The sequence below is a fragment of the Oryx dammah genome, unplaced genomic scaffold, assembly GCF_014754425.2.
Source record: "Oryx dammah isolate SB20612 unplaced genomic scaffold, SCBI_Odam_1.1 HiC_scaffold_25, whole genome shotgun sequence".
Taxonomy (NCBI): domain Eukaryota; kingdom Metazoa; phylum Chordata; class Mammalia; order Artiodactyla; family Bovidae; genus Oryx; species Oryx dammah.
Window position 1 is genome coordinate 9,310,522 of NW_024070209.1, and position 72,089 is coordinate 9,382,610.

Genomic DNA, 72,089 nt, shown 5'->3' on the forward strand with positions numbered 1-72,089 from the left:
ATTCTTTTTAATGGCTGAGTAATACTCCATTGTGTATATGTACCACGGCTTTCTTATCCATTCATCTGCTGATGGACATCTAGGTTGCTTCCATGTCCTGGCTATTATAAACAGTGCTGTGATGAACATTGGGGTACACGTGTCTCTTTCAATTCTGGTTTCCTTGGTGTGTATGCCCAGCAGTGGGATTGCTGGGTCATAAGGCAGTTCTATTTGCAGTTTTTTAAGGAATCTCCACACTGTTCTCCATAGTGGCTATACTAGTTTGCATTCCCACCAACAGTGTAAGAGGGTTCCCTTTTCTCTGCATCCTCTCCAGCATTTATTGTTTGTAGACTTTTGGATTGCAGCCATTCTGACTGGCGTGAAATGGTACCTCATTGTGGTTTTGATTTGCATTTCTCTGATAATGAGTGATGTTGAGCATGTTTTCATGTGTTTGTTAGCCATCTGTATGTTTTCTTTGGAGAAATGTCTGTTTAGTTCTTTGGCCAACTTTTTGATTGGGTCATTTATTTTTCTGGAATTGAGCTGCAGGAGTTGCTTGTATATTTTTGAGATTAGTTGTTTGTCAGTTGCTTCATTTGCTATTATTTTCTCCCATTCTGAAGTCTGTCTTTTCACCTTGCTTATAGTTTCCTTTGTTGTGCAGAAGCTTTTAATTTTAATTAGATCCCATTTGTTTATTTTTGCTTTTATTTCCAATATTCTGGGAGGTGGGTCATAGAGGATCCTTCTGTGATTTATATGAGAGAGTGTTTTGCCTATGTTCTCCTCTAGGAGTTTTATAGTTTCTGGCCTTATGTTTAGATCTTTAATCCATTTTGAGTTTATTTTTGTGTATGGTGTTAGAAAGTGTTCTAGTTTCATTCTTTTACAAGTGGTTGACCAGTTTTCCCAGCACCACTTGTTAAAGAGATTGTCTTTTCTCCATTGTATATTCTTGCCTCCTTTGTCAAAGATAAGGTGTCCATAGGTGCATGGATTTATCTCTGGGCTTTCTATTTTGTTCCATTGGTCTATATTTCTGTCTTTGTGCCAGTACCATACTGTCTTGATGACTGTGGCTTTGTAGTAGAGCCTGAAGTCAGGCAGGTTGATTCCTCCAGTTCCATTCTTCTTTCTCAAGATTGCTTTAGCTATTCAAGATTTTTTGTATTTCCATACAAATTGTGAAATTATTTGTTTTAGCTCTGTGAAAAATACTGTTGGTAGCTTGATAGGGGTTGCATTGAATCTATAGATTGCTTTGTAGTATACTCATTTTCACTATATTGATTCTTCTGATCCATGAACATGGTATATTTCTCCATCTATTGGTGTCTTCTTTGATTTCTTTCACCAGTGTTTTATAGTTTTCTATATATAGGTCTTTAGTTTCTTTAGGTAGATATATTCCTAAATATTTTATTCTTTTTGTTGCAATGGTGAATGGAATTGTTTCCTTAATTTCTCTATTTTCTCATTATTAGTGTATAGGAATGCAAGGGACTTCTGTGTGTTGATTTGTATCCTGCAATTTTACTATATTCATTGATTAGTTCTAGTAATTTTCTGGTAGAGTCTTTAGGGTTTTCTATGTAGAAGATCATGTCATCTGCAAACAGTGAGAGTTTTACTTCTTCTTTTCCAGTTTGGATTCCTTTTATTTCTTTTTCTGCTCTGATTGCTGTGGCCAAAACTTCCAAAACTATGTTGAATAGTAGTGGTGAGAGTGGGCACCCTTGTCTTGTTCCTGACTTTAGGAGAAATGCTTTCAATTTTTTACCATTGAGGATAATGTTTGCTGTGGGTTTGCTCTTTGATATTTGTTGCAACATCAAAGTGGAAACTGTATTAATGAACTTTTGTGCTCTATTACACTAAAACCCACAGGTCTGTCTTGGACTTTGAATAAGTCTTTTAGCCACATATAATTCCTAACCTTGTGTGTTGGCCATTTGGAAAAATATTGGTTTACAAGTATTGTGGATTTAGTTCTAGACTGCTGCAATAAAGCAAATATCACAATAAAGCAAGTCACATAAATGTTTTGGTTTTTCAATGCACATAAAAGTTACATTCACACTATACTGTAGTCTATTAAGTGTGCAATAGCATTATATCTAAAAAAATACTTTATTGCAAAAAAAATTTTGCCATCTCATGTGTAAAATAGATAGCTAATGGAAAGCTGCTGTATAGCACAGGAAGCTCAGCTAAGTGCTCTGTGATGACCTAGAAGGGTGGGATAGCCGGGGTGGGAGGGATGCTCCAGAAGGAAGAAATATCTGTATACTGATAGTTAATTCATGTTGTTGTACAACAGAAACCAACACAACATTGTAAAACAATTATATTCGAATTAAAAAAGTTTTAAATGTCATCTTAGCCAATTTTAGCAACTCTTTTGTTGGCAGTAACATTTTCAGTTCAGTTCAGTTGCTCAGTCATGTCCGACTCTTTGTGCCACCATGGACTGCAGCATGCTAGGCTTCCCTGTCCATCACTAATTCCCAGATCCTACTTAAACATGTGTCCATAGTGTTGGTGAGGCTATCCAACCATCTCGCCCTCTGTCGTCCCCTTCTCCTCCCGCTTCCAATCTTTCCCAGCATCAGGGTCTTTTCCAATGAATTGGTTCTTTCCTTCAGGTGGCCAAAGAATTGGAGTTTCAGCTTCAGCATCAGTCCTTCCAATGAATATTCAGGACTGATCTCCTTTATGATGGACTGGTTGGATCTCCTTGCAGTCCAAGGGACTCTCAAGAGTCTTCTCCAACACCACAGTTCAAAAGCATCGATTCTTTGGCACTCAGCTTTCTTTATAGTCCAACCCTCACATCCATACACGATTACTGGAAAAACCATAGCTTTGACTAAACGGACCTTTGTTGGTAAAGTAATGTCTCTGCTTTTTAATGTGCTGTCTAGGTACTAGTGACATTATAAAATTAGTTTTGACCTTAAGGACTCCTTGAAAGGGTCTTGGGGCCTGTGGACCACACTTTGAGAACCACTGTTCTAGAGCAAAAGAAGACAAGAGGGCTGAACAGGTATTTTTAGAAAATTTTCATCTTGACCTAGGCTATTCTTTCACACCCAAATCAATCATTTGAAAAGTGCCCATGTGCCTGGTTGGGTACCTTCACCTTCTTAGAATGTACCTGTCTAGCTGGGACAAGACATGGTAAAGAATTAGCAAATTGTGAAGATGCTAGAGATTGTGCCCTCTCTCTGTTTTACAAAGGTAAAACACACAATACATGTGTGTTCAGTAACACACAATATACCAACTTACTTTATTGCCTCCTATTCTTTGTTGATGCTCCATGAGTCAACGTTGTCCTGTTGATGAGATCCTTTCTGATCTTGGGCTCAGGTTTCAAGCCCTTGTCAGAATCTATTAACTCCAGTGCTCGAGTTTAAATCCTTTGAACCTATTGACCTCAGTGACAGAGTTAGCAGGCTCAAGTTCAAGCAGTGACAGCCTAGTCCGTGATCTGGAGGAAAACCTACCACATCCCCATGGGCATCGGCAGCCTGAAATAAGACACCAGAAGCTACGACCTCAGCTTTCTTTATTAGCATACAATAACACAGTGACTTTTCCCCTATTTCCTTTTGTTGAAGGCTAGGGATCATGGCCCACTCCAGTACTCTTGCCTGGAAAATCCCATGGATGGAGGAGCCTGGTAGGCTGCAGTCTATGGGGTCCCAAAGAGGCTGGCACAACTGAGCGACTTCACTTTCACTTTTCACTTTCATGCACTGGAGAAGGAAATGGCAACCCACTCCAGTTCTTGCCTGGAGATTCCCAGGGACGGAGGAGCCTGGTGGGCTGCCGTCTATGGGGTCGAACAGAGTTGAACATGACTGAAGTGACTTAGCAGCAGCAGCAGCAGCAGCAGCAGGGATCACAGCAATATGCACTTTTTAAAAAAACCATATTATAGATGCATACAATCTGAGCTAGTAGGTAAAACACGGTTTCTCATCAGGTGGTCCTGGGATTGGATTTCAGCTTCAACTCACACCAGTTTTGAGCATTTGGACAAACTACTCAATCTTTGTGATTCTTGATTTTATGAATTAGAAAACACAGATAGTGATGTGTGTGTGTGTGTACAGTTGATCAGTCAGTTCTGACTCTTTGTGACCTCATGGACTGTAGCTTGCCATGCTCCTCTATCTATGGGATTTCCCAGGCAGGAATACTGGAGTGGGTTGTGATTTCCTCCTCCAGGGGATCTTCCTAACCCACGGATCTAACCCATATCTCCTGCATTGGCAGGAGGATTCTACACATCTGCACCACCTGAGAAGCCTGTGGGTAGTGATGTTTAACCCTAAATTTGTTAGGTGATTCAATGATATAATTCACCGCCATCCTCATGATAGAGATTTTTCTAGTCCAGATAGGAATTTTATTATTTAGACAGACCTAACCCTGTGCTTACCTTTTCAGATGTTATAGGTTCTAGAATCACTGCGTGTGTGTGTTGGTCACTCAGTCATGTCCCACTCTTTGCGACCCCATGAACTATAGCTCTCCAAGCTCCTCTGTCCATGGAATTCTCCAGGCAAGAATACTGGAGTGGGTTGCCATTCCTTTCTCCAGGGATCATTATCTGATGAATATTTGCTGTGTGGGGCATTTTGGGAAATCAAGCAAACTAAAACACAGAGCTGTGACCTTAAGGAAAAAATATAATCTAGCACAAGAAACAGAATTTATAGAGAGATGCTGAAACCATTTATAGAATGTTGAAATTTGGAGAAGAATTTTAGAGGTCATCTGTTATAACCTTTTTGCCAAAGAAGAGAGTCGTTTATTATATATATATATATAAACTTGATCAAACTTTTTGCATAATGAAGAGATAAATGAAACATAATGCTTTTTTTTTTTGGAAGGTTTGAGACTGCAAGTCTGTAGCTTTTACAGGGAGAATATACTGCTCTTGCCATCAGGCCCCAATATCCATGCTCACAAATTCAGCTTTCCCTGCAGTTTTCAAGCAATGTAAAAGACACATCTAGGACATACAGCACTTTTTCATGAGTGAAGATGTCTGGGGAAAGTGTTTTGTAAGTGTTGACTGCCATACCTATGATTTCCCTGATAGGTGAAACTGTACAGTCTGATGTCTTCCCAGCAAACTGTGGCAAGCAGCCTGTTTCTTTTAGAAAGCTCAAAATCTTGACCAAATTTTTGCTATAATGAAAAAATAAAAGAAACAGAGTGTTTTTCTGACTGGTTTGAGGTTGCAACTCTAGTTTTCCAGGGGGAATATTCTGCTTTTGCCATCATGCCCTGAAATCCAGGTTCACAAAAGCAACTTTCCCTGTAGCTTCTGAGCAGTGAAAAAGATACCCACTAGGACACACTGCTATCTTTCATGAGTAAAGATATCTGGGGAGAGTGTTTTGTGAGTGTTGTCTGCCATACCTGTTGTTTCCCTTTTTTAGATGAAACTGGACTGTCTGATGACTTCCAAGCAAGTAGGGGAAAGTGGCTTATTTTTTTTGAAAACTCAAATGCTTGACCAAACTTTTTGCTGTAATGAAGAGATAAATGATCCAGAGTGTTTTTCTGGCTAGTTTGAGGCTGCAACTCTCTGGCTTTCATAGGGGAAATGAAAACTTTTGCCATCTGACCCCAAAATCCAGGTCCCCAAAATCAGCTTGCCCTGCAGTTTCAGAGCAGTATATAAGACGCACCTAGGACACACTGCCCCATGGATGGAGGAGCCTGGTGGGCTACAGCCCATGGGGTTGCAAAGAGTTGGACACGACTGAGCAACTTCACTCAGATTTCACTCACTCAGGACACACTGCACCCTTCCATGAGGAGAGATGTATGGGGAGAGAGTTCTGTGAGTGTTGACTGCCATACCTGTGGTTACCCTGATTTGGCTAAACTGTACTGTGTGATGACTTCCCAAAGAGTAGTGGAAAGCAACTTGTTTCAATTCTGACCAAAGTTGTTGCTATAAAGAAGTGATAAAAGAACCAGAGTGTTTTCCAAGGCCCGTTGGAAACTGCAACAATCTAGCTTATGGAAGGTAAAATCAATGTTTTTGCTATCAGGCACCAATATTCAGGCTCACAAAAGTAGTTTTTCTACAGTTTCTGAGTAGTGTGCAAGACACATTTAGGACACACTGAACATTTTCATGAGTAAATATGTCTGGGGAGAGTGTTATGAGAGTGTTGACTACCATATACGTTGCTATCCTGATTAGGCAAAACTGAACTGTACTGTTAGGTCCATGAATCAAGGTAAATGGGAAGTGGTCAAACAGGAAATGGCAAGAGTGAACATCAACATTTTAGGAATCAGTGGACTAGACGACCATTATATCTACTACTGTGGGCAAGAATCTCTTAGAGGAAATGGAGTAGCCCTCATAGACGACAAAAGGGTCTAAAATGCAGCAAAAAAACAATGGAATGATCTCAGTTTGTTTCCAAGGCAAACCATTCAATATCACAGTAATCCAAGTCTGTGCCCCAGTCACTAACACCAAAAACAGAAGTCTTTTTCATCACAGGGGACTGGAATGCAAAAGTAGGGAGTCAAGAGATACCTGGAGTAACAGGCAAGTTTGACCTTGGAGTATAGAATGAAGCAGGGCAAAGGCTAATAGAGTTTTGCCAAAGATGGAGAAGCACTACACACGTCAGCAAAAGCAAGACCAGGAGATGACGTGGCTCAGATCAGGAACTCCTTATTGCCAAATCCAGACTTAAATTGAAGAAAGTGGGGAAAATCACTAAGCCATTCAGGTATGACTTCAATCAAATCCCTTATGATTAAACAGTGGAAGTGAAAAACAGATTCAAAGGATTAGATCTGCTGCTGCTGCTGCTGCTGCTGCTGCTAAGTCGCTTCAGTTTTGTCCGAGGTGTGACCCCATAGATGGCAGCCCACCAGGCTCCACCATCCCTGGAATTTGATGAGTGCTTGAAGAACTATGGATGTAGTTTGTAACACTGTACAGGAGGCAGTGATCAAAACCATCCCCAAGAAGAAGAAATGCAAAACAGCAAAATGGCTGTCTGAGGAGGCCTTACAAATAGCTGAGAAAAGAAGAGAAGTGAAAGGCAGAGGAGAAAAGGAAGGATATATCCATCTGAATGCAGTGTTCCAAAGAAGAGCAAGGAGAGATAAGAAAGACTTCCTAAGTGATCAATGCAAAGAAATACAGGAAAACAACAGAATGGGAAAGACTAGAGATCTCTTCAAGAAAATTAGAGATACCAAGGGAACATTTCATGCAAAGATGGCCACAATAAAGGACAGAAACGGTATGGACTTAACTGAAGCAAAAATATTAAGAAGAGGTGGAAGGAATACACAGAAAAATTATACAAAAAAATTTTATTGACCCGTATAACCACAATGGTGTGATCACTCACCTAGAGCCAGACGTCCTGGAGTGTGAAGTCAAGTGGGCCTTAGGAAGCATCACTATGAACAAAACTACTGGAAGTGATGGAATTCCAACTGAGCTATTTCAAATCCTAAAAGATGATGCTATGAAAGTGCTGTACTCAATATGCCAGCAAATTTGGAAAACTCAGCAGTGGCCACAGGATTGGAACAGGTCAGTTTTCATTCCAATCCCAAAGAAAGGCAATGCCAAAGAATGTTCAAACTACCACACAATTGCACTCATCTCACACGCTAACAAAGTAATGTTCAAAATTCTCCAAGCTGGGCTTCAACAGTATGTGAACTGAGAACTTTCAGGTGCTCAAGCTGGATTTAGAAAAGGCAGAGGAACCAAAGACCACATCACCAACATCCATTGGATGATAGAAAAAGCAAGAGAATTTCAGAAAAACATCTACTACTGCTTCATTGACTATGCCAACTCCTTCAGCTGTGTGGATTACAACAAACTGGAAAATTCTTCAAGAGATGGGAATACCAGATCACCTTACCTGCCTCCTGATAAATCTTCATGCAGGTCAAGAAGCAACAGTCAGAATCAGATGTAGAACAGCAGACTGGTTCCAAATCGGGAAAGGAGTACGTCAAGGCTGGATATTGTCACCCTGCTTATTTAACTTATATGCAGAGTACATCATGTGAAATGCCGGACTGGATGAAGCACAAGCTGGAATCAAGATTGCCAGGAGAAGTATCAATAACTTCAGATATGCCGATGACACCACCGTTATGGCAGAAAGCGAAGAGGAACTAAAGAGCCTCTTGATGAAAGTAAAAGAATGAAAGTGAAAAAGTGGAAAAAAGTGAAACTGAAAAATCTGGCTTAAACCTCAACATTCAAAAAACTAAGATCGTGGCATCTGATTCCATCACTTCATGGCAAATACACGGGAAAACAAAGGAAACAGTGACAGACTTTATTTTCTTGGGCTCCAAAATTACTGCAGATGGTGAGTGCAATCGTGAAATTAGAAGATGCTTGCTCCTTGGAAGAAAAGCTATGACCAACCTAGAGAGCATATAAAAAGCAGAGACATTACTTTGCTGACAAAGGTCCATCTAGTCAAAGCTATGGTTTTTCCAGTAGTCATGTATGGATGTGAGAGTTGGACCATAAAGAAAGCCAAGCCCTGAAGAATTGATGCTTTTGGACTGTGGTGTTGGAGAAGACTCTTGAGACTCCTTTGGACTGCAAGGAGATAAATCCAGTCAATCCTAAAGGAAATCAGCCCTGAATATTCATTGGAAGAACTGATGCCAAAGCTGAAGCTCCAATACTTTGGCCACCTGATGCGAAGAATTGACTCATTGGTAAAAACCGTGATGCTGGGAAAGATTGAGGTCAGGAGGAGAAAGGGACCACAGAGGATGAGATGGTTGGATGGCATCACTGACTCAATGGACATGAGTTTGAACAAGCTCAGGGAGATGATGAAGGATAGGGAGGCCTAACGTGCTACAGTCCGTGGGATTGCAAAGAGTTGGACATGACTGAGCAACAGCAATAGCAATAACCACAACCAGCATATTTCCCTGCAGTGACCCAGCACTGAAAATATACACTTGGGACAAACTGAAATTTATCATGAAGGAAGTGGTTTGCAGTGGTTATTCTCTGTGTGGTGAGTGACATGCCTATACAATGCATTATAAACCTAGGTGTTCTATTACCTGAGCTCCTAGTAAGGAGATCCAAGAACAGTGTTTCCTTCAATAAAAAACTCACTTGCTTGCACCCAGAATTGACTGTACCGAGGAGAGAATCAGCTCGTGAAAACCTGCATTGTTTTCGGCCTGGATATAAGGTCTAATTACTGCTTGAATTAGATAGGAACCAGGTACGAGTTCCTAGAATGAGTTGTAAGCACAGAGGCTTTTTTTTCATTGCAGCGCAGGTTTCTGCACTGAGACACGCTTGCACTGCACTTAAGACCTGCTGAAACTGTGTGTCTGAGGCTGTTCGAAACCTGTAGAAATTTAACTGTCCAGGGAAGAAAGCAGCACTTTGCTCTTCATTCTGTTTTTGGATGCTCCTCACAAGTTGAAGAAAAGACTTTGGTGTCCATTGTTCTTTCAGGGAAAAATGTGCAGACCAAGAAGCTTTTGATTCTTGCAAGGCATACTAGAGTTACTGCACTAAATTTACCAAGGCTTCTTGGAAACTGCAGCATGCCTAAATTTGTTGGTGGGTAAAGCTGGACCTTAATACTTTAAGGTTACTGATCACCTTTAGTTTTCCCTTTCACTAGAGAGTAGTGTGAGATAAGATCCTAGCAAGGAGTTGCAAGCACTCTGTTTTTTCAAGAAAACTCACAGGTATTCACACAAACATTCCTGTGCTGAAGAGAAAATAGGCAAAAACAGTGTTTTACAGGCAGCTTTGAGGCTACCACTGTCTAGCTTCCATGTGGGGATATAATGATTTTGTCATCAGGCGCCATATTCAAAGTTGACACAGCATATTGATCTGCAGTTTCTGACCAGCGAAAAGATCCCTGGGACACAGTGAGCCATCCATGAAACTTGTGCACACAGGAAGTTCTACAGGTGGTGAACAACATACCTGAATACTGCCCTAGTTAGGCCTAGCTGCATCTGGATCTTCCCAAGGTCTAACAATGTCCACTGAAAACCTGCCTTGCTTTCAGACTGGATCCAAAGTTTAGTTTCTGCTTGAAGTAGATAGGCATCAGGTTTGAGTTCCCAGAATGAATTGTAAGCACAGAATTCCTTTTCACTGCAGCACAGGTTTCCTCACTGAGGCAGACAACCGCTGTACTAACGACCTGCTGAAACTGTGTTCCTGAGGTTGTTTGAATGTTGTGGAACTCTAGCTATCCAGGGGAGAAAGCTCTGCTTTACTCTTCACTGCGCATACAGAGTGTTGATCGTATTGGCCTTTGTTGTTTGATGCTGTTTAGCAATTGAACAAAAGGCTTCGTTTCCCAGTTTCTTCCACGCAAAACAGTGCAGCTGTGAGAGGCCTACCAGCCCTGAAAGCCTGCTAGAGCCATTACACTGGATTTTTATCGAGGTTTCTTGAAAACTGCAGCATGCCTAACTCTGTTGATGGGTGAAACCACATCTTAGTTTGAGGCTACTGATCATGTTTAGTTTGCCCTTAAGGTGACAGTGCTTTGGGATGAACTCCAAACTCGGAGTTGCAAGTACCCTGTTTCTGTCTAGAAAACTCGTTTCATTCACAGAGGTGTTCCTGCATTGATGAGAAGAGGGGCTCAACAATGTTCTTCAGGCAGCTTTGAGGCCACACAGCTCTCTAGCTTTCAAATGGGAAAAATATTACTTTTGCCATCAGGCCTCTAAGGTTGACACACACCATACTGACCTGCAATTTCTGACAAGCAAAAACATACCCCTGGGAGGCACTGGGAGCTGCTATGCTTAAACTTTTGTGGGCAAGGAGTGCTATATGTGGTAGATGGCAGCCCTGTTTAGTTATTTGGTACATTTGGAACTTCCAAAGGCCTATTAATGTTCAGAGGAAAATTGTATCATTTTCACACTGGGTATAATGTCCAGTCTCCCCTGGAGGGAGAGAGACATCAGGTATGAGCTTCCAGGATGGCTGAAAACAGCACTGTTCTATTATTACTATCTTTCAAATCAGTGCTGCTCAGGTTGACTCTTTAAGGCAAACTGGCACTGCACTTAAGACCAGGTACAAGTGTGTTCTTGACCCTTTTGAAAGCTTTGGAAATCTAGCTATCCAAGGAATAAAGCAGTGCCCTGACCTTAACTCAGCATGAAAAAGAGTTCATCTTAACAGCTAATGTCACTGGATGCTGACTAGGAGCTGCAGAAAAGACTTCTAGTTCACAGTGCTCCTTCAAGGAGAATAGTGCTGTGGAGAGAATCACAGGAATCTTGCAACACATGCTAGATTGACTGCCTTGGAGTAAGTAAGGCTTCATGGAAACTGCCGTGTGCCTTACTTGGTTGGAGAGAAAAATGGCCCTTACTTTGAGGCCAGTGGTCATGTTTAGTTTGCTCTTAGCTAGAGAGTCTTCCAGGATGAGCTCCTAGCAAGGGATTGCTTCCTTCCAGAAACCTCCATTGTCCTTCCAGAGGCATTCCAATGGTTAACACAAGATGGGGAACCACAGGGTCTAGGCAGCTTGAAGGCAATGAGTCTTTAGCATTTAAATGAGGAAACTACTGCTTTTGCCATCAGGCTTCAAACTCAAGTTGACACACAGCAGACTTACCTGTAGTTTCTGACTAGTGGAAAGATACCTGGGACACACCGGGCCCTTCCAAGAATAAACTTGTATAAGCCAGGAGTGCTGTGTGTAGTGAAATACATGCTTGATACTGCCCTGGTTAGGCCTAGGTGCCTTAGGATCTTACAAAGGCCTAGCAATGTACGTGCAAAAACTACACAATTTTCACACTGGATCTAATGGGTAATTTCTGCTTGAGGGGGAAAAATATCAGATATGAGTTCTCAGGATTAATGGAAAGAAGTGTTTTTTTTAAACCAGTGTAACTCAGGTTTACTTTTTGAGGCAGACTGGAATTGCACCTGCGATCAAATACAACTGTATTCTCTGGCTGTTTGGAAGCTCTGGACACCTAGCTCTCCAAGGGAGAAAGCAGTGTGTTGACCTTCACTCTGGATACAAAGAGTTGGTCCCAAAGCCTATGTCACTTTCTGCTGCCCAGGAGCTGCAAAAAAGCCTCGTGGTATACAGTGTTCTTCCAGGGAAAATGGCGCTGCGGCGAGAATCTTAGGAGACTTGAAATGCAAGCCAAAGTTACTGCACTAACTTCAGCAGGGCTTCAAGGAAACTGCTGCATGCCTACCTTGATTGGATGGAAAAACTGGACATTCCTTTGAGGTTAGTGGTCACGTTTAGTCTGCCCTACCTACGGAGTGCTGTGGATGAACTCCTAGGAAGGGATTACAAGCACCCTTTTCTTTCGAGAAATCTTACTTGTCCTTACAGAGGCATTCCAGGGGTGAACACAAGACAGGCAACAAAGTATTTCTCAGGCAGCTTGGAGGTTGCAGCACTCTAGCCTTCAAACGAGGGAAATACTGGCTTTTTCCATCAGACCCCAACCTCAAGTTGACAGATACCATATTTGCCTGCAGTTTCTGAGCAGTGAAAATAGATGCCTGGGACACACTTGAGCCTTGCATGAATAAACCTGTGTACACAAGGAGCACCTCATGTGGTGAAATATATACTTGAGTTACTGCGCTGGTTAGGCCTAGGTGTTTTTGGATCTTCCAAAGGACTAGCAATGTTCAAGGGAATAGTGCACAGTTTTCAAGCTGGATCTAATATCTAATTTCCACTTGATGTACTGCACATATTTTTTTTCTCCTACAAGGGAATAATAAATTGCATTTGTATTAATTCCTATTTGAAAGAAAACACAAACATTTCATAGTGTGAAACAAAGCTTTTCTGACACACTATTAGGCTTTGAAAGATGATGCTGTGAAAGTGCTGCACTCAATATTCCAGCAAATTTGGAAAACTCAGCAGTGGCCATAGGACTGGAAAAGGTCAGTTTTCATTCCAATTCCAAAGAAAGGCAAAGCCAAAGAATGCTCAAACTACTGCACAATTGCACTCATCTCACATGCTAGTAAAGTAATGCTCAAAATTCTCCAAGCCAGGCTTCAGCAATACGTGAACCGTGAACTTCCTGGTGTTCAAGCCGGTTTTAGAAAAGGCAGAGGAACCAGAGATCAAATTGCCAACATCTGCCAGATCATGGAAAAAGCAAGAGAGTTCTAGAAAAACATCTATTTCTGCTTTATTGACTATGCCAAAGCCTTTGACTGTGTGGATCACAATAAACTGTGGAAAATTCTGAAAGAGATGGGAATACCTGACCTGCCTCTTGAGAAATCTGTATGCAGGTCAGGAAGCAGCAGTAAGAACTGGACATGGAACAACAGACTGGTTCCAAATAGGAAAAGGAGTACGTCACGGCTGTATATTGTCACCCTGCTTATTTAACTTCTATGCAGAGTACGTCATGAGAAATGCTGGACTGGAAGAAACACAAGCTGGAATCAAGATTGCCGGGAGAAATATCAATAACCTCAGATATGCAGATGACACCACCCTTATGGCAGAAAGTGAAGAGGAACTAAAAAGCCTCTTGATGAAAGTGAAAGTGGAGAGTGAAAAAGTTGGCTTAAAGCTCAACATTCAGAAAACGAAGATCATAGCATCCGGTCCCATCACCTCATGGAAAATAGATGGGGAAACAGAGGAAACAGTGTCAGACTTTATTTTTTTGGGCTCCAAAATCACTGCAGATGGTGACTGCAGCCATGAAATTCAAAGACACTCCTTGGAAGAAAAGTTATGACCAACCTAGATAGTATATTCAAAAGCAGAGACATTACTTTGCCGACTAAGGTCCGTCTAGTCAAGGCTATGGTTTTTCCTGTGGTCATGTATGGATGTGAGAGTTGGACTGTGAAGAAGGCTGAGTGCCAAAGAATTGATGCTTTTGAACTGTGGTGTTGGAGAAGACTCTTGAGAGTCCCTTGGACTGCAAAGAGATCCAACCAGTCCATTCTGAAGGAGATCAGCCCTGGGATTTCTTTGTAAGGAATGATGCTGAAGTGAAACTCCAGTACTTTGGCCACCTCATGGGAAGAGTTGACTCATTGGAAAAGACTCTGATGCTGGGAGGGATTGGGGGCAGGAGGAGAAGGGGACGACAGAGGATAAGATGGCTGGATGGCGTCACTGACTCGATGGACATGAGTCTGAGTGAACTCCAGGAGTTGGTGACAGACAGAGAGGCCTGGCGTGCTGCGATTCATGGTGTCACAAAGAGTCGGACACGACTGAGCGACTGAACTGAACTGATTAGGCTTTGAGTTCTCCTATCCTACAGAGCACAAAACTGATAACATTTGCTCATTATTTTTAGAAACAGAGGTCTTCAGGTGTCTAAAACCATTCATCACCTGTGAAAAGATTGTCTCCAATTCTGTAGAAGGAAATGTCACTGGCTATAAACTGCTTTAATCTGAGTTTGAAGAGACATGTTCTTAGCTTCCTGGGGAAACTGACTTCCTCCGCTGTCTTAACGGGTTTCATTCCAAATCACCCTTGAAACACTGCTTAAGACAGCTATAGCAGAAGCTGTGGAATAGCAGTTTCACAAGTACCACAAACTATTTATGAGCAGCTGAAAACTGTGGGAATAGCTGCCTATTCATAACCACCTTTGCCTCTAACATTGTTTCTCTGGCTTCTTAGGACTTTCCCTCTACCTGGTATAAGCCTCACCAGCAGCCTGAACAGCTTCCACTCGAAGTGTTTTCTTGAGTGCTATGTCGCGATGAGATTCACTTTTGTTTAAAATATGATGTGTTGTTTCATGTCTTTGGTATAAGTCAACACAAGCTTCTGAAGTCAAGTATATTTTCCCAGGCAAAGAACAATGTGCTTAATATAACCACAGCTTAGAAAACAACCAAACTGTCCTTCCTATAAGCACATTTAGGGGTGAGGCATACCATTTGGGGGACTTTGGTTACCACTTGTCTTTAGATACTGGAGCTCTGGTCATCTTCACAAGAGCATTATCAAACATTCATTTAAGAGTTGATCAGAGCAGTCCCTAAAGTAATCATACTTTGTGTAGCCCTCTTGTAAAACTGCCAGGACTCCCATGGTATGAGTTCTTCAAAGTTGGCTATTTCAGAGGACTCCTAAATAATCTGAGAAACTCAGTGTACTCTGCAGCTGGAAGAGGTTTTAGCTGCCACTCTCACTTTGAGGCCTGGGTACAAGAGAAAATCAACATCTCTTAGGGAAACACCAGGAAGATAGGATCTTTCCTTAAGGTATTAGGGCCTACAGCCAGAGGGTTGTATTTGAGCTCCTACAGGGAAACAATAGATTGTATTTCTATAATTCCCATTTTAAAGAAAACAGAAATGTCCTCATCAAGTGAAACAATCCTGTTCCAACACACAATTAAGTTTTGAGCTCTCCTCTCCAAAGAGCACAAATCAGACAGTATTTGCTCATTCTCTCTTAGAAACAGACATCTTTCAGATGTCTCAAACCATTCAAGATTGTCTCTAAGCTCTGTAGAGAGAAGCAACCCTGTGTATAGTTTTTTTTCAATCTAGGTTGGAAAAGATACTTTCTTCATTCCATGAGACACCTGACTTTTTGCTGTCGGAATGGGTTTCCTTTGAAATTACCCTTGGAACACTACGTTTAAGGCAGCTATAACACAAGCTATGGAATGGCAACATTATAGGTCCCTCAAACAGTTTATGAGCTGCTTCCCATTGGAGGCCAAAGCTGCATATTCAGAACCCATCGTGTCTCTACTGTCATTCCTCTGGTTTGTGAGAAGCTTGGACTTTTTTCTCCTTGATACAAGGCTTGCTATCAATGAATAGTTTTCAATCCAAATGTGTGTAGGGTGCTGAGTCTAGCACAGGTTCACTCTTGTGTAAATATGGTACCTAGACTTCCATGTCCATGGTACAAGTCAATACATGCCTCTGAAGTCAAGTATATCTTTCCCCCAGCAAAGCTCATTGTGCTTGACATAGCCACAGCTTAGAAGATTACCAAACTGCCCTTCCTATAAAAGTGTCCAGAACTAGAGCATACTCATGACAGGCTTTGATTACCAACTGTCTTCAGCAACTGAAGCTGTGATCAGGTTCACAGGAACATTAACAAACATTCATTTAAAAGTTTATCAAAGTAGTCCCTAAAGTAATCAGATATTGTGTAACCCTCTGATAAAACTGCTAGAACTCCCACAGTACAAATTCTTCAGAGCTGGGTGTTTTAGCCAACTCCTGGATAATCTGAGAACCTCATTGTACTCTGTAGCTGGAAGATCCTTGGATTACCATTCTAATTTGAGGACTGTATAGAGGGGAGTGTCAAGGTCTCTCAGGGAAACACTAGGAAGACAGGAACTTTCGTTAAGAAGCTTGGGCCTAGAGTCAGAGAACTAAATTAGAGCCCTTGCAGGGATATGATGCATTCCATTTGTATGAATTCTTGTTTAAAAATGCAAAACACATGCAAAAGTCCACTTAGTGTGAAACAAGCCTGTCCCAACACACTGATAGGCTTTGAGTCCACCTTTCCAATAAACACAAAGCTGATTCCAGGTGCTCATTTCCCTTTGAAAACAGAAGTGTTTCAGATGTCACAAACCATTCACCTCCAGCTGTAAGACTAGATTTTCTATCTAAATCCTGTATATAGAAACATCACTGTGTATAATTATTTTTTTCAGTCACATTTGAAGAGATTCGTTCCTTTCTTATATGGGACACCTGCCTTAGTATGTCCTCTGAATGGGTTTTAGATTGCTGAGTTTAGAGAGCAGGTTCACTTTTGTGTAAATATTGAAGTAGTGGCACACGGTTCAGGAAAAAGTCAGTACATGACTTAGAAGTCAATTATATCTTTCATCCAAGGAAAACACACAGCGCTTAATGTGCTTTCAGTTCAGTTGCTCAGTCGTGTCCAATTCTTTGTGACCCCACGGACTGCAGAACGCCAGGCCTCCCTGTCCATCACCAACTCCCGGAGCCTACTCAAACTCATGTCCATCGAGTCAGCGACGCCATCCAACCGTCTCATCCTCTGTCATCCCCTTCTCCTTCCACTTTTAATCTTTCCCAGCATCAGGGTATTTTCAAATGAGTCAGTTTTTCACATCAGGTGGCCCAAGTATTGGAGTTTCAGCTTCAGCATCAGTCCTTCCAATGAATATTCAGGGCTGATTTCCTTTAGGATGTGCTTTAGCCTACAAAAATACCAAAGTGAGTGTCTTTCCCATATAATGGTCCCAGACTGAAGCCTACCTTCTAAAAATTTTGATATTCACTTGCTTTTAGCCACCAAAGCTGCGGTCAGGTTCTTAGGAGCATTTACAAACTCCTCATTTAGGAGTTTATGAGAAAATTCCCTGGAATAATCAGACATTGTGTAGTCTTCTTCCCAATCCTGCCAAACCTACTGTACAAGGTCTCATTGTTGGGTATTTCAGAGGACACCTGGATAATCTAAGAATCTCATTTTACTTTGTAGCTGGAAAAGGGCTTGGGTTCCATTCTCATTTTGAGGCTGTGTAGAGGAGAACATCAAGATCTCCCAGAGAAATACTAGGAAGACAGAAACTTTCCTTAAGGCTGAAGAGGTTAGAGCCAATAGGCCTAAGTTCAAGCTCTTTCAGGGATATAATATATTTCAGGGATATAATATAATATATTTCTATTATTTCTCATTTAAAAAAATAAAAGTTTCCACTTTGTAGAAAAAAAGCCTGTGCCAACACACCAAAAGGCGTTAAGTTCACCTGTCTTCTGGAACACTAACATGACTACAGTTGCTCTTTCATCTGTGGAACCAGAAGTCTTGCTGGTATCTCAAACCAGCTACAAGATTGACCTTAAGTTCTGTAGAGAGAAATATCACTGTATACAAAATCTTCATCATCCAGGTTTGAAGAGACACAGTCTTTTGCTATATGGGACACTTGCTTTCCCATGCCCTCTGAACGATTTTCACTTCAGGTCACCCTTGGAATACCACTTATAAGGGAGCTATAACACAAGCTGTGGAAAGGCAGTATTATAGGCCCCTCAAATCATTTATGAGCAGCTACACACTGGGGACCCTTCATGGATCACAGCTTTGTTGTGGTGAAGGGGCTTGCATAACTCAGTGAAACTATGCCATGCAGGTCCACCCAGGACAGATGGGTCATAGTGAAGAGTTCTGACAAAACATGTTCCAATGGAGAATGAAATGGCAACTCACTGCAGTATGTCTTGCCTGGAGAAGCCCATGAACAGTTGAAAAGGCAAAAAGATAAGGTGCCAGAAGATGAGCCCCTCAGGTCAGAAGTTGTCCAATATACTACTGGGGAATACCGGGGAAGAGCAGAGGGCAATTACTAATAGCTCCAGAAAGAATGAACGGGTTGGGCCAAAGCAGGAATGATGTTCAGCTGTGGATGTGTCTGGTGGTGAAACTAAAGTCTGATGCTGTAAAGAACAATATTGCGTAGGAATTTGGAAGGTTAGGTCCATGAATCAAGGTAAATTGAATGTAGTCAAGCAGGAGGTGGCAAGAGTGAACACTGACATCTTAGGAATCAGTGAACTAAAATGGATAAGAATGGGAGAATTTAATTCAGATGACCATTATATCTACTACTGTGGGCAAGAATCCCTTAGAAGAAATGGAGCAGCCCTCAGCCAACAAAAGAGTCTGAAATGCAGTACTTGGATGCAGTATCAAAAACTGTAGAACTATCTCGGTCATTTCCAAGGCAAACAATTCTACGTCAGAGTAATCCAAGTCTATGCCCCAACGTTATTGAAAACAAGCTGAAGCTGACTAGTTCTATGAAGACTTTCAACACCTTCTAGAACTAACAACAAAAAGGATATCCTTTTTATCACAGGGGATTGGAATGCAAAAGATACCCAGAATAACAGGCAAGTTTGGCTTTGAAATACAAATTCAATATGTTAGCAAATTTGGAAAACTTAGCAGTGGCCGCAGGACTGGAAAAGGTCAGTTTTCAATCCAATCCCAAAGAAAGGCTATGCCAAAGAAACTATTATACAATCATGCTCATTTCACATGCTAGCAGGGATATGCTCAAAATCCCACAAGCTAGTCTTCAGCAGTACATAAACTGAGAACTTCCAGATGTACAAGCTCAGGTTCAAAGAGACAGAGGAACCAGAGATCAAACTGCCAGCATTCCTTGGATCATGGATCAAGCAAGGAAATTCCAGAATAACATCTCTTTCTGTTTCATTGATTATATTAAAGCCTTTGACTGTGTGCGTCACAACAAACTGTGAAAAATTTTTAAAGAGATGGTAATACCAGACCACCATTCCTGCCTCCTGAGAAAAACCTATATGCATGTCAAGAAGCAACAGTTAGAACTGTACATGGAACAATGGACTGGTTCCAAGTTGTGAAAGTTAGGACAAAGCTGTATATTATCACCCTGCTTATTTAACTTCTATGCAGAATACATCATGTATTGCTGGGCTGGATGAATCACAAGCTGGAATCAAGACTTCTGGGAGAATGCACCTATGGTCAATTAATCTATGACAAGTAAGACTGCACAATGTTGGAAAGACAGTCTCTTCAACAAATGGTGCTGGAAAAATGACAGCAACATGTTAAAAAATGAAATTAGATTATTCTTTAACTCCATACACAAAAATAAGCTCAAAATAGTTTAAAGACCTAAATATGAGGCCAGAAACTATAAAACTCCTGGAGGAAAACATAGGCAGAACACTCTCTGACATAAATAGCAACAATAACTTTTTTGATCCATTTCACATATTAATGGAAATAAAAACAAAAGTAAACAAATAGGACCTAAGGCTTCCCTGGAAGCTCAGAGGTTAAAGCATATATCTGCAGTGCAGGAGGACTGAGTTTGATCTCTGGGTTGGGAAGATCCCCTGGAGAAGGAAATGGCAACCCACTCCAGTATTCTTGCGTGGAAAATCCCATGGATGGAGGAGCCTGGTGGGCTATACTCCACGGGGTAGCAAAGAGTCGGACAAGACTGAGCGACTTCACTACTAAGCTGAAAAGCTTTTACATATCAAAGGAAGCAATAAGAAAATGAAAAGAAAACCCAAAGATTGGGGGAAAATATTTGCAGATGTTGTGATCAGTAAGGGATTAGTTTCCAAAATTTGCAAACAGCTCATGATGCTTAACCACATCAAAACAAAGAATCCAATCAAAAATTCTCCAGGCCAGAATACTGGGGTGGGTAGCCTTCCCCTTCTCCAGGGGATCTTCCCAATCCAGGGATTGAACCCAGGTCTTTCACATTGCAGGCAGACACTTTACCAGTTGAGCCACAAGGGAAGCCCAAGGTCTCCTGCATTGCAGGCAGATTCTTGAAGCCACCCCCCTCCCCGCCCCACAAATGGGCAAAAGACCTAAATCAACATTTCCCTAAAGAAGACATATGGATGGCCAAGAGGTATATGAAAACACATTCAACATCACTAATTACTAGAGAAATGCAAATCAAAACTACAATGAGATATCACCTAACATCAGCCAGAATGGCTAGCATCAAAAACTCCACAAACAATAAATGCCGGAGAGGGTGTGGAGGGAAGGGAACCCTTCTATTGAGTGTATGTAGATTGGAACAGTCACTGTGGAGAATGGTCTGGAAGTCCCTTAAAAAACTAGAACTAGATCTACCATATGACCCTGCAATCCCACTTCTGGGCAAATATCCAGAGAAAGACATGATCCAAAAGGATACATGCACCCCATGTATCACTCCAGCAGCATTTACAACAGCCAAGAGGTGGAAGCAGCCTAAATGTCACCAGCAGGGGAATGGGTAAAGAAGATGTGATACATATTTACAATGGAATATCACTCAGCCATTAAAATAATTAAATAATGCCATTTGTAGCAACACTGACTAACTTAGAGAGTATCCTACAGGGTGAACTAAGTCAAACAGAGAAGGGAAAATATTGTATGACATCCTTTACACATGGAATCTAAAAAAAAAAAAAAGACACAAATAAACTTAATTACAAAACAGAAAGAGACTCACAGACTTAGAGAATGAACTTATGGTTGCCTGTGGGAAAGGGATAGTGAGGGATTTAGAGATGGACATGTACACACTGCTATATTTAAAATGGATAACCAACAAGGACCTACTGTATAGCACATGGAACTTTGCTCAATCTTATGTAGCAGCTGGATGGGAGCGGGGTTTGGGGAAGAATAGAGACATGTATATGTATGGCTGAGTCCCTTTGCTGTTCCCCTGAAACTATCACAATATACAAAGGTTCAAAAAAAATAAAGATTGCTTGCAGAAATGCCAGCATCCTCAGATATGCAGATGATACCACTCCAATAGCAGAAAGTGAATAGGAACTAAAGAGCCTCTTGATGGGAGTGAAAGAGGAGAGTGAAAAAACTGGCTTGAAATTCAGCATTCAAAAAATTATTAAATAAAATCATGGCATCTGGTCCCATCACTTCATGGCAAACTGAAGGGGGAAAGTGGAAGCAGGGATAGATTTTGTTTTCTTGGACTCCAAAATCATCACGTGACTGCAGCCATGAAATTAAGACTCTTGCTTCTTGGAAGAAAAGCTATGATAAACCTAGACAGTGTATTAAAAAACAGAGACCTCACTTTGCCGATAAAGGTCCACATAGTCAAAGCTATGCTTTTTCCAGTACTCATGTATGGATGTGAGAGTTGGACCATAAAGAAGGCTGAGCACCAAAGAAGTGATGCTTTTGAACTGTGGTGCTGGAGAAGACTCTTGGGAGTCCCTTGGACTGCAAGGAGATCAAACTAGTCAATCCTAAAGGAAATCAGCCCTGAATATTCATTGGAAGGACTGATGCTGAAGCTGAAGCTCCAATACTCTGGGCACCTGGTGTGAGGAGCTGACTCATTGGAAAAGACCCTGATGCTGGGAAAGATTGAAGATGGGAGGAGAAAGAGGATGAGATGGTCGGATGGCATCGCTGACTTGATGGACATGAGTTTGGGTGAGCTCCGGGACATGGTGAAGGACAAGAAAGCCTGGCGTGCTGCTGTCCACACGGTTGCAAAGAGCCAGACACGACTGAGCTACTGAGCAACAGACAACAACCGTACTGCTCTCCATAGTGATTCTACCAATTGACATTCCCACCAATAGTGCAAGAGGGTTCTGTTGTCTCCACACCCTCTCCAGCATTTATTGAAGACCGATCACAGTTTAAGTTGATTCTGTGGTTCATTAGCATAGTCAGAATACGGGAAAGTGAGTGAAGTGAAGTCGCTCAGTCGTGTCCGACTCTTAGCGACCCCATGGACTGCAGCCTACCAGGCTCCTCCACCCATGGGATTTTCCAGGCAAGAGTACTGGAGTGGGGTGCCATCTCCTTCTCCGAGTCGTGTCCGTAGGTTATGCCATTTTCCTACAGTAACCCTATGAGGTTTGTTCTTTCACCACCCTACATATCAAAGAACAAAGTGAAACTCAGAGAGATGTAATGAGACTCCGAGGACACAGGTAAAGGTGGGTTACTCACCATGAGGCTATGAATGAGGCGGACACTCATCTCATTAACTATTGGTGGAGGACCTGTTGGGCAGTGGTGAAGCCCTCACAGGGGTATAGGAAGGTGATGAGATAGGTGGTGTTTCTACTCGAGAAGGTTGGTATCGGGGACTCTATTAGCTTCTTCAGCTTGCCTTCACTGAGGATCATCACTGTGTAGGTCTCATCCAGAGACCAAGCTGTCTCCTCTTTGTACCAGGTAGACGATGAGGGACAGTAGTTGGTAGCTTCTCCGTGAGCTGCCAGGAGAATCAAGATCTGGCGCTGAGGCCAGAAACTCCTAGCACCTCAAGAACTTGTACAAGGAAAAGACATGAGTATGTACTTTGAAAAAGGTTCTAGTTTTAAAGGCACACTTTGATTTGGTGGGAGTTATAAGTACTTGGTACCTTGGATGCATTCTGTTATCTGAGAAACAATAACACCCCCCGTTTTAAGAGCATTGTGCAGTGAGTCATCAAGACATGTCCCACTATAGATATGAGAAGACAAAAGAAGGGAACTTCAAATGACTGTTCAAATTACACAGGTCAGAAATGAGAACTGCCCAAAGCGTGGGTGGCATGACATTCTCTCCAAGATACGCAGAGCTTGGTTTGCTCCTGATGTGAGGCAGAAGGCTCTGGGGAATCCATATCCCTGAGAGTGCCCCAGGGAGTCGTCAGGTTTGAATCTAGGTTTCAGGCCCACCCTGATTGTCTCTGGCTCCTGCGAGTTAAGACCCTTTTGCATCCATTCTTACCTCAGACCAGCACTGGATGTTGATGATGGCCTGATTCACCTGTCAATTGTCTTAGGAGATGGAGTGGTTGAACCTGTCAACCAGCTCGTTTAAGATGTCATGGATGGAGTTCTACAAAGACAGAGCCTGATATCCTGTCTAGTAAGCACCAGGGCCCTCTCCAGTCTGTGATTCTATGTTATGTCAGGTCTAGCAAACTAATGCAGACTATTAAGATGAGTCTAAGATATTCCCCGCAGCACCAATGAAACGGCAACAAAATTGAATCATTGAGTTCTACATGTCTGGCCTTATATTTAGATCCTTAATAAGGAAGGCATAGGCAGACACTCTCTGACTTAAATCCTAGCAAGGTCTTTTTTGATCCATCTCCTAGAGTAACAAAAATAAAAACAAAAATAAACAAACAGGGGCTAATTAAATCTGAAAGCTTTTGCAAAGCAAAGGAAACCATAAACAAGACTAAAAGACAACCTCAGAATGGGACAAAATATTTGCAAGCAAAGCAACTGACAAGGGATCAATCTCCAAAATATACAAACAGCTCATGCAGCTCAATATCAAAAACCTAACAACCAAGTTAAAAAATGGGTGGGAAACTTACACATTTCTCCAAAGGAGATATACAAATGGCCGAGAAGCACATGAAAAGCTGTTCAATATCATTAATTATTGTTCTTATTCAGTGGCTGTCATGTCTGACTCTCTGGGACCCCATGGACAGCAGCATGCCAGGCTCCCCTGTCCTTCACTTCCACACTGCCCAGAGTTTGCTCAAACTCAAGTCCATTGTGTTGATGATGTCATCCAACCATCTCATCCTCTATTCAGTTCAACTGCTCACTCATGTCTGACTCTTTGCAGCCCCATGGACTGCAGCACGCCAGGCTTCCCTGTCAATCACCAACTCCTGGAGTTTGCTCAAACTTATGTCCATTAAGTCGGTGATGCCATCCAGCCATCTCATCCTCTGTCATCCCCTTCTCCTCCTGCCCCCAATCCTCCCAGCATCAGCGTCTTTCCCAGTGAGTCCATTCTTCACATCAGGTGGCCAAAGTATTGGAGCTTCAGCTTCAGCATCAGTCCTTCCAATGAATATTCAGGGCTGATTTCCTTTAGGATTGACTGGATTTATCTCCTTGCAGTCCAAGGGACTCTCAAGAGTCTTCTCCAACACCACAGTTCAAAAGCATCAATTCTTCAGTGCTCAGCTTTCTTTCTGGTCCAACTCTCACATCCATACATGACTATTGGAAAAACTATAGCTTTGACTAGACTGACCTTTGTCAGCTATTAGAGAAATGTAAAACAAAACTCAAAAACTTGAAAAAAAAATCAAAACAGTACATCTTCTATTAGAGAAATGTAAATCAAAACTACAATGAGGTACTAACTCACCCCAGCCAGAATGACCATCACCAAAAAATCTACGAATGATAAATGCGGGGGCTGGTATGAAGAAAAGGGAACCCCCTCACACTGTGGTTGGGAATGTAAATTGATACAGCCACTATGGAGAACAGTATGAAGTTTCCTTAAAAAGCTAAAAATAGAACTACCATATGACCCATTAATTCCACTTATGGGCATATACTCAGAGAAAAACCATAATTCCACAAGATATATGCACCCCAATATTTACTGCAGCACTAGTTACAAGCGCTAGGATAGAAGTAATCTAAATGTCCATTGACAGAGTAATGAATAAAAAGATGAGACACATTTAGCCTTTAAATATTATTGGATATTTCAGCAGCATTAAATTCAGTGATTCAAATTTCAAAAATTTTTGGGTGTATAGTTAATTGCTTTATAATGTTGTATTATTTTCTGCTGTATAGCAAAAGTGAATCACCTATATGTATACATATATATACTCTGTTTTAAATGGCTGAATTGCTGTAGCAATTGACTGACTTCCTTTATGGGGTATTTTGAAGACAAGTCAAAACACAGCTCTTGAACGTTTGGGCCTGCAATGACTTGATCTGTCTGTAACATAACAAGTTTCAGAGAAACTTATAAAATAGCTTAACCCCATACCCTTTTATGTCCCTACTAAGAGATGATTTGCAAGGCTTGGAACACATCTGCCAAGCAGTGGAGCTGATGGCTACTAGAATACCTAGGGTGTATACTTAAAAAAATCAAAGCAGAAGCAATAGGCAAGGGTATATATGGCCTCACGAAAAGTAAAAACAACAGTAAATAATTCCTTACTATTTCAACAAATATGTGAAAAGTGTCTTTCTACACTATCATATAGCTGGTGCAAAGGAGATCCAGATTCTTTGAGAGTGGTCCTGGGGGACACTCATATGAAAAAGTCTTAAAAAGGCCTCAAGGAACTCCCCAGATTTGAATCTGGGTTTTAGGCTTATTACCCCAGTTATCTTTGGGTCCTGAGTATGAAGAGACCTCTATCCCTTTCTTACCTTAGCCCAGCCCTGGATGTTGTTGGTGTCTTTGCCCGCTGTTGGTACCTGCCCCTTGCATGAGAATTTGCAGTAGCTGAAACCATTTGACCAGCTTCTCAAAGATCTCCTGGGTGGAGCTCTGCAAAGACAGTGCCTGGGACATCGTCACAGGGACACCCTCGTGAGAAATTCTGTTCCCCGATTAGAGGACAGTAGGGGCATTTTCAAAGTCATCTTGCCTGTGGCCAGCGAGGGGAACCAGGTGAGTCCTCTGAGGCTCAGGATTAAGATATGCGTTAGCTGAACTTGGTCCCCAGCCCTCATCGTCTCATCCTGCCAGCTATGGCCTGGGGTATGAACGTGACAGATCGACTAGGCTTCCAACAACTAACAACCTGCTTTGGCCAGGAAGGACAGTCCCTTCATCTCTGCCACTACTACCCTAACATACACACAATGAAGAAAAAGGGGACTGATGTTGTCAGGGTGATCACATGTGTGGCCTGGCCTGCACTGGGCTTCCTTGGCTTATGTTTGGGTGCCTCCTGCCAAATGGCCAGAGTTGTAGGTGATGAGGGCTGAGCCAAAGTCTATAGCAACAGAAAAGTCTCTCATTCTGGACTTTTCTCAGCCCAGTCTCTGAATGTTTGGATACAACAGAACATCTTGTTCTTTTCAGTGCTTCCAGTTAAGTGAACTGATTAGGCAGCTGACTCTAGAATGTGGGTGCCTGGTTCTAAGTTCTGCTGGACCCTATGACTGAGGAAGTAAGGTTTCTTTTTCAAGATTCCATTTCTTATGGTCCCTCTTTCAATCAAATCTAGTTATTTCTGAAGCAGGGGGACACACACACGCTTTCTGCACCGGTTCCTCCTGTGAAGCCTAGTGGGCACCAATGGCATAGCATGCTGCCTGCCTCTTGGTGGCCAGTGCTAGAAATACAAGCCCAGACAGGAACACCACCAGACAAGCTGGCACCTTTGCTTGGGTGTCCTTAAGTCGGTGGCTCTCCTTATAAGGGCAAAGGAGTAGAATCTACAGGCTCCACGTGCAATCAACTTCAGAAGCTTCCTTTTCACACTTTCCTGTCCATCTGTGAGGTGTCCTCTTTCTTCATGAAGTGTCACCTTACCTGAAACAATTATATCCTCATATATTCAAATGAAGACCCCGAGGGTCCAACAAGGAGTAGTCTTTTCCCTGGATCCCAGACTTTGATCTACAGAGTTGTAGTATACTCTTCTCTATCCCAAGTTCCTAAACCGGAACTGTTAGCTCTAAAAACCTCCCGGTAGTAGGAAGCATTTTTCCAAAGACTTCAGAGCACAGTAGGTCACAGATTGGTGATTGGTATTGCCAGGGGGATCACATGTGTGGCCTGGCCTGCATTGGACTGCCCTGGGTTATGTTTGGGTGCCTGCTGCCAAATGGTCAAAGGTGTAGGTGATGAGGGTTAAGCACAACAAGAGAAATTCTGTTAAGAGCCAAGGTCAAGAGACAATCTATGAGCATGTGAAACCCCTGGGTTCACCCACTTTCAGTTCAGTTCAGTCGCTTAGTCATGTCCAACTCTTTGCGACCCCATGAATCGCAGCATGCCAGGCCTCCCTGTCCATCACCAACTCCTGGAGTTCACTCAGAGTCGCGTCTATCGAGTCAGTGATGCCATCCAGCCATCTCATCCTCATTCGTCCCCTTCTCCTTCTGCCCCCAATCCCTCCCAGCATCAAAGTCTTCTCCAATGAGTCAACTTTTTGCATGAGGTGGCCAAAGTAATGGAGTTTCAGCTTCAGCATCATTCCTTCCAAAGAAATCCCCAGGTTGATCTCCTTCAGAATGGACTGGTTGGATCCCCTTGCAGTCCAAGGGACTCTCAAGAGTCTTCTCCAACACCACAGTTCAAAAGCATCAATTCTTTGGCTCTCAGCCTTCTTCACAGTCCAACTCTCACATCCATACATGACTACTGGAAAAACCATAGCCTTGACTAGACAGACCTTTGTTGGCAAAGTAATGTCTCTGCTTTTCAATATGCTATCTAGGTTGGTCATAACTTTTCTTCCAAGGAGTAAGCGTCTTTTAATTTCATGGCTGCAATCACCATCTGCAGTGATTTTGGAGCCCCCCAAAATAAAGTATGACACTGTTTCCACTGTTTCCCCATCTATTTCCCATGGAGTGATGGGACCAGATGCTATGATCTTCGTTTTCTGAATGTTGAGCTTTAAGCCAACTTTTTCACTCTCCTCTTTTACTTTCATCAAGAGGCTTTTTAGTTCCTCACCCTCTTTAAGCACCTCTATTTACACAGAAAGATACCAAGGCCTTCTCTCCTGTAACCACTGTCTACTAGGGAGTATGGGCTTGTAGTTTCAGGTGCTAATACGGGTGAACTGCAACCCACTCCAGTGTTCTTGCCTGGAGAATCCCAGGGATGGGGGAGCCTGGTGGGCTGCCGTCTATGGGGTCGCACAGAGTCGGACACGACTGAAGCGACTTAGCAGCAGCAGCAGCAGCAGCAGCAGCAGCAGCAGCAGAACACAAGTCCTATCCTACTGAGCCTGGACCAAGAATGTCCTGGACAACACAGATCCCCAGGAACCTTAAGAATTCCTCTTCCTATCTTTGGGACTGTGAGCATGTAGCTAGGAAAACAGATGCCACTGCCCCATTCCAAAGCTACCCCCAACCTTTCTTCTTTCGCTGTTGTTACTACTTCTCCAGCGTCTGCCTTTATTTAACCACACCCAGTTTGCATGCTTCTGTGCACCTGTGGGTACACAGAGGTGTACACAGGATGGATGGATGTGTGGATGCACAGAGGACACTGACCACAAATGGAGATGACATGGGTAGCATTCTCCCTAGGACTTTTGAGCTTTCATTTGTTCATGGTGTGGGCTGAGCGCTGGCCTACACAAAACTGTAACACTTGCTAATCTGAACTCTTACCACCTCCTAGAGTCTGGGTCAGTTCAGTTCAGTTCAGTTCAGTCACTCAGTCCTGTCCGACTCTTTGAGACCCCATGAACTGCAGCATGCCAGGCCTCTCTGTCCATCACCAACTCCTGGAGTATACCCAAACTCAAGTCCATTGAGTCGGTGATGCCATCCAACCATCTCATCCTCTGTCGTCCCCTTCTCCTCCTGCCCTCAATCCCTCCCAGCATCAGGGTCTTTTCCAATGAGTCAGCTCTTCGCCTCAGGTGGCCAAAGTACTGGACTTTCAGCTTTAGCACCATTCCTTCCAATGAACACTCAGGACTGATCTCCTTTAGGATGGACTGGTTGGATCTCCTTGCAGTCCAAGGGACTCTCAAGAGTCTTCTCCAACACCACATCAATTCTTTGGCGCTCAGCTTTCTTCACAGTCCAACTCTCACATCCATACATGACCACTGGAAAAACCATAGCCTTGACTAGACGGACCTTTGTTGGCAAAGTAATGTCTCTGCTTTTTAATATGCTGTCTAGGTTGGTCATAACTTTCCCTTCCAAAGAGTAAGCGTCTTTTAATTTCATGGCTGCAATCACCATCTGCAGTGATTTTGGACCCCCCAGAAATAAAGTCAGCCAATGTTTCCACTGTTTCCCCATCTATTTGCCATGAAGTGATGATCTCAGACTAGAGATAAGGCTACAAAGAGGGCAAAGCAGGCCCTCCCAGCTGTATTAGTTCCTGTTGAGCAGCCTCCCCAACCCATGTTTTCATCTGGGCACACATCATTGGCCTGAAATTTGTCTGGTAATCCTGAATTGTAAGGGAGGCCAAGAATTTTATTTTTATTGAATTGATGTCTGAAAGAAAACTCTCTTTTCTCAAGGATATGCTATGCTATGCTTAGTCACTCAGTTGTGTCCAACTCTATGTGACCCCATGGACTGTAGCCCACCAGGCTCCTCTGTCCATGGGGATTCTCCAGGCAAGAATACTGGAGTGGGTTGCCATGCCCTCTCCCATGGGATCTTCCCCACCCAGGGGTTGAACCCAAGTACCCTTCATTGCAGGCAAATTCTTTACCATCTGAGCCACCAGGGAAGCCCAAGAATACTGGAGTGGGTAGCCTATCCCTTCTCCAGCAGATCTTCCCAACCCAGGAATTGAACCAGGGTCTCCTGCATTGCAGGCAGATTCCTTACCAGCTGACCTACCAGGGAAGTCCCCTCTCAAGGATAAAGGAGAATAAAGTATTTTCTTACCTACAGGCTAAAGAGGAGGTGATGATAAAATCGTCAGACAAACTGGATACTTTTTTCTCCTATCACAACCTCTCTTTTCTAGTTTTTAAATCCATTCACAGAAAACAAAGTTATCACCATAGGGAGTGGCTATAGTCTGATGGCTACTAGTTGGGGTATTCTTTTCCTTCCTGAGTTTTCTCAGGGCTCACCAGCTCACTTTCCTTGGTGGCTGCAGTTACTGATGACTGTAACATCCTTGTATACTGATATGGCAGTAAATATTCCATATCTCAGATATATAGGAGTTTTGAAATAAAGAACAGGTAGTTGGGAATATAACAAGATTACTAGTAATTAAAGAAAACCAGATTGAAATATCAAAGGCAAGAGAAGGGTACAACAGAGGATGAGATAGTTGGATGGCATCACCAACTCAATGGACGTGAGTTTGAGCAAGCTCTGGGAGATGGTGATGGACAGGGAAGCCTGGCATGCTGCACTCCATGGGGTCGCAAAGTGTCAGACACGTCTAAGTGACTGAACTGAAAGAAAACCAGATATAGCAAGCTGTTACCAAGTCCAAGCTCTCTCTCCTTGCTGCATGACAGGACAATTAACCATGAGATGAGGTGTTGAGGTGTTGGAAAGCTGGCTGACAAAGAATATGGTAGACAAATGTCTCAAAATAACCATCTTATTGGGGTCTGGTTGCCAGGTTCTTTTATAAAACAGAGAGTGAGGGAAATGAAGAAGTAAAGTAAAGTGAAAGTTGTTCAGACGTGTCTGACTCTTTGTGACCCCATAGACTGTACAGTCCATGGAATTCTCCAAGCCAGAATACTAGAGTGGGTAGCCTTTCCCTTATACAGCGGATCTTCCCAACCCAGGTCTTCCCCATTGCAGGTGGATTCCTAACCAGCTGAGACATCAGGGAAGCCCAAGAATACTGGAGTGAATAGCTTATCCCTGCTCCAGCAGATCTTCCCAACCCAGAATGGAACCGGTATCTCCTGCATTGCAGGAGGATTCTTTACCAGCTGAGCTACCAGGAATCCCAAGTCAAGTAAAAAGGTCATTAATCCTGAAAATTTCTCCTGGAGTGGCCAGTCTTGGTGAGGGATGTGTTAATTTCTTCCTTCCTGTAGCCATCTACCGGTAGACAAGGTCTTAAACAAGGCATTTCGGTTTAACATTCAGGCAGAGGGACAAGGTTCCCTGAGGCAGGCCATTATGTATGGACAGTATCTCTTTAGTGAACAAAAGCATTTTCTAAGTATGGGAAGATGCCAGAGTTTGGGAACACTGAAATCATCCTTTTGATATGTACCTCAATGGCAACCCACTCCAGTACTCTTGCCTGGAGAATCCCATGGGCGGAGGAACCTGGTGGGCTATAGTCCACGGGGTCGCAAAGGGTCCGACATGACTGAGCGACTTCACTTTCACTTATCTGGGGCCAGTATCCCATGCTTTCACACCCTGAGTTTCCTCAGGGCTCACCACAAGGGGTAGCTCCAGTCTGATGGCTTCAGTTTGGCAGGCATTATTTTCCTCCGTGCGTTCCCTCCAGGCTCCCCAGCTCCCTGCTGGCAGTGGCTTCGGTCACACCAGTGACTCCAGCATCCTTTGTTTACTGATACGGCAAGCACCATTCCGTTTATCACTATGGGCCTCTCAACATGTTGCCAGTGGGATGGAGGTCTCTGACCCATGACAGAGCTAGCTCCAACCCCTTTCTCCTTTCTCCCTTGCCACTTACAGGGTCTCTTCTTCCTTACTCACCCTCTCATGGTGCCCAGGGGCACAGTCTATTTCCAGCACACCTAAGTGCTGTATATTAGGGTCTTTCATTTCCAAACTAAACTTAATAGAAGGGATTGAGGACTGGCTGAGGATGCTGGAATTCCTACTTTTCTTCTGGGTTCTGCCCACATACTGTCCCCTAAACCAGTACCTCTTTCTGGGTCTCAGCTTTCCAGTTATACAATCAGAGCTTATTTGGATGCAAAATTGCTTAAGCGTGTGAATGAGTGTGAATGTGTTAGGCTCCATCAACACTGAGTGGGCTGCTGGTGTAAGGGAGCTCGGGCAGGCACAGGTGCCCAGTTTCCTGACGTGGCCCCGTGTAGGTGGGCATGAGCAGGAGCGGCCGGGACTCCTGTCGCCAGTGCCGTTAGCATCACGGCATCCGGCCCATCACTTCATGGCAGACAGATGGGAAAACGGTGGAAACAGTGACAGACATTATTTTTCTGGGCTCCAAAATCACTGCAGATGGTGATTGCAGCCAGGAAAGAAAAAGATGCTTACTCCTTGGCAGGAAAGTTATGACCAATCTAGACAGCATATTAAAAAGCAGAGACATTACTTTGCCAACAAAGGTCTGTCTAGTCAAGGTTATGGTTTTTCCAGTGGTCACGTATGGATGTGAGAGTTGGACTATAAAGAAAGCTGAGCAGCGAAGAATTGATGTGGTGTTGGAGAAGACTCTTGAGAGTCGTTTGGACTGCAAGGAGATCCAACCAGTCCATCCTAAAGGAGATCAGTCCTGAGTGTTCATTGGAAGGACTGATGTTGAAGCTGAAACTCCAATACTTTGGCCACCTGATACGAAGAACTGACTCATTTGAAAAGATCCTGATGCTGGGAAAGATTGAAGGCAAGAGGATAAGAGGCTGAGATGGTTGGATGGCATCACCGACTCAATGGACATGAGATTGAGTAGGCTCCGGGAATTGGTGATGGACAGAGAGGCCTGGCGTGCTGCGGTCCACGGGGTCGCAAAGAGTCTGACACGACTGAGCGACTGAACTGAACGGAACTGGGGACCTTGACACTGAGTGATTTATAATCTGAGTACCCCGCTCTGCCTTTAGTGGCCAGCAGGTGGCGCATGAATCCATCCTTTCGTCTGTGTGCAGGGGCTCAGGCGCAACCTGCCCACATGCTTGGTAGCCATTCTACTCTGAGGCCAAGAGACATTTTTTTCCCCCTCAGGACCGGCTGAGGGGACAAGTGGCTTTGGGACGAGTGCCAGCATATGACAACATCTGCAGGAAAAGAGTGCTCCCCATCTGTGCCCTGACATCTGAGGAGGGGCCTTGCCAACTTCTATCCAGGCTGTTTTTTTTTTTTTTTTTCCCTTAAATAGCACAGAATCATCCTTTTCTGGAAGTTCCTACATGGGTTACTTTATTTTCTTGGGTAATATTTTAACAGAGCTTATTTTTGAGCAGGCCCGGGTCTTTAAAGGGCTTAGTGGGAGATAATGCATCCTGTGGGATTTGTCACAGACTCAGAGTTGTTTTGTGGGAGAAAACTTTGCACAGATTTAGAGAGACAGAAAGACGTGTATAAGGAAAATACAAGTTATAGGGGCCTTCTAGTCGAGTGAATTGAATGATCTGGGGACACAGGGATGTGCCTGGCAAGATCTACAGTATCCCTGGGTGAAAGGAAAGAAGGTTACAATTATGAACATGCTTTCCTCCTTTTTTCCCCATATGACTTCTGGAAGGTTATAAAAATGTCTATTTCATTAGTGGCATAGAAGGATATTTGCCTCCCGTTATCATCATGGGGTGATAAGTGAAAGAGAAGAGTGAAAAAGTTGGCTTAAAGCTCAACATTCAGAAAACGAAGATCATGGCATCCGGTCCCATCACTTCATGGGAGATAGATAGGGAAACAGTGGACACAGTGTCAGACTTTATTTTTGGGGGCTTCAAAATCACTGCAGATGGTGACTGCAGCCAGGAAATTAAAAGACGCTTACTCCTTGGAAGGAAAGTTATGACCAACCTAGATAGCGTATTCAAAAGCAGAGATATTACTTTGCCAACAAAGGTCCGTCTAGTCAAGGCTGTGGTATTTCCAGTGGTCATGTATGGATGTGAGAGTTGGACTGTGAAGAAAGCTAAACACTGAAGAATTGATGCTTTTGAACTGTGGTGTTGGAGAAGACTCTTGAGAGTCCCTTGGGCTACAAGGAGATCCAACCAGTCCATCCTAAAGGTGATCAGTCCTGGGTGTTCATTGGAAGGACTGATGCTAAAGCTGAAACTCTAATACTTTGGCCACCTCGTGCAAAGAGTTGACTCATTGGAAAAGACCCTGATGCTGGGAGGATTGGGGGCAGGAGGAGAAGGGGACAACAGAGGATGAGATGGCTGGATGGCATCACCGACTCGATGGACGTGGGCCTCAGTGAACTCCGGGAGTTGGTGATGAACAGGGAGAACTGGCGTGCTGCGATTCATGGGGTCGCAAAGAGTTGGACATGACTAAGCAACTGAATTGACTGATCGTCATGGGGCACTGAACACATGTTCATTGGTGCATAGATCACAAGTAAAATACTTTTTACGAGCAAACAATATAGAAAGACTGTAAAAGTAGTTGAAAAAATAATGAAAAAGTAAAGAGGCAGTGTATTAAGACACATTATTTTAAGTTTCATATCTTAAGTATGTGAAAACCAGAATTTACTATAATTTTACTTTCTCAGTTTTAAAGTAATACCAGTTATCTATAATATATTTAAAATATACTTCTTATCTTGTTTTCGAAATGGCAACCCACTCCAGTACTTGTGCCTGGAGAATCCCATGGAGGGAGGAGCCCGGTAGGCTACAGTCCGTGGGGTCGCAAAGAGTCGGACACGACTGAGCGACTTTACTTTATGCTTGATATTTCTTCATAACACAGTGGCAATCTTAAATATTTATAAATATGAGCCCATCGAAACATCTTCTGTATGATTTCAGTGTGGCTAGTATTTTGAAAAATAATAATATTCAGGTCACTACCAACTTTTTTATGAGAATGTTATATATTGTGAATCACCTTTAGAAGATCGAAACACAATTGTTATTTTTAAAATACTAGCCATTGCATACTACTTAAGGTCATTTAAGCTGAATGTATTAGAATCTAAAACTACATATTTAAGAACCAAAACAATTGCTGTTTTTTGTAAATTTGGTACATTCATTGCAAATAAACTTTCTCCTAACAAATTCAAAATATGAAAGCATTTATCTTAATTTTGTATGAAAGTGTGTTAATCTCTTTGTTGTGTCCGACTTTTTGTGACCACATGGACTATAGCCTGTCAGGCTCCTCTGTCCATGGAATTTTCCAGGCAAGAATACTGGAGTGAGTGGCCATTTCCTTCTCCAGGGGATCATCCTGACCAAGGGATTGAACCCAGGTCTCCTGCATTGCTGGCAGATTCTTTGTATGTCTATTCAAAAGGTAAAACAGATACCTATGATTTCCTTTCTCTTGCCTGGAAAATCCCATGGACTGAGGAGCCTGGTAGGCTGCAGTCCATGGGGTGGCTAAGAGTTGGACACGACTCAGCGACTTCCCTTTCCCTTTTCACTTTCATGCATTGGAGAAGGCAATGGCAACCCACTCCAGTGTCTTTGCCTGGAGAATCCCAGGGATGGGGGAGCCTGGTGGGCTGCCGTCTCTGGGGTCGCACAGAGTCGGACACTACTGAAGTGACTTAGCAGCAGCAGCATGATTTTCTTTTTTAAAAATCAAAGTCCTTTCCCCATACAAATTGATATTTTTCTTTGTTGATTTTTATTTTTTTATTTTTTAATTTATTTATTTATAATTTTTACTTTACAATTCTGTATTGCTTTTGGCATAGATTGACATGAATCCACCACAGGTGTACATGCGTTCCCAAACATGAACCCCCCTCCCACCCCCCTCCCCACAACATCTCTCTGGGTCATCCCCGCGCGTCAGCCCCAAGCGTGTCATATCCTGCATCAGACAGACTGGCATTTCGATTCTTACATGATATTATACATGTTTCAATGCCATTCTCCCAAATCATCACACCCTCTCCCTCTCCCTCTGAGTCCAAAAGTCCGCTATACACATCTGTGTCTTTTTTGCTGTCCTGCATACAGGGTCATCATTGCCATCTTCCTAAATTCCATATATATGTGTTAGTATACTGTATTGGTGTTTTTCTTTCTGGCTCACTTCACTCTGTATAATCGGCTCCAGTTTCATCCATCTCATCAGAACTGATTCAAATGTATTCTTTTTAATGGCTGAGTAATACTCCATTGTGTATATGTACCACAGCTTTCTTATCCATTCATCTACTGATGGACATCTAGGTTGTTTCCATGTCCTGGCTATTATAAACAGTGCTGCGATGAACATTGGGGTACATGTGTCTCTTTCAATTCTGGTTTCCTCTGTGTGTATGCCCAACAGTGGGATTGCTGGGTCATAAGGCATTTCTATTTGCAATTTTTTAAGGAATCTCCACACTGTTCTCCATAGTGGCTGTACTAGTTTGCATTCCCACCAACAGTGTAGGAGGGTTCCCTTCTCTCCACATCCTCTCCAGCATTTATTGCTTGCAGATTTTTGGATCGCAGACATTCTGACTGGTGTGAAGTGGTACCTCATTGTGGTTTTGATTTGCATTTCTCTAATAATGAGTGATGTTGAGCATCTTTTCATGTGTTTGTTAGCCATCCGTATGTCTTCTTTGGAGAAATGTCTATTTAGTTCTTTGGCCCATTTTTTGATTGGGTCGTTTATTTTTCTGGAATTGAGCTGCAGGAGTTGCTTGTATATTTTTGAGATTAGTTGTTTGTCAGTTGCTTCATTTGCTATTATTTTCTCCCATTCGGAAGGCTGTCTTTTCACTTTGCTTATGTTTTCCTTTGTTGTGCAGAAGCTTTTAATTTTAATTAGATCCCATTTGTTTATTTTTGCTTTTATTTCCAGAATTCTGGGAGGTGGATCATAGAGGATCCTGCTGTGGTTTATGTCGGAGAGTGTTTTGCCTACGTTCTCCTCTAGAGTTATCTTTGTGTGCAGTGTTAGAAAGTGATCTAGTTTCATTCTTTTACAAGTGGTTGACCAGTTTTCCCAGCACCACTTGTTAAAGAGATTGTCTTTACTCCATTGTATATTCTTTGTTGATTTTTAATTGCCCATTTCTTTACTTTTCCTTTTTGCTCATTTTCTATTAATATACCAGAAAGTATATTCCTATATCTTGTTAAAGATTTTTGTTCCTATAATGTATTTCAAAGGTACTTTTTCCCGTTGTAAGCCAGAGGAGAGAGCTTCTAATAAGCATGCATTTCATATATAGTTGGGGCTTCGCCAATGGCTGACTGACATGACTTAGCAGCAGCAGCAATGGCTCCAATGATAAAGAATCTGCCTGCAATGCAGAAGACACAGGAGACGTGGGTTTGAAACCTGTCCTGATGTCATAAAGTCACAGAGTGTAAGGCTGTACCTGAGCTCATAGCTCTTGTGAGGGGAGGAATTCCCTCACGGAGCCAGGAAGATCTGGGCAGCTAACAGAAACCACTCAAGACTTGTGTTGAAGAAAGAGAGTTTATTGAAAAGAAACAAAGAAGACTTCTGACACAGACATCAGAAGGGGATGAAAGAGAATACTCCACTCATTGGTTACTAACAATAGGCCAAAAAGATATCTCAAGGTTGTAAAAGTTTTACCAGATCCCTTTCCCATGGCATACATCCTGAGTATGCCTCAGTGCAAGATTAGCCAAAAGGAACAGATCTCTGTTAAGAAGGAAAAACATGCCCTCAAGCAAGACATATTGTTGTCATATAATCATTAGCACAGGACTTAAGGAAAAACATGTCCTCAGGCAAGATATATTGTTCCTATAACACAGAGCCTAAGGAAAACATTTCCTTGAGTCAGATGTATTGATTGGTGCTTACGGAGCCTACGCCACTCAGGCAAAGACTGTAACCTCTTCCTTAAGGGGGCCTTGGACTACTTATCAACCTGCCTAAAGTTAATTATATCAGGTTCAATCCCTGGGTCACAAAGATTTACCCTGGAGGAGAAAATGGCAGCCTACTCCAGTATTCTAGCCTGGAAAATCCCATGGACAGAGGAGCCTGGTGGTCTATAGTCCATAGCGTTGCAAAGCTTGGAATGTGACTGAGCATGCATGCACTCCTTATATATAGTCAGGAATTTTTCATGGAGAGTTTTCTTAGCAATTTCCACTTGGTTCACAACACCATCCCATCATGAAGCCTGCATAAATATTTGTAATCTATTTGCTTTTGATTTTCAGTTCAGTTCAGTTCAGTCGCTCAGTCGTGTCTGACTCTTTGCGACCCCATGAATCGCAGCACGCCAGTCATCCCTGTTCATCACCAACTCCCAGAGTTCACTCAGGCTCACGTCCATCGAGTCAGTGATGCCATCCAGCCATCTCATCCTCTGTCGTCCTCTTCCCCTCCTGCCCCCAATCCCTCCCAGCATCAGAGTCTTTTCCAATGAGTCAACTCTTCACATGAGGTGGCCAAAGTACTGGAGTTTCAGCTTCAGCATCATTCCTTCCAAAGAACACCCAGGGCTGATCTCCTTCAGAATGGACTGGTTGGATCTCCTTGCAGTCCAAGGGACTCTCAAGAGTCTTCTCCAACACCACACTTCAAAAGCATCAATTCTTCGGCGCTCAGCCTTCTTCACAGTCCAACTCTCACATCCATACATAACCACTGGAAAAACCATAGCCTTGACTAGATGGACCTTAGTTGGCAAAGTAATGTCTCTGCTTTTCAATATACTATCTAGGTTGGTCATAACTTTCCTTCCAAGGAATAAGCGTCTTTTAATTTCATGGCTGCAGTCACCATCTGCAGTGATTTTGGAGCCTCCCAAAATGAAGTCTGACACTGTTTCCACTGTTTCCCCTTCTATTTCCCATGAAGTGATGGGACCAGATGCCGCGAACTTCGTTTTCTGAATGTTGAGCTTTAAGCCAACTTTTTCGCTCTCCTTTTTCACTTTCATCCAGAGGCTTTTTAGCTCCTCTTCACTTTCTGCCATAAGGGCGGTGTCATCTGCATATCTGAGGTTATTGATAGTTCTCCCGGCAATCTTGATTCCAGCTTGTGTTTCTTCCAGTCCAGCGTTTCTCATGATGTACTCTGCATAGAAGTTAAATAAGCAAGGTGATAATATACAGCCTTGACATACTCCTTTTCCTATTTGGAACCAGTCTGTTGGTCCATGTCCAGTTCTAACTGTTGCTTCCTGGCCTGCATACAGATTTCTCAAGAGGCAGGTCAGGTGGTCTGGTATTCCCATCTCTCTCAGAATCTTCCACAGTTTATTGTGATTCACACAGTCAAAGGCTTTGGCATAGTCAATAAAGCAGAAATAGATGTTTTTCTGGAACTCTCTTGCTTTTTCCATGATCCAGCGGATGTTGGCAATTTGATCTCTGGTTCCTCTGCCTTTTCTAAAACCAGCTTGAACATCAGGGAGCTCACAGTTCACATATTGCTGAAGCCTGGCTTGGAGAATTTTGAGCATTACTTTACTAGCATGTGAGATGACTGCAATTGTGTGGTAGTTTGAGCATTCTTTTGCATTTCTTTTCTTTGGGATTGGAATGAAAACTGACATTTTCCAGTCCTACCATGGTACAATACTAACATGATTTTATTTTAAATATTAATATAATAATATAGTATTTGATTTTATGTATTATATACTTACATATGTTTTTAATATATGGATGTACATATTAATATTTGCTAAATGTCATTAATTTCCATGGGACAGTAGCTGATTGCATTTCATCTTGATGATCATTGGATATTCTTATAAGTGTTTTAAGTACTTTTTAGAATGGACATGAAAATATTTAATTTACTTGTTGAATTCACAAAACATGTTTATAAATTGTACAATATTTTAAATGCTATTGTATATTAACTTATTGGGGCAGAAATTTCATCTCTTAGGAATAGGACCTGAACAAGTCACACATTTTTTATTTTCATATATATTTGAAGAATAATGGCTTCTATTCTTTGTACAACTGCCACCGTACGTACAGTCGTTGTGATGATAATTATTTTTATGTCAACAGTGTCTTTTTCCAATTTACAACATTTTTTTTTCTTTCATTTTAATACAATCAATAAATCTTTCTTCTGTGTTAACTGAGGTGTTCTTAAAATTAATATATCTTGCCAGGTGACATATTTGTTTAACATGGGCTATTTCTCTTGGATAATCAAAGCAAGAAAAAATATTTGCTTTTTATACTTTCAACAGTATTTGAGATCTAACTTGATTTCTTAGGAGCACTATATATTTTTTTGAATTATATTAATCATATAGGAAGATATCACTTTTTTCTTAACTTACATTGCTAACTATATGGACATTGCCATAACATGCAATTTTGACTAAGTAAAGAAACATACCAGGGTTTGAAAGTTGAGGAATTCCATGTGATCATCTACAAGGCAACTTATTTCTGACAAAAATATAGCAGCATCTGAAATCACTCGCAGGATGAAATCTGAATCCTAACCTATATCTGTGGTAACAAATATTTTAGAGAGAGAATCTAAGACACAGCTATAACTGTAAAACAACAACAACCAGGAAAAGTCCTAAATAACACAATTTATGACAAATAATTATACACTGTGCATTAATAATTTAAAATGAAATATGTAATACAGATGCTGCTGGAAATTATGTGTTAGCCTGCATTATTTACTTCACTGTATTATAAATACGATTTTAAAAAAATAAAGCACTAGAGCTAGGTGAAAGGGGATATTATAGTGATAATAATAAGTAGTAAGGGATAGAAACAGTACTTGTTAGGGGGCAGAGCCAAGATGGGGGAGCATGAGGACATGGGATCTGCATATTCCCAGAACTAGGGCACCTACCAGATGCTGGTGGGGGACCTCGACATGCACGTGGATGGGCAGAACCCCTGAGCAAACTTGTAGGACATGCAGGGGAGCAAAGAAGGGGAAGAAGTGGACGTGGGATCAGACAGGCACCTCTGAGGGATGGCTGGGGGATGTGAGGGGTTCCTACACCTGGAGAGGCCCATGCACCTCAAGAGGATCAACAGGAATGGGGAGAGACACTCTGGGATTTGCGGGATTGGAGGGGGACACGGCTAGCTTTTCCCTTTGCCCACTCAGGCACCATGGAGCCTGCTAGGGTCCTGAGGCTGGTCTTCTGCCCTTCGAGGCCCTTTCTGGCTCCCTGGATCCTTGGGGCATGAGGAGGGGCAGGAGGGAGAGCAGAGGCAGGTGGAAAGGGACCTTTAGGGGTCAGAGGATCATGAAAAATGAATGCAGGTAGCATACCCCCCGCCTCCGCCCCTGTGGGTCCTGGTGAGCCTCCTGAGGTCCTGGGCCTGTGTTGAGCCTCCAGCCACCTCAGGGCCTTTTCTGGCCGTGTGCTCAGTCATGCTCAGTCACTCAGTTACGGCTGCCTTTTGTGAGCCCATAGGCTGTAGCTCCCCAGGCTCCTCTGTCCACGGAAGTCTCCAGGTAAGAACACTGGATTGGATCGCCATTACCTACTCCGGGGGTTCTTCCCGACCCAGGGATCAAACCTGCATCTCGTGCATCTCCTGCAATGACAGGCAATTTCTTGACCACTGTGCTACCTGGGAGGCCACTTTTGGGTCAGAACAAAGGCTCACCCCATTCAAACCCTGCCCTGACTGAATCCCACACCCCCACGTGAGCTCCACTCCCACCCCCCACAGATAGGGACTTTTCAGGCTGGGTATTTGCTTGTGCGTTTGCTATTATGGTTCTGTTTTACCTTCCAGTGGTTGTTTCATTTATATTTTCAATTTTCTAATGTCTATGTTAGTTTTCCAAATTTATGTTTTTTAATTCTTTGTTATTGTTCTACTCCTTTTTTTTTTAACAGCACCACATGATTTGTGGGATCTTGGTTCATGGCCTGGATGTTGGGCATGAACTTCCATGGTGGGAGTGCTCAGTCCAAACCACTGCACAGAGAACCTCAGACCACAGGGAATATTAATCAGAATGAGGTCTCCCACTTGGCTCCACCCAACAGCCTGTAAACTCCAGTGCTGGAAGCCCAGGAAAACAACCAGGAAGACAGGAACACAGTTCCATTTATAAAAAAAAAAAAAAAAAAAAATAGAGAGACAAGGAAAAATTATGCTGCAGACAAAAGAGAAAGGTAAAAATCCACAAGACCAAATAAATGAAGAGGAAATAGGCAAGCTGTTTCCTAAAAAAGAATTTAGAGTAATGATAGTAAAGATGATTCAAAATCTCAGGGTTGGGAGGGGAGCAGCAATAGTTGAAGACACTTAAAAGGTACAAACTACTAGGGTAAAATAAATAAGTTACTGAGATATAATGTACAGAACAGGAAATACAGTCAATATTTTGTAATAACTGTATGAAGAATATTATTGATTCACTACGTTTATATGTGAAACTTGTACAATATTGTAAGCCAATTACATTTTAATTTAAAGAAAAAAGAAAAGAAAGAAAGAGCAGGGAATAGAACCTAAATCTTATGATTCTGCTTAAACAGAAATATTTTCTGAGAGACAAAGACAGTATCAATCCAAGTTTACTAGAAGGCTTTCTTAAGAGGCCTATGATGCTAAATCATACATAAGTTGCCCTTTTAAACTCTAAGAAGAAAAGCAAAATTATGGCCAATTAAGTATTTCAAGTTTTTCTAACTCATAAATTGATTTTAGATGAAATTCATTCCACTTGTAGATATTTTCTCATGCAGTGGAAACTCAGTGCACAGTACACACATTCTCACAGCTGCATGAGAATTTGAATGGGGATGTGGGCTCATTTAACCATCTGTAATAATTAAAGAAGTGTTTGGTTGTTTTGGGTACTTTGTATGTTTTGTCAACTATTGGTCATATTACAGTTTCATTTGATTTTCGGTCTTGAACTTCTTAATTACAATATTATCACAAAAACTGATGATTTACAGCTTTGCATAAGACCTTGATTCTGTTTTGTTTAAGTAAATATTTTCAGAATACTTTTCTATCATGCGTTAGAAAAGTAGGTCTGTTCCTTTTAAGATAAAGAGTGTTGTGCCAGACTGATAGGGAAGGAAAGAAGAAACAGCTGGAAGCCATCTAAATTGTTAGAAAAGAGGTTAATTTTATGTAAATGTAAGTAATTAATCAGCAATCACCTCAAAAATAAATACCCTGATGTGAAGAGCTTTCTTCTGAGAGGGGAAAATTGCTCTCCTCTATTTAAAGTAGACTGTTGGACAGCATTTCAGTAGAACATATTCCCCCTCCTACCCTGTTCTGATACAAAAAGAAAAGAGAAGCTGCAGGACTGGAGTTGAAGTTTGGCTAAAGCCACGGCTAAAGAGAAAGTGAAGAGCTGTTCAGGGAGCTTAGAGCTGTGGACTAACATCAGGGAAACGTGTCACAACGAGTTATAGAACATCCAAAACTATTAAAAGAAGGATTTAGTATATCTAGCTTTCCCTTTGCCTGACCCAGTATTCATTTCCTTTTCATCCAAGACTGCTGGGGTCCAGCCCCGGTGGATCCAGGGTAATTCGAAGGTGGGGACGGAGTCGGCGTCCTGGAAAAAACTTATTTGATTACAGATATAGAGAGAGATTAGAAACGGATAGTGTAGTAGGAGAATTAGTGGAGAAAAGAAGGCTGAATCCAGATGGGAATTCAGCCAAAGAAACGGGAGCAAGAAAGAACACACGGGGGAATTAGTCTTTCCAGAAACTGATCCGATTTCTGTATTTTTCAGGTTTGTTTATATACCTTTTTGTTATACATAGGGATGAATACAGAGTCACGCAGGGGTCAGCAGACCTGACCCTTGTCACAATCAGGTGCTTCATATAAAATTATACAAAAGTTTTATGAGTTTCATCACCTTCTAGCCATGAGGTCTGCTGACATTTTATGGCCCTTTCTGATACCGGTCAGTTAACCAGAAAACTTATTTTTCCAGGGGTGATTTTTTCTTAAATCAGGCGCCACCCTCCAAATAAAGTTGCATTCCTATAGGGTGAGGGTGTCGTGAGTTACAATCAAGAAAGGAATTTACTTAACCTAAGGTTTAACATGATTAATCTTAAAGGTTAATAATTATTTCTCCTATATGCTAGTTATATTCATTATAAGGGCAGGGAATATGGAGATTTAGTAGCAAACATCAGCCCAACAAATGAAAACCCTTCACCAATGTTCCCTTTAAGATCTTTTAAGATAGTGATAAAGTTACATTTTTGCATAGCAAGGACATAGTGATTTATAACAAAGTACAGTGATCTATAACAAAAGAGAAGATTCATTAACTCAAAAGTCTAGTATTGCTAACATCAAAAAACTACTATATTTCCTTTTCTATATTCCAAATACATTGATTAAGATATTCCCAGGTGCCTAAGAATATGGAGGCCTGATGGCAATCATTGACTTATCAATGAAAAAAGCCCTATGCTAATACTCCAAACTCTCTGTGCTGTTTATGGCTGAGAAGCTGTCACACAAGCTAGTCTGTCAGCAGAGAGGTTTGACCTGAGACATCCTTGTCACACCCAGGGCAGGGAATTAGCAGTAATTATTGGCACGACAAATGAAAAAACCCTTCACCAATATAATTCCTAATCAACCCACTAATACTATACTAATGATCTAACTTTTCAAAAGAGTCTGTATTTAGAAAGTTTTAAAACATCCCGTGCCTCTCACAGTTGGGAGGCTGTAAACAATCACATGTGGCCGGACGAGCCTGATCAGGCAGGCCAGAGAACCTTCAGAGTTCGTAAGGTGAAACACTCTTGTCATGCCCAGGAATTTTTATTAACTGGAGCTGTAAGTTAACTCCTTCTCTGAGAGAAATGGTTATGGGGGAGAGCTCCCCGTAAAGTACTCTGGTTTTGGGGGTAGATGCTCAGGAACAGGGGGTGTCCTGAGGCTTGATCACGCCTTTGCGTATGCCAAGCTTCCTTCCTCATGAACTTTGCCATGGGCGGAGTTCCTCACACTGGCCCCCAACACAAGACAGACTCTCCAACCTGTTAAACATGAACTCTGGTGATGGTGGAGGGCAGCTGCTCCATATTTATTCTGCTAATGGGATGTGAATATGTCCTGGAAGTGGAATCTGCATACATCTCATCTTCCCATCCTCAGGAACTGAGTCACAAATGGGTTGATTTGAGCCTTCCCTGGTGGCTTTGCTGCTGCTGCTGCTGAGTCGCTTCAGTCGTGTCCGACTCTGTGCGACCCCACAGACGGCAGCCCATCAGGCTCCCCCATCCCTGGGATTCTCCAGGCAAGAATACTGAAGTGGGTTGCCATTTCCTTCTCCAATGCGTGAAAGTGAAAAGTGAAAGTGAAGTCGCTCAGTGTGTCTGACCCTCAGCGACCCCATGGACCATAGCTCTCCAGGCTCCTCCATCCATGGGATTTTCCAGGCAAGAGTACTGGACTGGGTTGCCATTTCCTTCTCCATCCCTGGTGGCTTTACTCTGAGAGATAAGCCTTTATTTACTGGGATTGCTGGCTGGTAGGCCACCTACACTTAGAGCTGCCCCAGGTGTATTTCCTAGCATAGGAAGAGGTCCTTACAAAGAACAAAGTCAATGTATTAGAAAGAAGATTTAAAAGATGAAATGAAAATGATAGGATCCTGGTAACAATTTTTGTGACCCTGACATATTTGCAGATGAACTGTCAACGCACAGACCCTATCCCCCAACCTCCTGTTTTCTCAAACCAATTTGAGTTTCTATTACTTGTGACAACAACTGTTACAGACAGAGTTATCCAAAGATTACATGGGCATTTGAAGTTGACTTGTCTGTTGGTTGCTTTTTTTGTGCTTAATTAAAATTTTATGTAAATGTATGTGCCCATTAGAGAAGGCAATGGCACCCCACTCCAGTACTCTTGCCTGGAAAATCCCATGAACGGAGGAGCCTGGTGGGCTGCAGTCCGTGGGGTCGCTAATCGGACACGACTGAGCGACTTCACTTTGACTTTTCACTTTCATGCATTGGAGAAGGAAATGGCAACCCACTCCAGTGTTCTTGCCTGGAGAATCCCAGGGACGGGGGAGCCTGGTGGGCTGCCGTCTATGGGGTCGTACAGTCGGACACGACTGAAGCAGCTTAGCAGCAGCAGGATATGCCCGTACCTATGAGAGTCTTAGAGGATAATAAAGATATAAAGGTTAATTTTTTGTATTCACAGTTTTTCTCAACTCTCTTATGGTCTCTGGCTGGGTCTGAAAATTAAACTGTCAGAAACAGAGTAACGGGAAAAAATACAAATTTGTTTAATATGTTTCATATGACATAGGAGCCTTCATAAGGAAATGAAAACCTGAAGAAACAGTTAAACCTGAGTATTAATACCAGTTTGGTGAAGCTGAAACTCCAATACTTTGGCCACCTGATGCGAAGAGCTGACTCATTTGAAAAGACCCTGATGCTGGGAAAGATTGAGGGCGGGAGGAGAAGGGGACGACAGAGGATGAGATGGTTGAATGATATCACCACCTCAATGGACATGAGTTTGGGTGGACTCCAGGAGTTGGTGATGGACAGGGAGGCCTGGCGTGCTGCGGTTCATGGGGTGACAAAGAGTCAGACATGACTGAGCAACTGAACTGAATTGAACTGAACAGTCTATGAAAGGCCAAAGAATAAGTAATTGTAGTAAACAGAAAGAAATTTAGCAAAGCCTATTTGTTCAGATTCCTGTAGGTATCTATTTGTCTTCAGATATGACGATGCTCCTTTCTTCCCTATATAGGGAGAATGCCTCTCACATGAGCATTTTATGACCCATTTCAGGAATGTGTGTGTAGGGAAGGGCAGAGTAATCTTTCTACTTCTCTTGTATTCTCAAACTCATTTAGCTTAAAATATTCAGTATGCCAAAGTACCATATTTTGGAGTAGCATGTCATTAACATGTTACACAGTTGGACAGAATAAATCAGTGTAATCAGAACAGCAAAAAGAAAAAGCATTTTAAAAAGAGTTTAAGAGACCTCTGGGACAATACCAAGCATGCAAAAATTTTCAACATAGGGGTCCCAGAAAAAGAAGAGAGAAAAAAGTAACAGAGAATCCATTAGAAGAAAAAATAGCTAAAAACTTCAATAACCTGGGGAATGAAGCAAACATACTGGTCCAGGAAGCATCAGTTCAGTTCAGTTCAGTCACTCACTCGTGTCCGATTATTTGCGACCCCATGAATCACAGCATGCCAGGCTTCCTTGTCCATCACTAACTCCTAGAGTTCACTCAAACTCATGTCTATCGAGTCGGTGATGCCATCCAGCCATCTCATCCTCTGTCGTTCCCTTCACCTCCTGGCCCCAATCCTTCCCAGCATCAGAGTCTTTTCCAATGAGTCAACACTTCACATGAGGTGGCCAAAGTATTGGAGTTTCAGCTTTAGCATCAGTCCTTCCAATGAACACCCAGGACTGATCTCCTTTAGAATGGACTGGTTGGATCTCCTTGCAGTCCAAGGGACTCTCAAGAGTCTTCTCCAACACTACAGTTCAAACGCACCAATTCTTCGGTGCTCAGCTTTCTTTATAGTCCAACTCTCAGATCCATACATGACCACTGGAAATACCATAGCCTTGACTAGATGGACCTTTGTTGGCAAAGTAATATCTCTGCTTTTCAATATGCTATTTAGGTTGGTCATAACTTTCCTTCTGAGGAGTAAGCATCTTTTAATTTCCTGGCTGAAATCACCATCTGCAGTGATTTTGGAGCCCCCAAAAATAAAGTTTGACACTGTTTCCACTGTTTCCTCATCTATTTCCCATGAAGTGATGGGACCGGATGCCATGATCTTAGTTTTCTGAGTGTTGAGCTTTAAGCAAACCTTTTCACTCTCTTCTTTCACTTTAATCAAGAGGTTCTTTAGCTCCTCTTCACTTTCTGCCATAAGGGTGGTGTCATCTGCATATCTGAGGTTATTGATATTTCTCCCAGCAATCTTGATTCCAGCTTGTGCTTCTTCCAGCCCAGCATTTCTCATGATGTACTCTGCATATAAGTTAAGTAAGCAGGGTGACAATATACAGCCTTGACGTACTCCTTTTCCTATTTGGAACCAGTCTGTTGTTCCATGTCCAGTTCTTACTGCTGCTTCCTGACCTGCATATAGGTTTCTCAAGAGGCAGGTCAGGTGGTCTGGCATTCCCATCTCTTTAAGAATCTTCCACAGTTTATTGTGATCCACACAGTCAAAGGTTTTGGCATAGTCAATAAAGCAGAAATAGATGTATTTCTGGAACTCTCTTGCTTTTTCCATGATGCAGCAGATGTTGGCAATCTGATCTCTGGTTCCTCTGCCTTTTCTAAAACCAGCTTGAACATCAGGAAGTTCACGGTTCATGTATTGCTGAAGCCTGGCTTGGAGAATTTTGAGCATTACTTTACTAGTGTGTGAGATGAGTGCAATTGTGCGGTAGTTTGAGCATTCTTTGGCATTGCCTTTCTTTGGGACTGGAATGAAAACTGACCTTTTCCAGTCTTGTGGCCACTGTTGAGTTTTCCAAATTTGCTGGAATATTGAGTGCAGCATTTTCACAGCATCATCTTTCAGGATTTGAAATAGTTCAACTGGAATTCCATCACCTCCACTAGCTTTGTTCATCATGATGCTTTCTAAGGCCCACTTAACTTCACATTCCAGGATGTCTGGCTCTAGGTGAGTGATCACACCATAGTGATTATCTTGGTCATGAAGATCTTTTTTTATACAGTTCTTCTGTGTATTCTTGCCACCTCTTCTTAATGTCTTCTGCTTCTGTTAGGTCCATACCATTTCTGTCCTTTATTGAGCCCATCTTTGCCTGAAATGTTCCCTTGGTATCTCTAATTTTCTTGAAAAGATCTCTAGTCTTTCCCATTCTGTTGTTTTCCTCCATTTCTTTGCATTGATTGCTGAGGAAGGCTTTCTTATCTCTCCTTGCTATTCTGTTGAACTCTGCATTCAGATGCTTATATCTTTCCTTTTCTCCTTTGCTTTTCACTTCTCTTCTTTTCACAGCTATTTGTAAGGCCTCCTCAGACAGCCATCTTGCTCTTTTGCATTTCTTTTCCATGGCGATGGTCTTGAGCCCTGTCTCCTGTACAATGTCATGAACCTCCGTCCATAGTTCATCAGGCACTCTATCTATCAGATCTAGTCCCTTAAATCTATTTCTCACTTCCACTGTATAATCATAAGGGATTTGATTTAGGTCATACCTGAATGGTCTAGTGGTTTTCCCTACTTTCTTCAATTTAAGTCTGAATTTGGCAATAAGGAGTTCATGATCTGAGCCACAGTCAGCTCCTGGTCTTGTTTTTCGGCTGACTGTATAGAGCTTTTCCATCTTTGGCTGCAAAGAATATAATCAATCTGATTTCGGTGTTGACCATCTGGTGATGTCTGTGTGTAGTGTCTTTTCTTGTGTTGTTGGAAGAAGATGTTTGCTATGACCAGTGCATTCTCTTGGCAAAACTCTATTAGCCTTTGCCCTGCTTCATTCAGTATTCCAAGGCCAAATTTGCCTGTTACCCCAGGTATTTCTTGACTTCCTACTTTTGCATTCCAGTCCCCTATAATGAAAAGAACATCTTTTTTGGGTGTCAGTTCTAAAAGGTCTTGTAGGTCTTCATAGAACCGTTCAACTTCAGCTTCTTCAGCGTTACTGGTTGGAGCATAGGCTTGGATTACTGTGATATTGAATGGTTTGCCTTGGAAACGAACAGAGATCATTCTGTCGTTTTTGAGATTACATCCAAGTAGTGCATAATATTAGTAGGAGACTTTAAAATCCCATTTACATCAATGGACAGTACATCCAGAGAAAATCAACAAGAAAACATTGACCTTAAATGACGTCTTAGATTAGGTGAAATAAACAGAAAATGGGTTGGCCAAAAAATTTGTTCAGATTTTCCCATAACATTTTACAAAAAAACCCAGAAGAATTTTTTGGCCACCCAATATAAGCAGAACATTTTATCCAAAAGCAGAAGAATGCACTATTGTTTTCAAGTGCAAATAGGACATTCTCTAGTATGAACCACATGCTCAACTACAAAATGACTCTATTAAAATAATCTTTATAAATATATATTTATTTCTAAAATATATTGTTGTATTTAGGAAGATTTAAATCATATCGAGTACCTTTTCTGGCCACAGAAGTATAGGACTAGAGATAAGTACAAGAAATAAACTGTAAAAAGCACAAACACACAGAGGCTAACCTATGTATAAGCAAGCAATGAGTCACTGATGAAATTGAGGTGGAAATAAAAAATTACCTGGAAAGATAATACACCAAACAGGGAATATAACAATATTTTATAATAACTTTAAATTTAGTATAATCTGTAATAATATTAAATCACTATTTGTACATCTGAAACTAATATAACATTGTAAATCAACTATACTTCAGTGAAAAAAAATACCTGAGACAAATGAAGATGAAAACACAATAATCAAAAATTCATGTCTGTGCATATGTGTTCTCAGTTCCGTCTGACTCTTTGCGACCCCACGGACTGTAGCCCACCAGGCTCTTCTGTCCATGAAGTTTTCCAGGCAAGAATACTCGAGTGGGTTACCATTTTCTTCTCCAGTGAATCTTCCTGACCCAGTGATTGAACCTGCATCTCTAGCCTACATTGGCAGGCGAATTCTTTACCACTGTGCCACCTTGAGAAGCCCTGGGTTGTAACAAAAGCAGTTCCAAGAGGGAAAATTATGCTGATAATAGCCTACCTCAGGAAACAAGAAAAATATAAAGTAAGCTATCTAAACTTATACCTAAAGGAACTAGAAAAAGGACAAACAAGATATAGAATTAGTATAAGGGGAAAAATAATAAAGATTGGAGCAGAAATAAATGAAGACTAAAAAAAATTAGAAAAGTTCAATGAAATTAAGAGCTGATTCTTCAGAAAGACAGACAAATGGAAAACCCTTTAGCCAAACTCATCAGGAAAAAAAGAATGGGTAAATTAAATAACATCATAAATGAAAAGAAAATTGGAACTGATAGAAGAGAAATAAAAAGATCATAAGCAATTATGGACAATATACACCAATAAAATGGACATCGTAGAAAAAATGGATCAACTCCTAAAGATGGACGAACTCCCCAAAGGAAATCAAAAGGTAATACAAAATACGAACCAAACAATTACCAAGAATGAAACTGAATCAATAATAAGAATCCCAACAAACAAAAGTGTAGGAACAGAAAGCTTCACAGGTGAATTCTACTAAATATTTAAAGAAGAGTTAATATTTAGCCTAATCAAACTACTCAGAAAACGGAAGAGTAAGGAACACTTCTGAGCTCATTTTGCGAGATCAACATCACCCTGATACCAAAAACAAAGACATCACACTAAAAAGTAAATAGGCCAACGTCACCGATAAACATAGATACAAAAATTATCAATAAAATATCAGTAACCGAATTTAACAATACATTTAGAGGATTATAAATCATAATCAAGTAGGATCTATCCCAGGGATACAAGAATGGTTCAGTATCCACAAATTCATGTTCATGTGCTATACCACATTAACAAATAAAGAATAAAAATCATATGATAATCTCAGTGGGCTTCCCGGCTAGCTCAGTGGTAAAGAATCTGCCTGCCAATACAGGACACATGGGTTTGGTCCCTGGGTCAGGAAGATCCCCTGGAGAAGGAAATGGTAACCTTCTCCAGTATTCTTGCCTGGGAAATCCCATGGACAGAGGAGCCTGGTGGGCTGAAGACCATGGGGACACAAATGAGTCTGACATGATTTTGCAACCAAACAACAACAAAATCATTTCAATAGATGCAGAAAAAGCTTTTGACCAAATTCAACATCCATTTATGATAAAAACTCTGAAGAAAGTGGGTCTAGAGAGAACATACTTCAACATAATAAAGACTGTATAAGACAATCCCATAGCTAACTTCTCACTCAATGATGAAAAGCTGAAGTGTTTCCCCTGAGATTAGGAATAAGACAGAGAATAACACTCTCACTTCTATTTAACATAGTATTGGAAGCCTTTGGGGGCTTCCCTGGAGGCTCAGACAGCAAAGAATCTGCCTGCAATACAGGAGACATGGCTTTCTTTGATTCCTAGGTTGGGAAGATCCCCTGGAGAAGGAAATGGCAACTCGCTCTAGTATTCTTCTCTGGGAAATCCCATGGACGGAGGAGCTTGGTGGGCTTCAGTCCATGGGGTCACAAACAGTTGGACATGCCTGGTGACTAACACTTTCAGTTTTAATTTTTTTGGAAGTCTTTGCCACAACAATCAGACAAGAAAAAGAAATAAAAGTATCCAAATTGGAAGGGGAAGAATAAAACTGTTACTGTCTACAAACAACATAATAGTATATACAGAAACCTCACAAATTTCACAAAAAAACTATTCAAACTAGTAAATGATGTTAGGGAAGTTGAAGGATGAAAGATTAATATGTAGAAATCTGTTGCATTCCTATACACTTTCTATACACTAATAATGAGCTATTAGAAAGAGAATTTAATAAAACAATCCCATTTACAATCAAATCAAAAATAGTAAAATACCCAAGAATAAAACTAATTAACTAAGAATAAAACTAAGGAAATAGCTGTACTCAGAATTTTGTAAGATGCTGATAAAAGAAATTGAAGAAGACAGAACAAATGGAAAGATACATATGCTCAAGGATTGAAATAAATAATATTATTAAAATGACTATACTACCCAAGGCAATCTATAGCTTTAAGGCAATGCCTATCAAAATACCAGTGGACTTTGTCAAAGAACGAAAATAAATAATTATAAAATTTGCATGACAAACAAGACCCTGAAGAGCAAAACAATCTTGTGAAAGAAGAAAAAGCCGAAGATATGATCTCTGACTTCAAACTATTCTACAAAATAGTAATCAAAAGAGTGTGGTATTAGCACAAGAACAAGTGCATAGATCAATAGAACAGAATAGAGAGCTCAAATATAACTCACAGTTATATGATGAGGCAAATATACAGCAAGAGGAAAATCTTCAGTAGATGATTGTAAGGAAATCATTTGCTGAAACTGGACAGGAACATGCAAAAGAATCAAACTGGGCTGCTTTCTTATACCATATACCAAAGTGAAATCAAAATGCGTTAAAGAACGAAGGTAAAATCTGAAATCATAAAACTCTTAGACGGACGCATAGGCAGTATGCTGTTTGAAACCAGTCTTAACAATAATTTGTTGGCTATGTCTCGGCAGGCAAGGGAAGCAAATTAATAATAAATAATAGTGACTACATCAAACTAAAATGCTCTTGCACAACACAGGAAACTGCCAATAAAATGAAAAGGAAGCCTGTTGAATGAGAGAAAATATTTTTAAATGATATGTCTGATAAGGGATTAAGCTCCAAAATATACAGAGAAATCATACAACACAACATCATAAAAAAACTGAACAACCGAATTAAAAAATGGGCAAAAGACCAAAATAGACATTTTTCTAAAGAAGACATACAGATGGCCACCAGTCACATGATAAGATGCTCAACATCACTAATTAGCAGGGAGATACAAACCAGAACCACAGTAAGATATCACCTGATACATGTCTGAATGGCTATTATCAAAAACGCAACAAATAACAAATGTTGGAGAAGATGTGGAGAAAAGGCAACTCTTGTGCATTGTTGGTGGGATTGTAAATTGGTGTAGCCACTCTGGAAAAGAGTACAAAGTTTTCCAAAAAATTAAAAATAGAGCTTATATATGATCCAAATACTCCTTGTTATTGTTTAGTTGCTAAGTCATGTCCAACTCTTTTGCGACCCCATAGACTGTAGCCCACCAGACTTCTCTGTCCATGGGATTTCCCAGGCAAGAATACTAGATTGGGTTGCCATTTCCTTCTCCAGGGGATCTTCCCAGCCCAGGGATCAAACCTGTGTCTCCTGCATGAGCAGGCAGATTCTTGATCATTGAATCACCAGGGAAGCCCAACAATTCCACTTCAGGGCATTCTTCCAAAGAAACAAAAACACTAATACCAAAGGATGTATGCATTCAAAGGATGTCATTGCATTCACAATAACCAAGATAAGGCAGGAACCTAACTACCTATCAACAGATGAATGGATAAAGAGTATGCGAGATTATACATGGATAGATATATAAACAAGAATACTACTCATCCATGAAAAATGAATGAAATCTTGTCATTTGGAACATGGATGGACCTAGGGGGTATTAGGCTAAGTGAAATAAGTCAGACAGAGAAAGACAAACACCATATGATTTCACTTATATGTGGAATGTAGAAAATAATTCAAATGAGCAAACACAGAAAAAACAGAGTTATAGACACAGAGAACAAACAGTTGTTGTTAGAGTAAAGGGCAGTAGGGGGATGAATGAATTAGGTGAGCTGGATTAAGAGGTGTAGACTCCCACTTCCAAAACAAGTGAGTCGTGAAGATAAAATACATAGCATTTGGAATATAGCCAACAATAATATAATATTTTTGTATGGTGACATCATTTTAACTTAACCGCTTAAACTTTACAGGTTGAGACTTAACATGGTGATCATTTAGTAATGTGTAGGAATATCAAATCACTATGCTGTATACCAGAAACTAACATGGTGTTATAGGTCAATTACACTTCAAGAAACAAAGTCACAGAAACGGAGATCAGACTACAGGCGGGTTGTACCGGGGTGAAGGTCGTCAAAAGGTACAAACTACCAGTTACAAGGAAGATAAGTACTAGGGATGTAATAGATAATAAGAGTAATAGAGTTAACATAGTCTTATGTTATATTAAAAGCTAAGAGAGTAAATTATGAGTTATCACATGGAAAAATATTAACATTTTTTTCTTTCATTTTGTGCTGATATAGATGATAGTTCACTAAACTGATTGTGATAAGCATTTCATGATAAGTCAAATCATTATGCTATACATCTTAAATTTACACAGTGCTCTATGTCATTTGTACCTCTAAAATTGGTAGAATATTTAAAAAAAGACAAAAAGACTTGGAGTTAAAAATATAGCAAAAATGTGTAATTTTGTAAAGTTAACACTTTCCCCCCAAATTTATTTATTCCTGTATTTTTCAGTTGAAATTCTAAAGGGAGAATTTAGAAATTTGACACACTTCGATTTTTCTGAAGGAAGAAAAAGGCAAGACTACCTAATAACATTTTGAAAAGAAAACTAATAAAATGATTTGTCTTACAAAATAATAAAAGTTCTTTTGAAAATAATTATTATTACAGATTTTAAAATATTTTTAATCTACAAGTAATCTATCCATACTATAGGAAAGATCATTTTTATATGAAGAAAAGGAAATTTTATAGTTTTATATTTATACTAATATAATTGCTTTAAGCGACAATTGTTTTAGTAATTTTTAAAAAGGCCTTTACATTTTTCACATCTTATATTTGATAACAACAACATAGGCATTGTTATAAGATTTTCACATTCTGAAGTACTTTGAAGGGCTTAGATTAAAACATGCTTATTTTTACATACATGTTTACATATATGTTTATATTTTTCAAGAATCAAAGTAAAACAGAAACCACAGCAATGATTTTGTTCTTTTTTTCCTGCTGACTAAAGTACTCAGTTTCCTCCAGCAATTTAAAGAAATATTGGCAATTCTTTCATGGCTGGTAAGAACTTGAAGAAGGAGACAGATTTATGAGATGAATGCAAATTGTCACTCTTTCAATATGTCCTTAAAGTTCATTTTGCCTGCTGATAACCGTTGCACTTTCCAGAGAGTCCACTTAGAAAACTTTAAAAACTGTTTCTGCAAAAGGATGCTATCCTATTGATGCCCCTTTGGAGATAATGCAACAAATCACTTCTTTTTACAGGGCATGATTTACCAAACAAGGTAATAAAGTATATTCAGAAGGAACTGAACTCAGCATGCCCAGTCATCACTGCTTGGCTCTGCAATTTCAAGTCTATAATTAGATATACTGTTAGGTTTTTCCAGGCTTTAATAACTTCCATTCTGTTTATGACAAAGGCGAGAGAGCCACCTCCTAGGGGAATTGCTGGAGAGCAGGGCAGGGTTGGGGGGTGGTGAGGAGAAAGGCGAGCTGATGAGGGATTGTTTTACTGGAGATGCAGTTTCCTCATTTTCAGGTTGTTCAGTATTCCAGTAGGTCAGAAAAAGCGTGGGTGCATTGTCTGTGGATGTGTGTGGTGGATAGCATAGGTGGAGAATGTGGGACGGCTTAGGGACTCATTAAGCTGAAGCACGAAACACAGCAAAGAATGGGGTGGAAGTTTCATCTAGATGCTTCTCCTTGGGGCTATGCACTTCGCTGCTGTACTTTGGTTCTCATGAGGTGGTTAATGAATAGCTGGGCACAAATATGTTTAGTTATGGCTATTAATAACTTGACAACCGTTTATTGAGTACCTAGTACCTGTGACGGAGAAGGCAATGGCACCCCACTCCTGTACTCTTGCCTGGAAAATCCCATGGACGGAGGAGCCTGGTGGGCTGCATTCCATGGGGTTGTAGAGTCGGACACGACTGAGCGACTTCACTTTCACTTTCATGCACTGGAGAAGGAAATGGCACCCCACTCCAGTGTTCTTGCCTGGAGAATCCCAGGGATGGGGGAGCCTGGTGGGCTGCCATCTATGGGGTCGCAAGTGAACAACTTCACTTTCCCTTTTCACTTTCATGCATTGGAGAAGGAAATGGCAAGCCACTCCAGTGTTCTTGCCTGGAGAATCCCAGGGACGGAGGAGCCTGGTGGGCTGCCGTCTATGGGGTCGCACAGAGTCGGACACGACTGAAGCAACTTAGCAGCAGCAGCAGCAGTACATGTGAAGTTTTGTGCCAGAAGTTTGAGGGACAAAACAACTTTTCATAATCTACTTGGAAAAAAAACACTGTCGAAAACAAAATCAATAGTGGTGAAGCAGGCAATGAAATCTCCTCAGGGGAGCTGACCTCTCTAGCCTCAACCAAATCTTTGTCCAAGTGTTATTTTGATGCTTTGTACACTGAAATGGCTTTTTTTTTTTTTTTGTACAGTTGCTTTATTTACTAGACAGTGAGCTCCTTGAGAATGGATTGTTTTTAACGGATATTCCTGACATGAAGAGTGTACTCAAAATGGGAGTGATTGTGTCAGTTAATGAACACTGAGTAGCGCCTCCTCTATGTTGGAGAAATGGTACCAATGGCTGTTGGTAGAGAAGGTCAGAGAAGGAGGTCTGTGAGGGTGGCTAAGAATGCAGAAGGGAGTCTTTGTATCTACTCTAGATGAAAGGGCGCTGACTAAAGGAGTGATATACGTGTAACATGCTTTCAATTGTGTGGGGTTTTTACCTTAAGTCACTTCAGGCATGTCTGACTCTTTGTGACCCTATGGACCTCAACCTGCCAGGCTCCTCTGTCCATGGGGTTCTCCAGGCAAGAATACTGGAGTGGGTTGCCGTGCCCTCCTCCAGGAGATCTTCCCAACCCAGGGAATGAACCTATGTCTCTTAACTCTCCTGCTTCGGCAGATGGATTCTTTCAGTGCCACATGGGAAAGTCCCCAAAGAAGTGAAGGTGCTGGGCTCACTGAAATCTTTCCTTTCATACGTATCTCAGCTATCTGGGGGCCAATATCCTGCATTTTTTACATCATGAGTTCCTCAGTCGTCTCCATAGGGAGTGGTTGCCGTTTGCAGGTACTGTTGTCCTTCCTGGGAGCACTTAGGGCTCAGAAATTCACATTTGGAAGTCCAGAATCACTGATTACTGTGACATCTTTGTTTACTGATACAGCAGGAAAAACTCCATTTCTCAATCCACGAGAGCCCTGTCATTTGGGAGGTTTGTACTTAACTCTTGCCTAAACCTAGAGATATGGGAAGCTATATCAGATAAAACTTTCTGGCATTTCTTTTACATCTCCATTCCATCTTTACAGTAACTAATAAAAGTGAGAAAGGAAAAAAGAGCTTAATTAAATAAGGAAAACACCAGTTTGAGTAAGAAACCAGTAATAAATACTTAAATTCTAGTCTCACCACTGCCCAAATCTCTCGTATCCTAGATCTCCGCTGAGACAAAAAAGAGATTTGGGTTCAAGGCTTTTTATTTCTCCTCTTGCTTCTCCCTTGATTCACCTACAGCAGAACATGCTTCAGGAAGCAGGAAGTAGACCATTACATTAATGAGTACAAGTACTTACTTAGAGATGGGAGGAACTCAGGCAAAACCTTGACATACAAATGAGAAGGCGTATAGAGAATGGAGTCTAAGCTTTGGAATCTGGCATAGGGATAAAAGAAGATGAATAAAATAAAGAATTGAGGGATTGAGAGAGAACTCCAGACTACAGTGAGAAAATTCATGGAGTTCCTGAGGTGGGCTAATAATTTGACACCCTTTCAAATGAATGTACCAACTTTAGCTCACCCTGATGTAACCCACTCTATCTGAACTTAACAGCTCTTGTAACATATCAGCAAATTACACTTGTTTATATTTTCAATTTCATTATATACTCAAATAACTTCCTTTTTTTTCTCAGTTACAATTTCAAGAAAGCTAGTGACAGCTCTTGAAAACCTCACAGAATGGTTTCAGCAAATTCCTTCAAAATTCTGCCTTTGCACCTTGATGATTATCGAAAAAACTAAGCAGATAAGGTGTTTTTTGAATAAGGCAAACATTTTTGAATCACATCTTGAAATGCAAAGTCCATGTGATAGGAGGACATTCTCCAAGACCCCTCAGTGCTTGTTCTTCCAGCCCTTTCTGTTTGCTCTTCTTTGCTGATTACAGCCAGTTGATTACTTATATCTGTTTCTCTTTTTGAAAGGGAAAGTCTCTCATTTGGTATCTGACTCTTTGAGACCCCCCAGGGACTATATAGTCCATGGAACTCTCCAGGCCAGAATACTGGAGTGGGTAGCCTTTCCCTTCTCCAGGGGATCTTCCCAACCCAGGGATCTAACCCAAGTCTCCCACACTGCAAGCAGATTCTTTACTAGCTGAGCCACAAGGGAAGCCCAAGAATGCTGGAGTGGGTAGGCTATCCCTTCTCCAGAGGATCTTCCTGACCAGGAATCAAACTGGGGTCTCCTGCATTGCAGGCGGATTCTTTACCAGCTGAGCCATCAGGGAACCCATCACATTTGGTGATTCTTTTCAGTTTTGATTGTTCTTTAGTTTCCAGTTCATCCTATTTTACAGAGTCTTACTTTATCACCATGTTCTGTTTTTCACTGGCTCACCATTTTCAGTGAACAGGCACAAGTGTCTGAGTGATCATGAGTTTTTCATGAGTAATCATGAAAAAGTTTAGGCATGAGAAATCATGCCTAATCTTTCAGGAAGCATACCAAACCACTTGGTATGTACAGATAGTTATTCAGTTTTTAAAACTGAAGGTGAGATAAATTTACCACTAATATTTTGTACCCCACTTTTAATTTAAAAATAAGAAATATATTGCAAGTCATTTGCATATTAGGCCTATTATGATTTTAGTTAATACAACTTATCACTTTAACATAGGTATGAATCACTTGGTTTCAGACTTGCAGTTCACCTGAATGCTGGCTTTGCTGGTCTCTAAGTTAGTGGTGCAGCCTTAGGTTGCCCCATGCAACTCAAATGTCTGTTTTGTAGAAATAGATAAGGACAACATGAAAAAGTGCTGGAAAGAAACACTTTTCCAAAACTTTCCGTGAAGGCTTGTGGAAAGAGATTCCAATCTAGGTTTCCCTACTTGGGAATTTGAATTAATTGACATCATTATTCAGATTTGCATCAGCAATTTAAAAAAAAGATATTACCTGTCAAAGTACTCCTTAAGTTGACCAACTGTTTTAATAAAAAGTCAGTTTTAATTAAATACTCCACCAGAAAATTAGTTTCATTAAACCACCTTTGGTTGACTCCAATGGATTTTGTAAAGTATAGAAATATTCACCTCTTTCAACATTTCTTATAGAAAGACTTCATGAAAATATTTGAAAATTTTTCCTCCCTTTCAAATTCAACATCTTGACCCAAATGTGACTACATTGATTCCAAATAAAGCTTAAATCTCTTGGAAATGTAAACATTTATTCTTTAACACAGTGAGGAATTAGTAGCTGCTGATTCTGCATCTTTAAACTAAATTTAAGACATAAACTTTAAATTTATAGCTACCTCACAGCTACCTCAGTGAGTGCTGAAAAGGGACCATTCACCTTTTACTCCCGTACTGTCCCTATTTAGGCTGCCTAACCAATGGATTTTATAAAGAAAGAGGAGAAAGGAAAAAGGAAAGAGACTCAGCTCATCATTGAAAAGGTTTATGAGTAATTCTGGTCGACATCCTTACTTTCTGATCATGTGTTGAGTAAGACTGAGTTGCACTATTGAAAATGGTAAACCATCAATGGAGATGGGGTAGGGTGGGGTTGATGTGATTACGCTCTTGGTGTGTGCTTGTTTGGGGAACCTTTTGGTTCTTTCAGCAAAAATCCTGTTGCTGAGAAGGTGTTTACCAATGACACTGTAATGTGAAGGTTGCAAAACTGGTGTTTTGGGGTCTTTGTCCAGCCCACCAGACTTGCTTGTTTGACCTTCACAGTCTTAAAAACCTGATCCCAGACTTACAGATCAGCTCATTTTATATAAAATCTCTCATTTCTTGACAAATCAAAATAAGATAAAATTTGATAAGACAGCACTGGTCCGTATTTCCCGGAAATTTGAATTGCATAAAACTGAATAGCAGCTGTATACCCCAGTTTGTCCTAATCTCATCATTCATGGCTCTATCCTTTACACTGAGTTTCATTTTCTTTTTTTTAAATATAAATTTATTTATTTTAATTGGAGGCTAATTACTTTACAATATTGTATTGGTTTTGCCATACATCAACATGAATCCGCTATGGGTGTACACATGTTCCCCATCCTGAACCCCCCTCCAATCTCCCTCCCCGTACCATCCCTCTGGGTCATCCCAGTGCACCAGCCCCGAGCATCCTGTATCCTGCATCGAACCTAGACTGGTGATTCGTTTCATATATGATATTATACATGTTTCAATGCCATTATCCCAAATCATCCCACCCTCTCCCTCTCCCACAGAGTCCAAAAGACTGTTCTATACATCTGTGTCTCTTTTGCTGTCTCATTTTCTATTTTGCATCATGCTTACACTGCTGTTTTTCTTAGCGATAGTGAAATAAAGCTTGAAGTGGGAAGAAGAATAGCAGGCTAAGAAATTTTTTTTCCAGCAAGACAAACAACAAGCCATGTTTATTTGTGCAAGTGAAAAAAAAATCCATATGTTTAATAAGCTAACAAGAGTCTACATCATAAGAAGACAACTCAAGTTGCCAAGCCATCATATTAATTTATGTTGCCTTCATGCCCTGTATAGGCATTGCAGTTGGAACCCCGAATTTATTACATTCTTTACATCAGTGGTTCTCAACAAAGGGTGTAGAGGAATATTGGAATCACAGAATGAGTTTTCAAGTACATGTCCTTCCACATGGGCATTTCTGGGTGCCAGTCCCTTCTGGAGGACTTATCTCATTGCAAAAGCTGTCTAGGAAATTCTGATATGATTATCTGGTGGAGAACTCCACATCTGGTGTATTGAAAGGCATCATGATGCTTTTATCATGATTTCTCTTCCCTGTCCATCCAAAAATAAAATTCTCGACAGCCCTAGTGGTCAAGCCTCAGGTCCAATGTCCTTAACAGAACTAAAATTACGTGTATACAAGTTGAGAAACTGCTAAGAAGATGCTTCTGACTGTGAAGTTCTTGCTTAAATGGTATTTGGGGGTTAAGATAGGTGTAAAAAGTACCTGACACCTTTGAAAATGCATTAGAGCAGTTAGCTCAAAGTCAGGATATCTCTAGATGGGTGGTTCACAAATTTTCAAAACTGAGGAGCTTATTAAAATACCAATGTTCAGGCCTCCTGTCATTGCTTCTGCTGGGTAATTTTGTGTGGTTGTTGAGAGACAACTGGCAATATCAATGTCAGCCACAATATATAAAAAGAGAGCTCTGACCCACAACCACTGTAGCAACCAGTCCAGCCAAGCCAAACCATGACTTTTTTTATGTCTGCTTCCAACTTAACAGTAACCTGAGAATGCCAAATATGCTCTCCTAAATAACCTCATAGGATGCCCCAGTTCTAGTTAGTTGACCTCCAATTTCCCTGTGCCAACAACTTTCGAACAGCTTATAACAGAATCTTTCCCTTTTCCACTGTAACCTTTTACATTGCCCTGCCTACATTTGTGTTTCTGCCAAATGCAAATGATGCTGTCTAACTTCTTTACTACTGTAAACTCTGAACAAATAACCTTTGTGTGTTCTGAGAAATGGAATATTTCCTTCTGTGTTAATAAACAAATAATGCCACAGTGCATTATTGCCGCAGCTATTGCAGCCACCGTGGATGGTGAGCTGGTGAGCCCTGTGGAAACTTAGGAAGAAAAAAATATCTGCCATCTAGCAGCTATCAGACTGCAGTAATTCCCCATGGTGAGCCCTGAAGAAACTCAGGATGTAAAAACACATCCTGAAAAACACACATCCCAGGTAGGTGAGGTGCATATCAAGGAATTATTTCAGCCAGCCCAAACTCTTGCATCTTCCCATATATAGAGAAGCACTTTATTCCTTAACTTGAGATATCTGGTTTTCCTTTATTCACAATGATCTTTTGATGTTCAGATTACTGGTCTTTGTTGCAAAACTTCTATATAACCTTGTTCCCCAACTCACATCCTTGGAGCAATTCTCTCAGGGTTACTTGAGATGCTGTCTCCCAGGCTCCAAGTCCTAAAAATTCCCACTGAATAAAATATAACTGTGATGCTTTTGAACTGTGGAAGAGTCCCTTGGACTGCAAGGAGATCCAACCAGTCCATCCTAAAGGAGATCAGTCCTGAGTGTTCTTGGAAGGACTGATTTTGAAGCTGAAACCCCAATACTTTGGCCACCTGATGCAAAGAGCTGACTCATTTGAAAAGACCCTGATCCTGGGAAAGATTGAAGATTGAAGGCAGGAGGAGAAGGGGATGACAGAAGATGAGATGGTTGGATGGTATCACTGACTCAATGGAGATGAGTTTGAATAGACTGCAGGAGTTGGTGATGGACAGGGAGGCCTGGCATGCTGTGGTCCATGGGGTCGCAAAGAGTCAGACATGACTGAGCGACTGAACTGGACTGTCAACTATTAGACTGCGAATATTTTTTAAGCCCACAGTTCTCTTTATTGTCACAGGTTCCAGATAAGTAACATTTCAGAATCTCTTGTATGTATGTGTGTATGGAAAGGGGGCACTGATTCTCATGTGCCCCAACCCCACTCATAGTCTCAGTTGAAACAGAATCTCTGGGAAGAGGACGGGGAAGTAAAAAAATAAAAATAAAAATCTTTCTCCATCATAATAATCAAGGAAATTAGGGATACTCTAGACTATGCTGCTGTCCACAGGTCTGTGCCAAGTTGGTGGAATATAAAGCACCTAGAAAACATATTCCAAATAGAAATGTCCAGGTTCCATCCTTGCGGATTCTAATGTTACAAGTCTAGGCTCCCTTAGTGATTCTGATGAATAGCATGTTTTGGGAAGCAACACTCTACCTGTGTGATTCTCAAACAGCAACATGCATACAAATCTCCTCGAGATTTTGTAGAAAGACAGATTCTGATTCCATAGGTTGGAAGTAGGGCTGAGATTCTGCAGATCTAACAAGCTCCCATATGATGCTTCTGTTGCTGGCCTGCTAACTCTTCACAGAGCAGTCAACGTTGGCTACACAACAGAGCCAAACAGCCTTGGGAGTGAGACTCAGGCACCAGGCAATCCCAAGGTACAACCAGCAGTAACACTGGTTCATCTGCATATTCCTCAGCCACGTGACTGGAGCAGTGTTTTCACAGGAGTGTCAGCACAAGCAATCTGATTAGAGTTCTGTTGAAATCACCACTGACATATCACTCACATTTCAGGATGGTTTTGTGGTTCTTGCAATTGCCTGTAGGCATGAAGGTGCCTGCAAGTCCACCAAATGCATTGAGGAAAGTTTATTTCATGGAATACCTGTTGAACTACCTTGTTTTGATTTTTGAGAGACTTCCTGCTAAGGGGGAGGTATAACAGTGATTTGAAATATCCCATGTGGGATTTTGAGAGATTTCCATAGGTTAAATTTGTTTTCATCTCAGAGTTGGGTGTGATTGGGTGCTACCAACTTAGACACACACACACACAACACTGGTGATCAGATTTTTCATTTTCCTTTTCTACGGTTTCATGCTTATAAGGATGAGGAAGATGATAGTGTGATAGTGTTGTTGATGAGAAGGAACATTTGCATGGGTTATAATTATAATTTATCGTTCACCAGATGGCTTCAGCCTGTTGCCAGGCATTTGATGAGCTATTTCATGAACACTGTTGCTGGGATGTATTAATGCCTGAGAGATTGCTCATTTAGTAGACAAATGTGAAGGTGCTTAACAGATCTTTGGATGCTTAGCTCGTTTTTGCTTAGAGAATAAATGAGCTCACGCATAATTAAATCTGAGAGCTACTCCAGAAGAAAAAGTACCTCATACCCAAGGATTGTGTGGGTTTCAAGCAAGCATGGATGACAAGAGAATTGCGTAAATTTGTGATAACAGTCTTGGAATCACTTCATCATGAGTTAAATGGACACAAGATTTTAAAAATCATCTATTCAAAATGCACCATGGCTGATAAATATTCTCACCTGTCTGTGCACTGTAATTATTCAGAGTTAAACAACCTCTGTATAATGAATGTCTGTTATTTTCAATCATATCTTGGTATATGGACAGAAGATATCTCTAAGAAATATTCAGGCATCTGAAAACTGGGTCTCATTAGAATCAACCAAGATGAGCAAAAGGCTGTATTTAATTACTGTGATTTAGTACCCAATTCTCAGGCAGAGGCCGGGAACTTAGCAGGAAGAAGGCAGCAAAATACCCAAGTGAAAAAAGTCTTTATCATCGACAAACCAGTGCAGGTCTCCCTTCAAAGGATCAAGTTAGCTCTAAAATAATGATATCCAGATATCCAGTGGCGTGCCTAGTGGCCGTGAGTTGTTGTCCAAGAGTCATGGACAGTTTTATATGTATATACACACACACACACACACATATGCATATATATAGCCAATATCTTAACAACATACCTTATTTTAACAAAATATCTTTATATATATATGATATACCATGTACCTTTATGTTAACAACAAATCTGATGTGAATTCAAAACTTTTCTGAGCAGAGAACTCTAAAAGATAAAATGGGTAACAAATAGGCTGACTTTCATATCAATGTTTAGCCAATTGTGATGTAGCAACTCCAAATCAAACAAAGGAAACAAATTTGAAATTAGTATCTTACATTATAATGTAGTAATAGGCTAATACTCTTTCTTTCACCATTGTATTTTAATCCCCAAGGAGAAAACTAGCAAAGGCACTAAATCTGAAGATAAACCTATATGACACAATCTGGAGAATTTCTAATGACTACCTTATCAATGGGGTTAGCTTGAGAAACACAGTATTGAACTGCATATACCCAGGTTTACTTTATCCCCTCCTTTACTTTATCCCCACCATCCACCCCAATGACAAACACAGGGATCTCACCACTGACCGCACACTAGGCGTTTCTTCTAAGGGCCCAGGGTTCAGTCTCCTCCATTGCACCAACTACAGAGCAGCATGTCTATTTCCATTCAGACCCAACTCTGAGAAAAGGTCATGGGTAAAAGAACTGACTATTCCACTTGTTTCTGGAATATGTAGTCATCTCAGAAAAGCCTGGGAACTGTGAATATTGGCGTACTACATGTATAAAGATAAGAGCTACAGATTAGAGCTGACTCTCTTTCATCTTTAGAGAACTCTTATGAACCAAACTTGGGTCCACTTATCCACATGCAGTAAAGCCAATCTACTGATACTGGGTTGTGGTAAAGGAAAGTGCAGGGTTATTGTAAGGCATGATACAAGTTCAGAACAGCTAGTACTCAAAACCTAGAACTCTCTGAGGGTTTCAGCAAAGCATTTTTTAATTAATTAATTTTAAAAAATTCAAGTATAGTTCTTTTACAATGATTTGTTAGTTTCTGGTGTATAGCAAAGTGTTGCAGTTAGACACACACACACACACAGACTTTTTTCTTTTTCATAGTCATTACCGTTATAGGATATTAGAAGATATTGAATAAAATTCCATATGCCCTATAGTAACGCCTTGTTGTTTATTATATAGATAGTAGTTTGTATCTGTCAGAGAAGGCAATGGCACCCCACTCCAGTACCCTTGCCTGGGAAATCCATGGACGGAGGAGGCTGGAGGGCTGCAGTCCATGCTAAGGGTCGGACACGACTGAGTGACTTCCCTTTCACTTTTCACTTTCATGCATTGGAGAAGGAAATGGCAACCCACTCCAGTGTTCTTGCCTGGAGAATCCCAGGGACCGGGAGCCTGGTGGGCTGCCGTCTATGGGGTGGCACAGAGTGGAACACGGCTGAAGCGCCTTAGCAGCAGCAGCAGGCTCCAGTAACCCTCGGTCACGGTCAGCTCATGATCAGCAAGTAAGCAGTCTTTCAACACTTGGGGGTTTTAGCATCTGTAAAACAACTCAGGAAATGAGCTTCAGATACTGTTGCCTAGATACTTCAGAGAGGAGCTAAAGCGGAGGATATGGGGAAGGGGTCTGTCCTAGGAAGGCTGCGTAGGGTCCTGCTCAGTTACAACTTGAGTGACGAAGGTTAATCTCAATCCAGTAGAACTCTTCAGGGACATTTCTGGCCAATCCCAAGAATGTGGGCCAGGAGCTCCCTAAAACAATACCCTCTAAAATTCTGTGGGTAGCTGCTTCTTAAAGCATTAGCTAACTAAAATATAATAGTAATATGATAAATTTACCAAATGAAGGCCCTAAGGAATATTCAAGTAAACAGAAGTATTCGAAGCTATGTAAAGAGTAAATATTTGCAAATTAGTTGTTATAGGAAGCAGAATTAAAACTTAAAAGACATTTGTTTGAGTGTTAATTGACAAACCAGTAGCTTCCAGGGCTCAGAGGTTAAACACTGTGCTCAGTCTCTTAACACTGATATCAAACAGGGCCATGTTATTTACCAAAGACATTTCAACCAATCAATGTAAGTCCTGACACAGACAAACAACAAACATGGCCTCACAAGCAAAATACCAGACAAGATGTAGTCCAGAGATTTAATTTCCACTCCCAGACTGAGGACTCATGGTGGCTCCCAATAGCAGGCAGAATTTTCCCATCCTGCACAAACCTGAGAAGCTCACTCCAAAACAATACACAGAAAAACATACACCACAGAAAAGATGTGGCTGCACAGACAGAACAATCAGAGAAAATATAGTTTAAAAATCCTATTTCCATTCCCAGACAAAGGTTTTCAAACAGACTGGCTCAGGGTCAACTTGCAACTCTCATGCGGTACATTTTTTTAAATCAACAGGATGACCTCAGAGTTGGCTCTGAGGGAGCCTAGACTGGCTCAGTTCCTGCAAGAGAGTGAGCCCTGAGTGGCTAGCCCAGATGGAGTGGAGTCTTTCTATTCCTGTAACAAGATAGTTCTAACTCAAGGTAATAATTTAGGCTACCATACAAAGGATATCTTTCCTCACATTTAAGGATATATATTGGCCAAAGAGAATTACAATAAAATCATGGGTTCATAATGAATAGGTTGGCCAGTCTGCCATAATTTTCCCCAGGGTGCTGTCAGATGGAACTAAAGAAGCACTGCCTATATTCAATTGAAAAACACTCATGTGAAGGCTGAAAACAAACCAGAACCCTTGCCAGGAGATGCCTTCTTGCCAGATGGAAGGCTTACACCAGGAAAAACAATAACAACAAAGAGCAAAAGTTAAGAACACAGGGGAGAGGCAAGATGTTGGAGTGTAAGTGGACATGACGACATCTTTCTCCACAGATGCAACAGGAATATATCTTCAAATACAGAAGATCTCACAGAGCACCAGCTGAGAGCTGGCAGAAGTCCTTGGCCACCAGAAAGGAATATATGGATACACACAAAACTTGGTAGAATGAAGGAAGGGAAAAAGAGGAGGAGAGTGGGTGAACTGAACCTGCACCCATGGGAGCTGCAGCAAGGGAGAGATCCCCAGTGGGCAATCAGTTGGGACAGAGAGAAAGCATTTGAGGCTTTCAGAGGGTAAAGCAGCTGATCTGGGACAGTCTGAGTGGAGTGAGAACCACAGAGACAATCCATGCCATGGCCCTACATCCCATGGACAGGGACACAAGTCCACCAGAATGTGTAGCTGGGAGCTGGAGCATAGCGATTGGAGAGAAATCCCAGGGTGAGGACTGTTGTTGACTGCAGGGAGACAGCCCAAGGGACAAGAGGAAGGAGATAGCAGTGGGGAATGTCTTTGGAGGAAAGCCAGGCAGCCATGGAGGCAGGGTGCCACTGCTGAGTCACACACAGAGGGTGGAGCCAGCATGATAACCTCTCTCTCTCCACATGCTTGCTGCTAGCAGCTGGCTTATAGAGAAAGACCCCAGAGAGGATGGCCCATTGATTGCCTGCTGTACCAAGCAATAGAGAAGGACTAGCCAGGGAGGCCCTTTGAATGTCAGCTGCCAGAAGCTAGAAAAAGATTCTACCAGCACCATATCTTCTGTACCCATGGCTGCTGGCCTCCCCGTACACTTGGAGCTAACTGGGTCCCTGCTGTCCAGGAGCTGTGCTACTTCCATGCTTAGTTCTTACTGGGGCAGAGCTGCCAGAGGCTAGAGAAAAAACCTATTAGCACCATATTTCCTGCACGCATGGCTCCTAGCTTCCCTGTGTCCTTGGCACCACCAGGATCCCTGTGATCCAAGCAGCTGCACCATATCCACACTCAGTCCTCACTGGGGCAGACAGAAGTCCTCCAGGGCAGCCTCAAGAGCAAACTCCTATAGATGACCCACAGTGGAGGTGGGAATAAAACCACAATTGAGCTCCAGGGGTGGAGTGGCTATGGAAGAGAATCAAAAAGCTTTCCACCAGCTGTGCAAGCTAGAGATTAAATCCACATGATCAACTAGGTAGACTACCTACAAAAAGACAATGACTGTTCTCACAAAAGAAAATGCCCTAGCTCTGGCAGCTGTGGACACTGGTGGCAAGAACATGTGGAGGTCAGGCCAGATTAGAGTTTGAGCTGTCCCCACAGCAGGTCCAGAGACCAGTCCCCCCAGTATTGGAGGGCCTCCGAGTGAGGTGGAGGTGGGTTATGAATCACAAAGGGGGAAAGATGCTGACATCTGAGACCTGAGAAAAATCTTCTTCTTATATTTTGATTTGTTCTGTAGTTTATTCTGGACTTCCTTGCTCTTTCTTGCCCTCTGTTGCTGTGGTTGTTGGTTTTATTATTATATCTATTTAAGCTTTTGAGATTTTTTTCTTATTAATCACATTTCTTATTTCCTTTATATGCTTCTACCCCTGCACTGAGTTTTTGTGATTCTGTGGGGTTTTGGTGTTTTGGTTGTTTTCACTTGTTTTGTTTTCTTATTGTTCATTGCTGGTGTAGTTATTCTTTAATATATAAAAATACTTTTTATATATCTCTATTTAAATTTGCTTTTCTATTTTTTTCTTTTTTTCACCATGTTTGTTTTGTTTTCTTGCTTTATTTCTGATTTGGCTTGCTGCTTTGGTCTTGTTTTCTGTCTTGTGTTTTAGTCAGTTTTATTTTTAATTGGTTGATATCATTTTTGCTTTCCTTTGCTCACGGAATCACTCTTCTGTACTTTGTTTTCTTTGGACTGTTTCGATTTTGTTTGTGTGTATGTGTTTATGTGTATGTATTCCTTTGTTTTTCTATTTGTCTGATTTTGCATTAACCGTTTATCTAGGGTACATTTTTTTCTAACTTTTTTTTTTACTGGTGTGTGTGTTCATTTTAATCTCCTTTATTGCCATAACATCACCAGATGGTCACTACTGAAATGAGATTGATTATATTCTTTGCAGCTGAAGATGGAGAAGCTCTATACAGTCAGCAAAAACATGACCAGGAGATGACTGTGACTCACATCATGAGATCCTTAATGCAAAATTCAGACTTTAGTTGAAGAAAATAGGGAAAACCACTAGACCATTCAAGTATGACCTAAATCAAATTCCTTACAATTATACAGTGGAAGTGACAAATAGGTTCAAAGGATTAGATCTGATATACAGAGTGTCTGAAGAACTATGGATGGAGATTCATAACATTGTACAGGGAAATTTATACAACAAACTGGAAAATTCTTAAAGAAATTAGAATATCAGACTACCTTACCTGCCTCCTGAGAAACCTGTATGCAGGTCAGAAAGCAACAGTAAGAACTGGACATAAACAATGGACTGGTTCCAAGTTGAGAAAGGAGTACATCAAGGCTATATATTGTCACCCTGCTTATTTAACTTATATGCATAGTACATCATGTGGAATGCCTGGCTGGATGAAGCACAAGCTGGAATCAAGATTGCTGGGAGAAATAGCAATAACCTGAGATATGCAGATGACACCACCTTGTGGCAGAAAGTGAAGAGGAACTAAAGGACCTCTTGATGAGGGTGAAAGAGGAGAGTGAAGAAGCTGGCTTAAAACACAACATTCATAAAGCTAAGGTCATGGCATGAGATCTCATCTTCTCAAGTGCACATAGAACATTCTCCAGGATAGATCACATCTTGCCTCAAAAATGAAGCCTCGATAAATTTAAGAAAATTGAAATCATGTCAAGCATCTCTTTCTGACCACAACACTATGAGACTAAATATCAATTACAGAAAAAGGCTGTAAAAAACACCAAAACTGGAAATTAAAAAATACATTTCTATATAGCCAACAGGTTACTGAAAAAATAAGACAGGAAATTAAAAAAAAAAAAACCTAGAAACAAATGACAACAAATACATGATGACTCAAAACCTATTGGATGTAGCAAAACAGTTCTAAGAAGGAAGTTTATAGCAATCCAAGCCCACGTCAAGAAACAAGGAAAACATTGCATAGACAGTGTAATCCTACACCTAAAGCAACTGAAAAAAGAATAAACCCCCCCCAAAGTTAGCAGAAGGAAAGAAATCAAAGATGAGAGTAGAAATGAAAAAGAAATAAAGGAGATTATAGCAAAGTTCAATAAAACTAAAAGCTGGTCCTTTGAGAAGATAAACAAAATCAACAAATCATTAGCCAGACTCATCAAGAAAAAAAGGGAGAAGCCTCAAACCAACAAAATTGGAAAGAAAAAGGAGAGATTACAACAGACATCTCAGAAATATGAAGGATCATGAAACTATTATGAGCAACTATATGTCAATAAAATGGACAACCTGGAGGAAAAGGACAGATTCTTAAAAAAATTCAACCTCCCAAGACTGAACCAGAGAGAAATAGAAATTATGAACAAGCCAATCACAGCACTGAAATTGAAACTGTGGTCAAAAATCTCTCAAAAAACAAAAACTCAGAGCAGATGGCTTCACAGGTGAATTATATCAAACACATAGGGAAGAGCTAATGCCTATTCTTCTCATTCTCTTTCAAAAAATTACAGAGGAAAGAGCACTTCAACACTCATTCTATGAGGCCACCATCACCCTGATACCAAAACCAGACAAAGACATCATGAAAAAGAAAATTACAGGTCAATATCACTGATATTGGTATATTCATGCATATTCATGAAAACTAGAAAAATGGTACTGATGAACCTATTTTCAGGGCAGGAATAGAGACAGACATAGAGAAGAGACTTATGGTCATGGGGCATGGGGGGTGGGAGAGGAGAGGTTGGGACAAACTGAGAGAGTAGTATTGAAATATATACTTCATCATATGTAAAATAGATAGCTAATGAGAAGTTGCTGCATAATGCCAGGTGCTCAACCTGGTATCCTGTGATCACCTAGACAGGTGGGATGGGGTGGGAAAGGAGTTTCAAGAGGAAGGGGATATATGTATGCCTATGGCTGATCCATGTTGATGTATGCAGAAACCAACACTTACTGTAAAGCAACTATCCTCCAATTGAAAAGAAATAAATTAAAAAAAAAAAATAGGCAGCAAAAATTTCAGAGTAGCTGCTTCCAAGTTCCATTAAACCACTGAACTTCATCTAAGTGGTGCTTTACAGATG